The 56,990-nt window shown below is 43.3% G+C and overlaps 5 protein-coding genes across 10 annotated transcripts; 2 read left to right on the top strand and 3 right to left on the bottom strand.

Annotated features, from left to right (window-relative positions):
• Positions 1-2,802: 2,802 nt before the first annotated feature.
• Positions 2,803-4,540, bottom strand: LOC121793417 (UDP-glycosyltransferase 86A1-like). Its single transcript, XM_042191425.1, has 2 exons — positions 3,907-4,540; positions 2,803-3,832 (listed from the first exon to the last, which is right to left on the bottom strand). The coding sequence occupies exons 1-2, from the start codon at positions 4,415-4,417 to the stop codon at positions 2,955-2,957; spliced, it is 1,389 nt and encodes a 462-aa protein (XP_042047359.1). The 5' UTR covers positions 4,418-4,540; the 3' UTR covers positions 2,803-2,954.
• Positions 4,541-9,622: 5,082 nt separating this feature from the next.
• Positions 9,623-13,771, top strand: LOC121795465 (cell division control protein 48 homolog E-like). Its single transcript, XM_042194005.1, has 9 exons — positions 9,623-9,761; positions 9,905-10,070; positions 10,647-10,875; positions 11,171-11,937; positions 12,025-12,246; positions 12,324-12,395; positions 12,495-12,776; positions 12,871-13,230; positions 13,335-13,771. Exons 1-9 carry the CDS (start codon positions 9,736-9,738, stop codon positions 13,623-13,625), a joined length of 2,415 nt encoding a protein of 804 aa, XP_042049939.1. The 5' UTR covers positions 9,623-9,735; the 3' UTR covers positions 13,626-13,771.
• Positions 13,772-29,555: 15,784 nt separating this feature from the next.
• On the top strand, positions 29,556-53,612 carry LOC121795463. Of its 6 annotated transcripts, none has more exons than XR_006049468.1 (4): positions 29,556-29,716; positions 29,841-30,042; positions 52,362-52,645; positions 52,736-53,612. XR_006049468.1 is itself a non-coding variant. In XM_042194002.1 (4 exons), exon 1 carries the CDS (start codon positions 45,165-45,167, stop codon positions 47,043-47,045), a length of 1,881 nt encoding a protein of 626 aa, XP_042049936.1. In that variant the 5' UTR covers positions 45,156-45,164; the 3' UTR covers positions 47,046-47,332; positions 52,362-52,436; positions 52,554-52,645; positions 52,736-53,612. The 6 variants fall into 6 exon arrangements, 3 of the variants coding, with proteins under 3 accessions (XP_042049936.1, XP_042049935.1, XP_042049934.1); XM_042194002.1 differs by lacking the exons at positions 29,556-29,716; positions 29,841-30,042 and adding an exon at positions 45,156-47,332 and having other exon boundaries at positions 52,362-52,436; positions 52,554-52,645; XR_006049469.1 differs by lacking the exons at positions 52,362-52,645; positions 52,736-53,612 and adding an exon at positions 38,059-38,207.
• LOC121795464 (telomere repeat-binding protein 3-like) lies at positions 30,154-30,988 on the bottom strand. Its single transcript, XM_042194004.1, has 3 exons — positions 30,671-30,988; positions 30,543-30,599; positions 30,154-30,461 (listed from the first exon to the last, which is right to left on the bottom strand). Exons 1-3 carry the CDS (start codon positions 30,890-30,892, stop codon positions 30,261-30,263), a joined length of 480 nt encoding a protein of 159 aa, XP_042049938.1. The 5' UTR covers positions 30,893-30,988; the 3' UTR covers positions 30,154-30,260.
• LOC121796736 lies at positions 51,737-53,325 on the bottom strand. Its single transcript, XM_042195525.1, has 3 exons — positions 53,213-53,325; positions 52,348-53,108; positions 51,737-52,063 (listed from the first exon to the last, which is right to left on the bottom strand). Exons 1-3 carry the CDS (start codon positions 53,232-53,234, stop codon positions 51,737-51,739), a joined length of 1,110 nt encoding a protein of 369 aa, XP_042051459.1. The 5' UTR covers positions 53,235-53,325.
• Positions 53,613-56,990: the final 3,378 nt, after the last annotated feature.

Genomic DNA, 56,990 nt, shown 5'->3' with positions numbered 1-56,990 from the left:
TGTACAACAGCACAAGGTGCTGTGTTTTCGCCCACGGTAGGGGATCCTTCCCCGCACGTATGTACCCCCAAAAAGAACGTGCGCAGCGCCTCCCTCCTGCTCAGTTCTCGCCCAGCCCCTCTGTGCCGCCGTCCACAGCTGTGGCACCGCCTCTCCCTCTCAGTTTGACGCCGTAGTGCCATGCTCTCTGCCTTCTCCTCTCCCAGCGCCGCAGCACGCTCTCGGTGTTAAAATTGAAGATAAAGTGTAATTAGTTAGATTGATTAGTTTGATTTTTGTTCCTTTACTTAGCCTATATATAAAGCTCCTTATTGTAATTTGCTTAATTTTCCAAAATGTAGTCCATTAATGAAAAATACTCTCCTTTGTTCTCTTTCTTCTTCGTAGCATTTCATCTGCATTTTCCTTCATTCTCCATCAATGGAGATTTATCCATCATCCTCTTCTCCATTTTTCACATGGTATCAGAGCGCAATCCGCTGCGCCTCTCGCCTCTATCTCCTCTATCCTATTTTTTTTTCTTTTGAGTCTTCATAGTTAGGGTTTGTTCTTAGAATTCAGATTTTTGGATCGTCGATAATCTGCCGTAGTTCTTCCGCAAGTCTATGGAGATTTCATCTATTACTTCTCACCGGATTCCGTCTCCTCACCTCCGATGTACTCTAGATCAGTGATTTCTCTATCTTCTGATCTCAGTTGAGTTTTTAATTTTTTTTCAATTCCGATTGTAATCGGTTCTCTCTGCTTTAGAGTTCATGTTTGGTGTAGTATGTTGAAGTATGCAGCTGTATGCTCCGATTTTCTCAATCATTTGTTCATTGGATTTGTATGATCCAAGTTTGTATCTCTCCGATTGAATTCGGTTGAGTGTTTTCGTTTTGAGAATATGTTTTCTCAAATTTGTTGTTGAATCTGAATATGTTTTCAGATTTATCTCTGGTTTTACGATTGTATGTCGGATGTTTGTTTTGTTGTTCACCGATTGTTCGGTTGGATGTGTTTCATTTGTGAATCAGTTTCTGTTTCTCCAATCAAATCGGATCCTCTGTTTTCTAAACCTTTTTCTTCAGTCTCTTGTCTATGATCGAAGCCCGGTTCGTGGCGGTGCTGTTCGTAGCTGGTGTTGTGATTGACTCATTGTTCTTAGTTGTTGCAAATGCAAGACCTTTGGTTGCTAGGCTGTTGATGCTCTTGCATTGGGTAGGGGATTGGAAATTTGTTGTTGGTGATTGCAACAATTGGTGAATTTTTGGTTGCAAGCTTGGAGTTGCGTAATCAACATCTTCTTATGTGTTTGGTTATGTGCTCGATGTTGCGAAGAAAACAGAAAATCTTATGCTGGAAAGGGGAGAGAACAAAGAGTATCTACCAATCGAAGGTTTGGCTGCATTCAACAAGGCTACGGCTGAACTATTATTTGGAGCAGAAAGCTCTGTTCTTCAGCAACAAAGAGTTGCCACTATCCAGGGTCTTTCGGGGACTGGCTCTCTGCGGCTTGCTGCAGTGCTCATGGAGAAATGTTTTCTTGGCGCTAAAGTTCTGATATCAGCTTCAACCTGGGGGAATCACAAGAACATTTTCAACGATGTTGGAGTTCCTTGGTCTGAGTATCGCTAGTATGATCCTAAAACTGTTGGTTTGGATTTTGATGGGATGATATCGGACATAAAGGCAGCTCCAGCAGGATCCTTTGCATCTTGAAAATACAACCACTTCTGCATTTGGTGTTCTATTGGCAAGATGGTTGCATCTGTTTTGCTTCCATCTTGAGGGGGAGTGTTAAAATTGAAAATAAAGTGTAATTAGTTAGATTGATTAGTTGGATTTTTGATCCTTTACTTAGCATATTTTTTTTCGTCCATTCCATATAAATAGTGTATATCCATTTATGATTATATTTTTTCCTTCTATTTTACTTTATTATTTATGGATCCTACCATCCACTATATAATTTCAATTACATTTTCTCATTCTTTCCTACTTTACAAATTACGAATTAAATTCGTGCCAAGCCTAAAGTAGAGCAAACGTGAAGAAATAATAATTTTTATAGTAATATAGATAACCGTAATTATAAAACGCAGATTTCTATTTATTCTTACTACTTCTTACTACTAATATAATATGTAGTTTTTATTAATAAAAAATTAAGTACTACTCCACATAGGTGATGATGGAATAATATCTTTGAAATTAGAGCTCCTCTTCAATATCCTGTTGCACTAAATATTTCAGAAATCTATTGAATTTCCTAAGTGAATATTTATAAACAAAAGCCCTTTAGCTGTTGACACTGCTCTCACCCCCAATGAAGTCGAATAAATAACCAAATGGTGTATTGTTGAAACAAAGCATTTAGACGAGAATATAAGTTAAATATGGTGCAATCAATTCTTGCAAGAATACTTACATATACAGGTTGGCATTTCCAGTAATCTGCAAAGGGTGGAACTTCAAAAAAAGTAAAGTGAATACCTAAAGCTTGGGAGTGACACTTTGATTTCTGGGACCATCCATCTTCCAGTGTCGTTTTGAGATGCTGCCAAGAAGAATCGATTCACTAATAACATTAACATGGCATTAAATTAACAAGAGAATGTGACATTCTGACCGGTTTATATGTTTGATCATGAAGAGATGGTATTCTGCAAATATCAATTACTACGACAAAATGATCATTCTTGGACAGAAATATAAGCAACTAGCGTAAAATAGTTTGACCCTTTAAGCATAGCGATGTGTACAATAGAAAATCGTGATATAATCGCCCAATTTTAACATATAGTTATTGGAACATAAATGTCACTTTTCTCAATTTATTAGTAGTAGTACAATGTTTTACACTTATCTTTAACTTAGAGGAACCACCCAATTTCATTACATAACTTTGGTCTTTTGGCATTGAATCAAGCGCCATGTAACATAGTGCAAAATAAGTAAAAGACAAACAATGGTTAGGCCTCTGCCTTAGCCTTCAAATCTTTGAGAAATTGATTAAAATTTGCCTGCGATGAGCCTTGTTCATCCAATGCCTTATGCATCAGCATCCTCATTTTGTTCATCTCATCCCTCAGAGAGATTGAAGTTTCAGCACTCATCAACTGCTTAATCTTCTCTGCAACTTCTTTCCGATCTACCGATGGTCCATCGCAAAGATTAATCCCCACCTTCCAGTCATCAACCACTAGTTTCCTGTTAGTCGGCTGATCAACGAAAAACGGATAGCAGATCATAGGAACGCCGCACCATATCGTTTCCAGAATCGAGTTCCACCCACAGTGAGTCAAGAATCCTCCAATCGCAGGATTCGAGAGCACTTCATTCTGATTGCACCATGAGATAATCAGCCCTTGAGCCTTGCTCTCATCCTCGAACCCATCAGGTAAAATGTCCGCCCCATCGCGAATCACCCAAACAAAATGAACTCCACTGAGGAGAAGCCCGCGGGCTATCTCCTCAGCGAGCTGCTTGTTGCTATGAGCAAAGCTGCCGAACGAAAAATACAAAACAGAGCCGGGGGCCTTTGAATCGAGCCAATTCGCGCAATCTGTTTCAGGCCATAGGCTCTTTGGGACAACAGATTTGGTGAAGTTGATAGGACCAATTGCGTAAGTAGGCTGCTTTCGGTTCACAGCTGAAATCGCTTCATCCTCGAGCTCGTGTAGAGTGTTGATGAGAATAAAATCAGCATACTTCACCTGCTCAAATGCATCCCACACAATCCTGCTGGTGGTGCTACTCACATCCGGATCGTGGAAATACGACATCAAATCCTTGGCCTCGATGGGTCGAACCCCTGGTATAAAATCTACCACTTTCTTCTCCTCATCACCTTATATATACACAAGATTTTATACACGTAATCAAATTCAAACTCTAATATTGGTAGAAAATGTCAACACATACCTTTAATTGGGAAATAGCCTCTCTCTTTCAAGACATCCAAATGATAGTCGATGGCAAAAACCAGAGCCGGCTCAGTCCAGAAGGAGACGCTCGAGATGTTGTATTTTCTGGCAATAGCCGCCGGCCAAGAATAGAAAGTGTCAGCCACCAAGAAATGAATCAGCTGCGGGTCCGAGCTGATTAAGCTTCCGACGACTTCATCCATGCGAGATGGGAAATGGCGGTACATGGAATCCCAGTGGTCGTCGTAGTAGAGGAGCCTGTCAAAGTCCGGGGGCAGCCCATCGCTGATGGTGGCGTAACGTATGTCGAGATTTGTACCTAGGAAGGGATCACCGTTCGCAGCGTTGACGCCGTTGGCTTTGCATAACATGTGGTGGACGGACTCGGTTTGGACGAAGGTGACGGCGCATCCGTTGGAAGCAAGGTTGATAGCCAGATTGGTGAAGGGGGTGGTGTGGCCTTGGTAGCAGAAACCAATCATAATGGCGTGAAGCTTTTTCTCACCCATTTTTACAGTGTTTTTTTTTTCTCAATTGTGTACCCTTTGATTAGTCTGTAATATATACATAACCAAGTTGAAAACGGCACCGGATTCGCTTTGGATGTTGTGGTAAAAACAGAAAGATGAGACGGATGAAACCGAATATTAATAAAAGCTGTAAATAGTAGTCTTCATTATACTTATTTGATAATTCATTCAGAGGGCCTCTGATTTATGAAATTTTACAAAGAAAGGACAAATAATTGAAGTGAGGCTAAGCCGACTTCAGTGCCATCTCACGAAATCTTCAATAAAAACGATCATAGTTTGTTTGACTCCGAATATCCATCCCCACTTGCCGCATTTTCGAACTTGAAGTGATGGAGCCACCATAGGCCAAGCCTCCATCTCCGGCGGGGGCTTGGCCTTGAGTACTTGAGTGATGATAGATGGTCGGCTCCATTGCTATTTTTTCTAAGTGAAGATCTTTCAAGAACTGAAAGGTTTCTTACCTTGACTATGTCCATTTTTATGACTGTACCCTCTTATTTTTGCAGGCATTGAAACAGATCCTCTTTTGTTTGCAAGCTGCTCATTTGTATTCTTCCAGATTCTGTAAGTAGTTTCAACAACCTATTTATTCTCTCCATGTGGCAAGACAATTGCATGAGACTTTTGGAGGAAATATTTGGGCTATTTGGTTCTTAATGTGGTTATTTTGAATTCCTTTATGAATATTGTTTTAAGGGTTTTTATATCAGATCAGTAAACATTGTTGAGTAATGTTTCCCGCCTAACTTTTGGATTACATCATCCTCAAATTTCTCTCCTAAATTTTGTAATAGTGCCTTCTAGAATTTCTCCCTTATTTTAGTTCTCTTGTGATGGATTTTTGTAATAGGACTTTGTTTTGCTTTTATATTTAAATTAGGCATTTAAATATGAATATAAAAAATGAATTAAATAAAGTGGAGCACAATATATCTCTTGCTCCCTCCGTCCCACAAGAATATTCAGTATTTCATTTTTAGTCCGTCTCATAAGAATATGTACTTTCTAATTTTGAAAACTCTGATGGAACTCATTCTTCACTAACAATACTTTAATTATTTTTCTCTCTACTCTTAGTTTATCAATTTTGCATTAAAATCTGTGCCGAACACAAAGTGTATATTCTTTGGGGACAGAGGGAGTATTAAAGTTAACCTGCAACGGTCAAAAATGAGATTTCTAATGAGAACGAGAGAGAGTATATATAGTACACTGTTAAATTAAGCTATACGTTTTGAAATTCTCACTACATCGGCGAAAGCTGAAATAGGTATTTAAATAAGATTATTAGTGGTTATCAAAAGATTCAAAACTTCTAACGAGTTATACGTAGTTTGAAGTCACTAAATTTCGGCGTATCAAATCGGGTACCTAAGGATACCGATTCAAAAATTCGGTTACCCAATCCCAAAATCCCAAAAACTAAATTAGATATCCAGTGCGATTGGGCAGCGGTGGTAAAGGGCGGCGGCGACAGCAGTGGATGGCGGTGCAGTGCCGAGTGTGAAAAATGGAGAAGAGGGTGATGGATAAATATCCATTGATGGAGAATGAAGGAAAATGCAGATGAAATGCGACGAAGAAGAAAGAGAACAAAAGAGAGTATTTTTCATTAATGGAATACATTTATGGGATGGAGGTGTAATCTATCGATCCTAACTCTTAGGTTTCTAGTCAGCCGTCAGCTTTACTCGGATCCCAAGCAAATCAGATTGTAATTTTATGTGACCAAAAAATTTCAACAATACAACTTTAAATTTATCAAGTTAATTGAATCATACATAACTTTTGGATTTCATTAACATCCTTGAAGCATTATTTTCAAGAGTAAGTAAAGGAAAAGTACACAGAAATACACACCATATTTATCTTATTTTAACAAACATTCGTTCTCCGAAAGATAATTGAGTAGGTAGGAGTAATATTTTTTTTCCAATTTTGAAGAAGTATATTTATTTCTTCACTATGCAAAAGGTAAATTTAGTAGTTATTTTTTTTAACTCTTTTTATTTATTTATTTTCTTACAATTTATTTTAAGAGAAGGTAACAATATAATTACCTTTTAAAAAGGTATAGTACAATTTACTTTGAGAAGGTAACAAATACTCCATAATTACCTTATATACAAGGAACATGAATTATATTAGGGAAACAAAAAATAGAGAAATATAATTCTTTCCTAAGAGCACCCACAATGGAGCGCCCGATGGCTCCATTGTGGGTGCCCGGACGATGGCACGCCCTACGCCCACGCCCTAAGCTTCGGGCGCGGAAGAAGCGCGGACGATAGGCCATCGTCCGCGCCATCGGGCACCATTGTGGGCTCTGCGGACGATAGGCACGGACGATGGCACGCGTTTTTTATTTTTTTTTCCGAATCTTGTCTATTTAAACCTCGTTTCTCATTCACTTGTTCATACAAACATCTCGCCTCTCTCATTTCTCTCATCTCTCACATTTCTACCTCTCTTACATACCAAAATGAACCACGACGACGACACCACTAGTTCCTCGGAGAAAGGTAGTCCGATCGGGGATGCCTTAGATGCAGCCGTTGAAGAGGCCATGGCAGAATGCTTAGCCGAACTACAGCTCAAGGAGGCGGCGGCGGCGGCGGACCGGATCCACAGGCCTATTCGACATCGGACGGTTGTCCGACGCGACCACGCGGTAGCTCACTAACGTCTGGTTGCAGACTATTTTGCCGAGCAACCAAGGTGGGGCCAGACTGTTTTCCGCCGCCGGTTTAGAATGCCGCGTTACCTTTTTCTCAGCATTGTCCGGACGTTGGAGTCACGTGATGAATACATGACGTATCGGGAAGATGGCGTCGGTGGGGAGAGGCTTAGAACGACAAGCGAATTCGGACCAAGTTATATGGAAAGATAACTGAACCGGTTGGATCAGTTAGCAAATGTCGTTGCCACTTGATCAAGTCGATCTCGCTTTCGCTCGTTCACCTACCAAAGTAATTTATAACTCCCAATTTTACACTACTTTAACAGTAAAACGGCAAGTTCGGGGTCGATCCCACAAAGAAGTTGGTGTATCAAGTGTGTGAATAGTGAACAGGGGGTTGGCTGCTGCCACGCTTTAACTTGGGAGTTTTTAACTACTGATTTTACTCTAGGCAGAATTAAACTGGCTAACTTGAACAAAGTAAATTTAACTACTGGGTCAAGTGCATCATAACGAAACTGAAAGCAGTAAATGCGAGGATGAAAACGGAAATAACTTCGATTAAAACTAAACTCATTACAACTCGAAATTTAAACTAGGCTAACACTCTGGAAACTACGAAAGCAAGTAAAACCGAGAAGAGCCTCGGCGGGAAACTTAAGACTACGCCGATAGATAACAAGTATTCTGCAGCGCTTCTTCAATCGCCCTTTCTAACTAAGCATTACTTTATCTAAGCTAAGCTATTCTAGAGAACTGAACTAAACTAGAGAACTAAGCTAAACTATATCGAAAGTAAAGGATCGGATCCCTTTTTCTTATGGTGACACATCCTCTATTTATAGGCCCGACACGACCTCCAGCTGGATAACGATCTTGGCAGGGAATATTCGCTCATGCTGAGAGTGAGCGACTCATTGATTGCTACGTGCTCTTCTTCTAGAATGACGACGCTTTTTTAGCAACAGAATCGTGACTGAGCTTCGTCCCTGCGTCTCATATTTCAGCACGTGTCCCCTTCTAGAACATCGTCCTTGATAACAGAATGTTGCGCACCATCCAGCTCATAGCCTCGCGTGTCCTTCTTCTGACATCCAGTGGTCCCCTCCTTAACTGCTTGATTACTCCCCTTGATCAACTTCCCCCGAAATCTGGTCTTTTTCGCCTATTGTACTTGCTGGATCAGTTTGGCCTTGTTGTCTTGGTCAAGCGGCATTCCTGCACATTTAACACTTGCTTTGCGCGATAAACGGATCAAGTAGAGTACATTTTACCCTTAAACCGAAGCATGAAATGAGCCTTATCAGTCGGCAGACCCGGCCTTATACCGTTGCAAAAGTGCACGGTTGCACTCCGTCAGTTGGCCTACGGCACCACGGCGAACATTTTTTACGAGTACCTCCACGTCGGGGAGACAACAGGCCGAGAGTGCCTGAAGAGATTTTGTAGGGGAATTGTGGACGCCTACGGGGACACATATTTGCGCAGGCCGACTGCTGTTGATTTTCAGGGCCTGATGAAGATGCACGAGACGCTGCACGGCTTTCCTGGGATGCTAGGGAGCATCGACTATATGTACTGGGAGTGGAAGAATTGTCCGAAGGCGTGGAGAGGCCAATTCACTAGTGGATACAAGGGCAGCCACCCGACGATGATCCTCGAAGTCGTCGCTGACTATCGGCTCTGGATCTGACATGCTTACTTCGGTATAGCCGGGTCGAACAACGACATCAACGTCCTCAACTCATCCACCCTCTTCACCGAGCAATGCAATGGCAACAACCCAACCATCGAGTTCACTGCCAACAGGCGCCAATACCACATGTGGTACTACTTGGCCGATGGCATATACCCATGGTGACCTGTTTTTGTGAAGATGATCAACTGCCCAATTGGTGAGAAGAGAGTTTTATTTGCGCACAAGCAGGAGGCGGCGCGGAAGGATGTCGAGCGGGCATTTGGTGTGCTCCAAGCACGGTGGGCAATAGTGAAAGGGTCGGCTCGTCTCTAGTTCAAGGAAGTCATCGCCGATGTCATGTATGCGTGCATAATCATGCACAACATGATAGTCGAGCATGAAGGTGGGAGCATCACCGACTGGAACGATGATGAAGGTGCATCTAGCTCGTCCGGCAAAGCGACCGGGCCCACCGCTAGAGGATTACCGACAGGCTTCAGGTTCTATCTAGACATGCCTCAATGCGCAACCAACAAGACCATGCTCAGCTCATGAGCGACATGATTGAAGAAGTGTGGGTCTGTAACCGACGTCGCTGAGTTTGCGTATTTTTTTAATTCGTATTGTAATATATTAATTTTTATAAATGAAATAAAGTTTTTTCCTAATTTTTGTAGTTATTTAAACATTTAAATAAAAGAAAATGCATAGAGCGCGCCTTAGGGCGCCCATTGCAGGTGGGAAGGTAGGAGGATAAAAATAATGACACGGCGGTGCATAAAGGGCGTCTAAGGGCGCGCTATTGCTAATGCACTAACAACAAAACACCTCTCCCCCTATAAATTCCATCCCTCTTTCCCCCAATTTCCAGATCCACATTCTGCAATTTGTTCTTTCGCAAACCCTTACGCAAATACTGCTTCTCTTATCGATAACATGAGTCAACCGGAATCATCCGATTCGTAAGTGTTCCTACACATTATCAGATCTCGCGCATTCTTTATTGATTGCATTGTAGTGATGAATTTTTTCCACAAGCATTTAACTTGATTATTGTTCTCTATTTTTCATTGTTCTTTTATTGAATTGTGATTATGATGTGCAGTAAGGGTACAAAGAGGGATTTTAGTACTGCGATCTTGGAGAGGAAAAAGGCGCCGAATCGGCTGGTGGTGGATGAGGCTGTCAACGATGATAATTCGGTGGTGTCTATTCACCCTGATACGATGGAAAAGCTCCAGCTTTTCCGCGGTGACACCATCTTGATCAAGGTTTTATTCCATCCCCAGCTTCTCTGGTCAATTTATAAGTCGGTTTCGTTCCGTTTGATGGATTTACGAGGTTCAATTTGAGTTCAGCTTCATCAGAATCACTTCATAAACTGTATCATTAAGAAATTATATGCACATTTTTTTGGTGATTATGTTGGCTGTATCTTTTTTGTCACTAATACACGGTCCCTAAACTGTACAAAATTCTTTATAGGCTAGTTTTTGCCTAGTCTAATATGTAGTTGTACAATGCTTTATCTTCGTATTCGATGTTATTGTGTTGATGAGGTGTCTAGTATCATATTCAAAATTGGTTATAGGTGTTTTGGAGCAGAAATTAGTGTATGTCTTTGATTCATCTTGCTGGCTCTCTATCTTGTACTCGTAAAGACTTAATCTGCTAGGTTTTTATTCTAGTTATTTTTGTTATCTTCGGTATGACTTTGCACTTATGAAAAGAACTTGGGGATTTGTGCAATCCTATGGCACTGTATCGCTTGGCTATCTCTTTGGTTTACTTGTATTTTTTTGGTAGTTTATCTGCTCGTGGATTAATGTCACTCATTATTGATGTAGGGCAAGAAAAGAAATGATACAGTGTGCATTGCCCTTGCTGATGATACCTGTGATGAACCAAAGATCCGAATGAACAAGGTTGTCAGAAATAACCTCAGGGTTAGGCTTGGTGATGTGGTCTCCGTGCATCAGTGTGCTGATGTGAAGTATGGGAAGCGTGTCCACATACTTCCCATTGATGACACAGTTGAAGGGGTTACTGGGAATCTGTTTGATGCCTACCTGAAGCGTAAGTTCTCTTGCATTCAGATTTACTTGCCTTTTTTTTCTCTTTTGGTGTGTCCAAATCTCTGAGGTTTCATCATACCGGAATACTAGAATGCGTATAACTTTTGGGTATCTTCAGACTTCAGTTGTTTCTAATGAACACATTAAACTGTGCAAGTGGAAAAGGAAACCTTAATTGTTCCTGAAAATGTATTATAGAAGCCGATGCTGAGATTGACATGGAAAATGCTTTGTTCTTCCTGTGTAGGCTGTCTGAATTCTTGTGCATGGCTAATAACTTCTTTCATTTTCCTCAGCATATTTCTTGGAGGCTTATCGGCCAGTGAGAAAAGGTGACCTGTTCCTTGTCAGGGGTGGGATGAGAAGTGTAGAGTTTAAAATTATCGAGACTGATCCTGTGGAGTACTGTGTAGTTGCTCCTGATACTGAGATCTTTTGTGAGGGAGAGCCTGTTAAAAGGGAGGATGAGAATCGATTGGATGAGGTTGGCTATGATGATGTTGGTGGTGTCCGCAAGCAGATGGCTCAGATTCGTGAGCTGGTAGAGCTGCCACTGAGGCACCCACAGCTTTTCAAATCAATTGGTGTCAAGCCTCCAAAAGGAATACTGCTCTATGGACCTCCAGGATCTGGAAAGACCTTAATTGCCCGAGCTGTGGCCAATGAGACTGGTGCTTTCTTCTTTGTTATCAATGGACCAGAAATTATGTCTAAGTTGGCAGGAGAAAGTGAAAGCAATCTCAGGAAGGCTTTTGAAGAAGCTGAGAAGAATGCACCATCCATCATATTCATTGATGAAATTGATTCAATTGCACCCAAGAGGGAGAAAACCAATGGGGAGGTTGAGAGGAGAATTGTTTCGCAACTGTTGACATTGATGGATGGTCTGAAAGCCCGTGCCCATATTATTGTCATTGGTGCTACAAACCGTCCCAATAGCATTGACCCTGCCCTTCGGAGGTTTGGTAGGTTTGACAGGGAAATAGACATTGGTGTTCCTGATGAAGTTGGGCGTCTCGAGGTTCTCCGCATCCACACAAAGAACATGAAGCTTGCTGAGGATGTAAGCTAGAGTTTCTCAAGCTGTTCTTTGATCTCATCCCTCCTGCATCACAATAGATTTCCAACATAATATTTGCGCTATTTTCAGGTTAATTTGGAAAGGATTTCCAAGGACACACACGGCTATGTTGGTGCTGACTTAGCTGCATTGTGCACTGAGGCCGCCCTTCAATGCATCAGGGAGAAGATGGATGTGATTGATTTGGAAGATGACACCATTGATGCAGAGATACTAAATTCCATGGCTGTTACCAATGAGCACTTCCAGACTGCTCTTGGAACAAGCAATCCATCTGCTTTACGTGAAACAGTAAGCATGTCACCATACTTCTCCTTGTTCTGGTTTTTTTGTTTCTTTACATAACTGATAATATGCATTCTTGATAGGTTGTTGAAGTGCCTAATGTTAGCTGGGAAGATATTGGAGGCCTTACAAATGTAAAGCGTGAACTCCAAGAGGTACTTGATTGTTTTCTTGCTCTTTGCTTTTTTATTTGTATCGTTAGCAAACAATTGTGTCTCCTAACACATGTTTTCAATCTCTTTACTGTCTTGTAGACTGTTCAATACCCAGTGGAGCATCCTGAGAAGTTTGAAAAGTTTGGCATGTCACCTTCCAAGGGAGTGCTTTTCTACGGCCCTCCTGGATGTGGAAAGACTTTACTGGCCAAGGCTATTGCGAATGAATGTCAGGCAAATTTCATCAGTGTCAAGGGCCCTGAGTTGCTGACTATGTGGTTTGGTGAGAGTGAGGCCAATGTTAGGGAAATTTTTGATAAGGCTCGTCAGTCTGCTCCTTGTGTTTTGTTTTTTGATGAACTGGACTCAATTGCAACTCAGGTTTGTACGGAATTTCTGAATCTTTGTATTCAACTTTTCACAGCTCGGTTATCTTTCTAGTTCACTAAATATTTCGAGTTCTCTTTGCTTGCAGAGAGGAAGCAGCCAAGGAGATGCCGGTGGTGCTGCTGACCGGGTATTGAATCAGCTCCTGACTGAAATGGATGGAATGAATGCTAAGAAAACAGTTTTCATTATTGGTGCAACCAACAGGCCTGATATAATTGACGCTGCCCTTCTCCGTCCTGGCCGTCTTGATCAGCTGATTTACATTCCTCTTCCTGATGAGGAATCACGTCTTCAGATCTTCAAGGCATGCTTAAGAAAGTCGCCCATTGCCAAAGATGTTGACCTTACAGTCCTTGCTAAATACACTCAAGGTTTCAGCGGCGCTGACATTACGGAAATATGCCAACGTGCTTGCAAATATGCTATCAGAGAGAACATTGAGAAAGTAAGTGTGTCATAGTAAGATGCTGTAAATGGTTGGCTTTTGAAGCATCATATGTTATGAATTATGATCAACAAAATCTCAAATGTGCAATTGTGTCATTTCAGGACATTGAGAAGGAGAGGAGAAGCAGGGACAACCCCGAAGCCATGGAGGAAGATGTGGACGACGAAGTAGCTGAGATCAGGGCTTCTCACTTTGAGGAATCAATGAAGTATGCTCGGAGGAGTGTTAGCGATGCTGACATTCGCAAGTATCAGTCGTTTGCTCAGACGCTGCAGCAATCAAGAGGATTCGGTTCTGAATTCCGGTTTGCTGACAATACTAGTGGTTCTACTGCAGCCGATCCTTTCGCAGCTCCCACCGCTGCAGCCGATGACGATGACCTTTATAATTAGGCGCCGCATCACATGGTTCTTCACCCTACATTTTAGTTATGCTCATTTCTCCTAAACGGGGGGATCTTTTGATTCATAGAATTCACCTGTATTTTATTCAACTTGGTTTAAATCTATTGGATCATTTATTTCAATTTTCATTTTTATTTTATCTCTCAACATCAAGATGCGTATATATTTTTAATCGTTAGCATCTTCATACTTTTCAAATAATTCAATCAGTTTACCTATGGTATATTTGTGATAATGAATTAAGTTAAGTAAATTGATAGTTTTTTTTTTTACTTATTGGCCCAAAGCTTAATTATGAAACCTAAACTATCATCCCGAGCTTCATAAATCATTTATTATCTCATATTTTATTTTTTTATTAATAATTTTAAATTATTTCTTCATCAAAGTTCATTAGGGCATCAGCAGTGGGGCGCCCTAAGGCGCGCCATATGGCGCGCCACGTCATCAGTTTTATCCTCCTACCTCCCCACCTGCAGTAGGGCGCCCTATGGCGCGCCATATCATCATTTTTTTAATATTTACAAAATCCATACGAATTTAAAAAAACTAATAAATTAAAATACGAATTTCAAAAACTTAATTTCATTTAATAAAAATTAATACATTACAATGCGAATTAAAAAAAACGCAAACTCAGCGACGGCGGTTACGAGCCCACACTTCTTCAATCATGTCGCTCATGAGCTGCGCATGATCCTGTTGGTTGCGCATTGAGGCCTGTCTAGATAGAACCTCATTGAAGCCTAACGGTAACCCTCTATCGGGTGTCTCGATCGACATGCCGGACGAGCTAGATGCACGGTCATCTTCATTCCAATCGGTGATGCTTCCGCCTTCCTTCTCGACTATCATGTTGTGCATGATTATGCACGCATATATGACATCGGCGATGACTTCCTTGTACCAGGAACGAGCCGGCCCTTTCACAATTACCCACCGTGATTGGAGCACACCAAATGCCCGCTCGACATCCTTCCGCGCCGACTCCTGCTTTTGCGCAAATAAAACCCTCTTTTCACCAATTAGGCAACTGATCGTCTTTAGGAAAACTGGCCACCGTTGGTAGATGCCATCGGCCAAGTAGTACCCCATATGGTATTGGCGTCTGTTGGCAGTGAACTTGATGGCCGGGCCGTTGCCGTTACATTGCTCGGTGAAGAGGGTGGACGAGTTGAGGACGTTAATGTCGTTGTTCGACCCGGCTACGCCGAAGTAAGCATGCCAGATCCAGAGTCGATGGTCAGCGACGGCTTCGAGGATCATCGTCGGGTGGCTGCCCTTGTATCCACTTGTGAATTGGCCTCTCCACGCCGTCGGACAATTCTTCCACTGCCAGTGCATACAGTCGATGCTCCCGAGCATCCCAGGAAACCCGTGCGCCGTCTCGTGCATCTGCATCAGACCCTGGCAATCAGTGGCAGTCGGCTTGCGCAAATATGTGTCGCCATAGGCCTCTACTATCCCCCGACAAAAGCGCTTCAGACACTCGCGGCCTGTAGAATCCCCGCAGTGGAGGTACTCGTCAAAAAGGTCCGCCGTGGTGTCGTATGCCAACTGACGAATAGCAGTCGTGCACTTTTGCAATGGTGTAAGGCCGGATTTGCCGATGCCGTCCTCCCGAAACGTGAAGTATTCATCACGTGAAGACAATGTCCGAACAATGCTGAGAAACAGGTACCGCGACATTCTAAACCGGCGGCGGAAAACAGTCGGGCCCCATCGTGGTTGATCGGCAAAATAGTCTTCAACCAAACGTCTGTGAGCTTCCGGGTGGTCGCGTCGGACATACGTCCTATGTCGAATAGGCCTATGGACTTGCTCAGCCGCCGCTGCCGCCTCCTCCTCCTCGCGCTGCATTGCCGCATAGCATGGCGCCATGGCCTCTTCAACGGCTGCATCTAATGCTTCTGACGTCGAACTACCGGACTCAGACGAACTAGAACTATTGGTGTCGTCGCCGAGATTCATTTTGGTTGGATGTTGAGAGAGAATATGTAAAGAGATAGTCAATATGTTCGTATGTACAAATAAATGAGAAACGAGATTTAAATAGAAAATCAAAAACGAGTGCCATCAGCCGCGACCATCGTCCGCGTAGCCCACAGTGGGGCGGACGATGGCGCGGCCGATGGACTATCGTCCGCGGCCATCCTCCGCGTAGTCCGCAATGGGGCGGACGATGGACATCGTCCGCGCTATACTCCGCGCCCTTAGGGCATCAGCAGTGGGGCGCGCCACGTCATCAGTTTTATCCTCCTCTCCCCCCCACCTGCAGTGGGGCGCCCTAAGGCGCGCCACATCATCATTTTATTGTTTTTTTTAATTAATTTAAATGTTTTCAAATAACAAGTAACGAGTAATTAAAAATTGTCTAAATAACAAATGGCGACGCATTAATAAAAAAAAGTTACACGATTCAACTTACAAAAAAAAACAACTAAGTCGGTGCAATTCCCAACTTCCGACGCAGCTCATCGATTAACGCCCGGAGATATTCGGCTTCGTCGGGGTCGGTACACTTCTTGAGGGCCTTGTGCGTTTGCAATAACGTCCTCGCCATCGACGCTGTTTCCAACGACTCAAACGCGGTGGCCGTCTGGGTCGGGAGCGTTTCCGGGAACGGAGATGGGTTTGCAACGGTCGAGGATGAGGTCGCGGCCGCCTTCCCCTTGGCCTTCGCAGCCTTGACGCCGGGAGGACACCGGTGTGCCGGAATTCCCTTCATCCACGTACGTCCGGTTGAGGTCAACCGGGTGATTGCCGCTGCTCGTGTAATCACCAGCTTCGGTGGTCTTCGTCCTCTTCGGCGCGCCAGTGTGCAGAATTCCACCTTGGAACTTCTGCTTGTCCCTCTAGAGCGCCCAGATGGCCTCGTGCTTGAAGTCGCCGTACATCGACCGGTACGACAACAGGGCTTTAGCGCGCACGTCGCTCAAGCTCTCGCCGCTCCCTTGTGCCCGAGTGAACTTCTCGAACTCCGCCGCGTACAAGTTCACTTGCTTCTTCACTTGATCCCAGTGCTTGCGGAGTTGCTCACGTTTGCGCTTGTACGCGGTTGGCGGCTTGGCCTCATTGTAGAGGCCGGCGATGTGGAGCACGCGACCTGCCTCTAGTTGTTCGCGAAAATCGGGTCTTCCGATATATCTACCCAACACCGGGCCAAAATGAGGGTTTCGTCGTCGGTGTAGTTCGTACGGCCGGGGTCGTACTCATCGCAATTTTCGGGAGGCGGCAACTTCTGCTCCCGCTGCCGGTTCCGCTTCTTTTTGGCTCGGGCGGAAGCGGTCGCGGCGGGTTCGGGATGGGCCGCTGCGGCGTCACGGCGGGAGGGAGCGCTTGGTCGGTTTGGAGACGGCTCCATGTCAGACAACCAGTACGATTCCGTACTGAAATCGGGATCGTACTGGGTGTCGGCGTCGAACGAACGATGTTAGCCGGGTTCTGTACCCGGCCAACGCGCCTCTCCGCTAAACATAGGACTATTGGGACTTGAATCCATTTCGTAGTAATTATGTAAATGTAATAAGTTTCGAAAGTGAAATCGTGAAATTAAATTACAAATGAACTCTATTTATAAAAAAATGAAACCGCATCCCATCGTCCGCGTCGATCGTCCGCGTAGCCAACAGTGGGCCGGACGATGGCGCGGACGATGGCCTATCGTCCGCGGCCATCGTCCGCGTAGGCCGCAATGGGGCGGACGATGGCGCGGACGATGGGCATCGTCTGCGCTATACTCCGCGCCCTTAGTATAGGGCGCGACGATCGTCCGCGGCCTATGTCACGCACCCGCAATGGGGCTGACGATGGCGGGCGCGGACGATGCGCGCCATCGGGCGTGCCATCGTCCGCCCCATTGCTGATGACCTTAGTATAGGGCGCGACGATCGTCCGCGGCCTATGTCACGCACCCGCAATGGGGCGGACGATGGCGAACGCGGACGATGCGCGCCATCGGGCGTGCCATCGTCCGCCCCATTGCGGATGACCTTAGTATAGGGCGCGACGATCGTTCGCGGCCTATGTCACGCACCCGCAATGGGGCGGACGATGGCGGGCTCGGACGATGCGCGCCATCGGGCGTGCCATCGTCCGCCCCATTGCGGATGGCCTTATATTGAAGTGTGTTGTAGTAATGGGTAGTGATGCATGTATCGGGGGATCCCCTACTGTGATTTAAATCATTCTTTGCTTAATACGCAAAACTTTAAGAACAAAACGCAGCTTTCTTTTTCATTCTCTTATTTTAATATTTTCATCCTCCTCTTTCTTTCTTTTTTAAATATATCCATTCTTGTTTTACATATTTAAAATACTGAAAAAATATAATAAAATGAGTCCATTTAAAATATAAGCATCATTCATAAAAATAAAATATTTACCTCAAAAATATGTTATTTCAAAACTGATAACTAAAAACTATAATTAATATTTCAGATTTAACAGCTCTCAGCATTCTCTTTCAATCTCTTTTTCTAATATTTTTATTCTTATTTTGTATTTTTAAATAATGAATAAAATATTAATTAAATTTATCATTCTTGAATAAAATATTTAGCTTAAAAATATGTTATTCTTAATTATTTTCTTTCGGTTAGTTACTGTTTTTTTTGTAAAATCTGAAACTGTTAATGTAGTTATCAGTTTTGAAATAACATACTTCTGAGGTAAATATATTATTTTATGAATGATAATTATATTTTATATGGACTCATTTATAATAAATTTCAGTATTTTAAAATATAAAAACAAGAATGGATATATTGAAAAAAGAGAGAAAGAGAAGGATGAAAATATTAAAATAAGAGAATGAAAAAGGATGGTGCGTTTTGTTTCTAAAGTTTTGCTGTATTAAGCACAACATTCTGTGCTGTGATTTAAATCACGGTAGGGGATCCACCCCTAAATGTATCACCACATCTTGATAAAGACTAAATATCATGACTAAATTTCAACCATTAGATCAAAAAATTTAAGGATAAAATTGGATAGATTTTGATAAGATAAAGTTTACTATTATGATATTTTGGTTCATTCTTTGTTTTCAAATCCTTATAAACTAAAATGTCTTTATAGTGGATTAAACACTAAAGCTTTCATTACAATGATGCATTGGTTCACTCCGTACTTACATTTGATTATCGTATTTTTTCATTGTCCCGGTGGTCAATGGCTACACAATTTTCAGTGAAGCATGTGGTTTTGAGGTCGCCACTTTTCCTACTTTTTGCTAGCTTGATAGAAAAAATCTACTTAGAGGCTCAAAATTTAAAAATATATATATATATATATCTGGTATTTGATGAACCATGCATGACAGACTGACAGTCCAACATTTTTTTTGTGAATGCCCAGTTTAGAATCATGTTGAAAAAAATACAAAACTGAAATTGCATTTATTAAGAGGAAACATAATATTAATGTGTCGCATTTTTTTTGTGAATGCCCAGTCTATAGTGCTTGTTGCTGATCATGCAGCTTCCAGAAAAAAGGTCTGTCCATTTCTTGTATATTTGATAGACAACCTTTGTTCCAATATTTATTTGTCTTCATGTAGGTTTTCATGATGAACCTCTCTGCTCCATTTATCTGTGAGTTCTTCAAGGATGTACAAGCGAAAGTATTCCCGTGAGGCTTGTTATAACTTCATTCTTTTCATTACCTAGCTACAAGATTGGAAACTTACAATAATGATTGGTGTAGTAGGTACATTTACACCAATGGTGCAGGTGTGTCAATCAATCTATGTTACTTTTGATCTATATCTACTACTACTACTATTAGCCAAATGAAGTGTAAATAGCAACTCAAGATCATTTTCATTAATGTTTCTATAATGCATCTAATAACAACTCTTGAATTATTTGTACACATTTTTTTCTCAGGGGATGCATTTGTTGGTGGATTTTTTTATCCCAATTGGTTCTGGGGAGATCAATAGAGGAATGTGTTAAAGCTGGTTGTTATGCTGCTAATGTCATTATCCAAAGATATGGCTGCACTTACCCAGAGAAACCTGATTTCAAATAACAACCATTTTCCATTTCTTGGGTTATTTATTATGTTTAACAAACTGATTCACTGCTCCACCACATGCCCTATATTTTATTTTATTTTATTTTATTTAAATATGATCATGTTATAAAAAGTTACTAGTATTTGTTGGTGTTTATATTTGTCTTGATTGGTGACAGGTTACCGTACAAAATGAGCTAAAGAGATTTTGTTAAATTTTAGGAGGTTTACAAATCGCATAGAGTGTCCACAATGGTGGCCCTTGAAGGCCACCAAAGTTGGCCCGGCCTCAAAATGTGGCTCTCCATGTCCCTTCGCATTGGTAAATAAACAAAAACAACAAGGGCCACGAAATGTGGCCCTCTCCAAAAAAAATTTAATTTGTTTACTTTTTTTAATTATATTTTTTAATTTAACTACAACAAATTTAATTAGCCTAATAATTTGGAAAATAAACATAATTTAATAAAAAAGTGAATTAAAGATAAATTTTCGTCGTATTATAGATAGAGGAAAATTATACAACGAATTTTTTTAAAAAACACTACACAAAAAGACGCCACCCTTCCTACTCGGTGGCGTCATCGGAATCCGGCACATCTTCATCACCACCTTCGTTGCCGCCGCCACCGCCCCCACTGCCGGTAGCTCCGCCCGTCTCCGACCCATTGGCCCACCCCAACTTCGACCTCAATCTAAGAATGAGGTCGTAGCACATTTTCTTGGTGAGAGGGTCTGTCGACTTCTCGTACAAGGACAAGTTATCCCCAAGTTGCTTCATCATCTGCACCTCCAGTGTTTGAGCCAACGCCGCGGTCAGTGATGGGCGCGGTGCTGACGCGCTCGCAGCAGAGACTTGGGATGCGGTTCTAGCTTCCCGGATGGCGGCTTGTTGGCCACTGTGGGCGTTGGCGCCTCGACATTGTCGAGGGGGGCTCCTCCAACACATCGTCATTCAGGTCGAATGCACGTGAGTCGCTACCACTGCTGTAGGTGCCGTCGGCACGGAGTTTTGTCCGCTTCCCAGTAGGACTGGTCTCATCATCGCAGATCGCCTTGAATTGAGGGGAGTCTCGGAGAAGCATATATTCATTCCAGTAGGTGAACTTGGGCCAGTCTTCAGTATTAAACAACTGATACGATAACGCCCGTACTTCGGTTTCGCTGCGGCCGCTTTCGGCATTCTGGAGTTGTCTCTTGTAAATGCTACTGAACCTATTCATAGCTCTACTGATCCGACCGAACTTCTTCTGGATCTGGCCTTCATCACGCTCGGCACTGTCTGCTGGTTTGAAGCCGTGGTACACCGTCAGGACGCGCCTCTAGAAGCAAACGTCGGTCTGATCTGTACCGATGACCGGATTCGTCGTAACCGCCTCCCAGGCCCGCGCAACAGCAAGGGATTCATCGTCGTTGTACGGGACCCCCCGCCGAGCACCACCGCTCCGCCCGCCGCTTCGGCTCCCACCGCCGTCGCTTCCGCCGGGCCCCTGCTCTCTATCTCTACCGCGGCCGCCGCCGGGCCCCTGCTCTCCGGCTCCGCCATTTCGCCGCCCACGACCGCTGCCGCCGCCATTTCGGCCTCGGCCACCGCCTCACCCCCCACCACCCCCGGTTCGGCCACCCCCGGTGGGGGCCTCCACCTCCACACTACCGAATGCCGGGGTCTCTGGTGTACCCATCAACTGTTCCCATGTGAATCTATTAGATTCAGACAGAGGAGACTGGGTGTATTGGAATTGGGAAGAATGGAAGTGCTGAGACGGGTTGTTGGTCGCGTCCATATTCGGTCGGTAGTCACCGAACCCCGATTGTTGGCGAACCACGTTCCTCTGCTGATGGGAGGATGACTGAACCAGGTATTTCGTCTTGCAATGGAGGGATTAATCGAAAGAAGAGGCATTGTATGAGGAAGGTATCATGTTTCTTATTTCAGTGTTTAATTTGTACAAAGTTTTCATCCTCTTATAGGTAGAGAGATGATGTAAATATGGTAGAGAATAAATCTATTCCTAGTAGGATCAATTACTAATCAATTAATCGTTAATTGTGCCCTCTTTCTGGAATAGATGATTCTCTGCAATCTTTCCTTCTTGACACTCCCCCTCAAGTTGAGCAACGACATCTCCGATGTTCAACTTTCCTAGAACTTCCTTGAAGACTTTGGTGTTGACTGCCTTGGTCAAAATGTCTGCTAGCTGGTGTTCTGACTTGATGAAGGGGAGCTCAATAACTCCCTTGTCTAGCTTCTCCTTGATGAAGTGACGATCGACCTCTACATGTTTGGTTCGATCATGTTGAACTGGATTTTCGGAGATACTGATCGCCGCCTTGTTGTCGCAGTATAATCGGCTGCTTTGCATAGGTGGAAAGCTCATTTCTGACAAAAGTCTTCGCAGCCACAAGATTTCTGTTATGCCGCTCTTTACTCCACGAAATTCGGCCTCCGCACTTGACAAAGCTACCACTTTCTGCTTTTTACTTCTCCATGTTACCAGGTTTCCTCCAAGAAAGGTGAAGTACCCTGCTGTGGACCTTCTATCATTTGGGTTGCTTGCCCAATCGGCATCTGTGTATCCGTCGATCTCCAAATGTTCCCTTTTCTCAAGTAGGATCCCATATCCCGTCGTGCCCTTCAAGTACCGCACGATCCTCAATGCTGCCTCCATGTGACTTTCTTGGGGTTGGTGCATGAACTGGCTCACTACCCCAACTGCATAGGCTATGTCTGGCCTAGTATGCGCGAGATAGATCAATTTTCCGACCAGGCGCTGGTACCTCCCCCAATCAGCTAACTTGCCTCCTTCTTCAATCTTCAACCCATGATTTAGTATGATCGGGGTTTCTGCTGGTTTACACTCAAGTAGGCCAGTTTCTGCCAATAGGTCTAGAACGTACTTTTTCTGACGAAGGAATATGCCATACTTTGATCTCAAAACTTCGATCCCTAGGAAGTATTTCATTGCTCCTAGATCCTTCATCTCAAATTCTTGAAACAAGCTTCTCTTCAAATTCTCGATTTCTTCCTCATCGTCTCCAGTGATAATCATATCATCAACATAGATGATCAAGCACGTAATTTTGTCACCTCTCCTTTTTAAGAACAATGTGTGGTCAGAGTTGCTCTGTTTGAATCCAGCGGAAGTCATAGCCTGGCAGAACCTCCCAAACCATACTCTCGGAGATTGCTTGAGGCCATAGAGAGTTTTCTTTAATTTGCAGACCTCTTCATTCTTGAACTCTCCAGAATAGCCCGGAGGAGCTTCCATGTATACTTCTTCATTCTTTTTCAGTTCTCCATGTAAGAAAGCGTTGGTCACATCAAATTGGTGTAATGGTCAATCCTTGCATGCGGCTAGGGAAAGCAGCACTCTTACAGTACTCATCTTAGCGACCGGGGAGAAGGTCTCATCATAGTCTATCCCATACGTTTGAGTGTATCCCTTGGCTACCAATCTGGCTTTGTATCTTTCGATTGATCCATCTGCTCTGCGCTTAATTGTGAACACCCATTGGCATCCTACCGGCTTTTTCCCTTTAGGCAACACGTGTTTCTCCCATGTCTGATTTTTCATCAATGCTTCCATTTCCTTCTCCATTGCTGCTCTCCAGTGTTTGTGTTTCATAGCTTCTTCGACAGAGCGCGGTATGTCTTCATCTTCATATAGGGCTGCTTCGAAGGCCCTGGCCATCTCAGTCAGCTGTCCAATCACAGTATAGGCTGCAGGATATCTGGACTTTCGACCCTTCCATTCTGGGGAGTACCGTTTGGGTGGGACTCCCCTCGTCTTTCTATAGGGTAGCTTGTACAATCCTGTATCCGCATCCACCCCTTGATCCTCATCTGTAGTTCCCTCACTGGCCTCTCCCTGACTTCTAGTTTCATCATCGTCCTGTCTCACATTGTTAGTCTCGTTAACTTGAGAATTACCACTGGGACTTACCTCAGGAGTGGAAGACGGTGGGGATAGATTGGGGTGCTGACTATGAGACGTCGTGGATGGCTCGATGATATTGCTATCCTCCGCTGTGGGACCATCTCCAGGGTCTTGGCCTGTCATTGGGTTGTTTAGGGGTTCAAGAAAGGGTGGTTTTGGGGTTGTAGTGGGATAGAGGCAACTTGGGGAGTCGCTAGTACCTGTCTCCCCCTGACTCCCAAGGTGGTGATAAAAGTACTCTGTCTCAACAAAGTCACAGTTCATGGTGGTGTAGAGATGGCGGTGTTTTGGGTCATAGCACCTGTAGCCCTTTTGGTTAATCCCATACCCGACGAACACACATTTGACTGCACATGGTGAGAATTTTGAGCGGTCGTGTTTGGGAATGTGGACGAAGACTGTGCATCCAAAAATTTTGGGTTCGAGGGACAAGGAGGATGGTATTTCTGTGAAGGTGGATAGGGTATCGAGAGGAGTTTTGAAGTTCAGGATGTACGTGGGGAGTCGGTTTTGTAGATAGACTGAGGTGGCTATCGCCTCGGGCCAAAAAGATTTTGGTGTGCGTGACTCAATAAGGAGGGCCCTAGTCATTTCAAGGAGAGTCCTATTTTTCCGTTCTGCTACCCCATTTTGCTCGGGAGTGTAGGCACATGTGGTTTGGTGAACAAGACCGTGATCAGAAAAGAAGGTTTGCATTCTTGAGTTAATGTACTCGCACCCATTGTCGGACCTAAGGATTTGGATACGTTGCTTATATTGTGTTTGGACAAGGTTGTAGAAAATCACAAATTTATCGAAAACTTCAGATTTGTTTCTCAAGAAATGTACCCAAGACATTCTAGTGCAGTCATCCACAAATAATAAGAAGTATCTAAATCCATTCCCACCAGTAATGGGTGCAGGCCCCCAAATATCAGAGTGTATCAAAGAAAAAGGTTCTTTCACACGAGTATTGTTCAACTTAAATGAGTGTCGGTGGCTTTTGGCCAAAAAACAAGTCTCACAATTTAAACTATCTGAAGTAGAAAGGTTTGGAAAAAGTAGGCGTAAATATCCTAGAGATGGGTGTCCTAACCGACGATGCCACATCCAAGTTTGTTTGTCTGTCAGCCTGTGAGTCAGCATTGCAGCCCCGGGTTGAGCCATCCTGTCTACATAGTATAGTCCTTTGTGTTCAGTGCCACGCCCAATTATCCTCCCCGTCTTCGTATCCTGTAAAATGCAGAATTGTGGTTGCATTAGTAAGTTGCAGTTAAGTTCTCTTGTTACTTGACTGACGGATATCAATTTGTGAGACAACGAAGGAACATATAGACAATTAGACAGCTTTAAATCTGGTGAAATGGTAATCGAGCCAGCCCCTTGAACGTGGGCTAAATCTCCACTTGCGGTCTGTATATAGGATTTTTGTGTGGGGGAGATATTGGCAAAATCAGAGGCATCATAGGACATAGTATCGGTGGCTCCACAATCAAATATCCAATGGTCGATTTTTCCTTGTTTTTCGGGAATATTTGGGATAGTAGGTAGGTCGGCTAACGCTTGGAAGGCATTTCTACACTCGATATTGGGCTCGGTATAGGAAATTTCACCACTTGGGGCTTTAAAACACGGTTTCAATTGTTCATGGGGTTCTTTTTGCAATTTTTTAGGAATTTGGGGGGCAGACCGACACATAAATGACATATGGGGTCGGAAACTTAATTTTGGGTAAGGTTTGGGGTAGATTTCATATAAGGGAAAGATTTGGGGAGTATGGGATGTATTAAGGGTTTTTGAGGGATTTGGGTACCAAAAATCCCTTTTACCTCCAGGAACCCTAGCCGCCAATCCCGATCCAATTTCGGCCTGCTGTGCTCCGAGCCCTCCGTTTCCGATTGTCGCTCCCGATGGGGTCGTCGGCGTGGTACTGCTGCCCGCCGGCATTCCGCTATTTGGGTGTGGTCCGGTGGTGGTAGCATCCGGCCAGCCTCCTCCTGCCACCGCCACCGCTACTCTTCCGCCACCGCCTCGGTTCTGGTTTCGGTTGGCCGCCCTTGCTGCTCTGGTTTTCTTCATCTCGTCCCACCATTCGGGGTATCCGATTAGGAGAAAACACCCCTCCTTGGTATGTTTTTTTCCTCCACAGTGGGAACAAACGAGGCGGCTTTTGTCCTCGTCTCCTGCTCGGTTTCGGTTTGAGGAGTAGCCTGGCGGCGGTGGTCGGTTTATGGCGGCTAATCCGGCGCCGATGCCTCCCATCGGTGGCTCCTTCGATTCAGGTTTGAGGACTCCCGAATTGATAGCTTCCCTTCTAATTATTCCATATGCTTGCTTTACTGTGGGGAGAGGGTCTTTGTTGATTATCTCCTTTTTGAATGCATCGTATTTGTGATCTAGGGCTCGCAAGAATTGGTATACCCGAAATCTTTGTTCCCTCCGGTTGTATTTTTCGATCTCTGTCGGATAACTCATGGGATTTGGATCTCGGGTGTCAATCATGATCCACAAATCTTGGAATTTGTTCCATAATTCCTCCAGAGTCATTGTGCCTTGTCTCATGTCGTATGCTTGTTGGTGCAGATCCCATATCTGGACAGGGTCTGAGCCACTCCCGTATGTGGTGGCGAGTCCGTCCTATAAGTCTCTTGCCGTCTCATATCGGGACACCTCATTGACCAGGCTCGTCTCGAGGTTGTTGATGATCCAATTGAACACCATATCATCACGTTGTTTCCATTTTGCGTAACCGGGATCATCGATCGGGGGAGGGTTTGAAACTCCGATTACGTGAGAGGCCAATCCTTTTCCCCCGATTGCTCGCTTCATGAGGGTCACCCATAGGGGATAGTTGTCTCCGTTCAGTTTGGTTTTCACAGAGACTTCCCCGAAATTCTCGGGGTGGTCTGGTTGAACCGGCTGGGTCATTTTCGGTGGTTTGGTTTCTAGCGGCATGTTGAAATTTTGTTTCATGAATGCCGCAAGTTGTGCAGCGAATTCGGGTGGAAAGGCAGCAGATTGGCTGCCCTCAGTTTGGGTTTTTTTGGGGGTGTTTGGTTCTGAGTCTGACATGGTTTGGGTTGCTGATTTGCAGGTTTTTGGTTTGGAGAAGATTAGGCTAAAGGCCGAGAATGGTTAGGGGCGATGATGACTTTGTTTCTGAGTCCCATGGAGTATGGAACCCGCTCTGATGCCATCTTGCAATGGAGGGATTAATCGAAAGAAGAGGCATTGTATGAGGAAGGTATCATGTTTCTTATTTCAGTGTTTAATTTGTACAAAGTTTTCATCCTCTTATAGGTAGAGAGATGATGTAAATATGGTAGAGAATAAATCTATTCCTAGTAGGATCAATTACTAATCAATTAATCGTTAATTGTGCCCTCTTTCTGGAATAGATGATTCTCTGCAATCTTTCCTTCTTGACATTGCGGCAATTGTGGACTCCATATCTGATTTGGGAAGTTGCCGTATCCCGAGTCTCCATACCCCGGGGAATCACCATCTCCACCTTGCATCTTTGGTAGGATTTTAATTAGGTTTTGAAGTGTTCAAGTGTAAAATGGAGTGGAAAAAATGGAAATGGAAATGGTAGGATGTATAAAAGAATTTTCGAAAAAAAAAATTAAAATTTCGCTGCCCAGCCGCCGTTTCGTGGCTCCCTGCAGGCTCACACGGCTCAGCCGCGTGAAGGCCGCGGCCGCGGCTCTCTCTTGGCTCTCGGCCCTCAGCCTCGATTCGTGGCTCTCTGCAGTGGGGGCCGCGCACCCGAGCCCCGGGCCGCGGCTCCCCCACTGTGGACACTCTTAGAGTATTATATCGATTGTATGAAACTTCATTGTTGTTATGTTTTAAAAACTACTGCATCAGTGACTGATGTGATGAATCTATTGATTCAACTGGTCACTGCTTGAACCAAAATATATAGAGTTTGGAACAAGAATAATCAAATCATAAATGAAACTTAAGGTCAATTTACACTACATGATAGATCTTTAAGATATACTATTATGTAGTAAAGATAAACTAGAGAATCAATTTATTAATAGTTATGGTAGAATAACCTGATTAATTGTTATAATGTTGTTGGTTTTTTAATCTTTAATGTAACGTGACAGTTGACAATCCTAAAATATCTTTAAAAAATTAATTTTATACTATAATTCTTTCAATTTAAATTATTTTTCATGTACCTTATATCAAATTAAAGATAATTTTATGAGGATTCTAACGAAATCTCAATCGCACATGCTCGTATGAAAAAAATTGTACTCCCTCCGTCTCAATTAAGTTGAGACATTAACTTTTGGGCATGAAGATTAAGAAATTGGGGTGAAAAGTATGAGAGAGAAATAAAGTAGGAAAGATAAACAGAGAGTAAAGTAGATAGTGGAATAAAGTAAGAGTGATTGAATGTTTTGTTTTTTTTGTTAAAAAAAGAAATGACTCAACTTAGTTGGGACATCCCAAAGAGGAATACGACTCAACTTATTTGGGACGAAGGGAATACGAAAAATATAATTTGTAAGTATATTATGTTGAGCCACACTATAATGCCTTTTGCTGCAGAGTTATGATGCCCAGGTCGGTATAATGTCCATAAATGTCTAGTTCAATGTTATAATGCTAAAAATGAAATATGGAAGTGTTCTTTCAAATTTAAAATGATAAAAATAAAAATTGTCATATTCTAACAATTTGCATAAAGTTTATTCAAGTGGTTTATTGCATTGTATATTAGTCATGATGAATTTTGGTTATAATTCAGTTAAGAAAAATAAAAAAACTAACGATTCAAATAAGGTTATGCTAATTTGTTTCCCAAAAATAATTTTGATTTTTGCCTAGTTTATAACGTGGGAGAGTTGGTCATTAGTCATTACAAAATAATATAAATTAGATCATTACAGTATATAAGTAAGGTAATTATAGTGCATTAAATATTTAAAACCTATAGCACAATAATAAATTGAAAGTCATTTTACAGTACATAAACATAATAGGTTATTATGTCATGTGAAATATGACTATTACGGATAAGAATATGCAATGTTAATGGAAAGTATCTACAAATGTAATTGATTAATAAATAGTAATTAGTAATAACCTTACTTAATACTTATGTATCAAAATGATCTGATTTATATTTTGTACGACTCACTATCTCACGTATGAACTAGTTAAAATTATTTTTGAAAAACAAATTGTGCTATCTTTATTTTAATCCTTATTTTTTCATTTCCCTTAACAGAATAAAAAAACAAAAAAATATTATGATTAATATACCCTTGTAATGACTTAAATATGCTAGTGTACAAAATTATACATGAGATATTTAATCTTAAAAATTAATTTATTGATCCATTAAATTAGATTTAGTCTTTAGTTATGCATTAAGATTTAATTATTTTTTACCCATCTATGTAAAAGAGTACAAGATAATATATATGCGTGATAATATTATCATAGAAATAAATAAACCACATTAATTCCTAGCAAATAAAATTTCTCGTTTTTTTTGTTTCAATACACATATATCTTGTCAAATGTTATACCATGCAGCTGCTGGGATTCAAGCCGGGTCTCCACAGCCACAATGTGGAATTCTTACCACTAAACTACAACCACTTTTGGTAGACGTGATTAGTATTATAATTTTATTCGCATTTCGCGGTTGATTTTATTTAGTTATTGAAGTAAAATGGAGTTTAGATTCAATTATGTAGAGGATTGTGGTGCAAAAAAGGTTTTTCTACTCACTTGTCTACTTTCCACTAAAGTTCCACCTGACTGCACAAAATGCCTAAAACAGTAAACCTAAATTCTCTCAAATTGACTTCGTGACTAACACAACCACTTGCAAAGTGGAATTTTCCTATTGAGGCAACTAATTTGTCCACTTCCTTGTGTTGGGTCCAATCCTATAACAATTGCTCAACTATAAGACGCCAAAGATGAATATTGATTGTTTGGCCGTCCCTTGTCCACTTGGTACAAAGTAAATTATTAATTTCATGTGACCAAACAATTAACAGTAACAACATCAATCTTCTCATACATATCCAACTAGATACCTTAATTTTCTCTGCTCATCTCCTGGCGAGTAATCTGAAAAGATGCTCGAAAACCTTTTTTCACTGCGTAGTAAGTTTACCTTCTTAGCTTAAATTTTGCATGATATTATGTCACAGATTATAATGAGCTCCAACTATATAGCTATGTTACATGACTACTGAGTTGTTGTAACACATTTTTCTTTTGAAATCAGAAGTGAAGAGAATGAAATTGGTGGCCTTTGCGCTGATCAGTTTCCTATGCTTGGCGGCACATCAGCAGCAGAAGAGACGACGTCATGATGAAAACCATCCAAGTCGACCGCAGCATGGATAACCATCACAACATACCAAGGCAGTTCTATGACCAGTGGGGCAGCGTAGGAGATAACAATGGCGACAACAATGCCAACGAAGGTGGCTGAACCATGCATCCATTACTTCCCTAATATGCCCTCGTGTTTTTTCGGCTTTGCTGTTTCTAGTATTTTATCGTCCTACGACAATAGATAGGGTGTTTGATTGTTATTCCAAAAACGTAGGATGCTTATCGATCCGTTAGATGTGTCTGAAGAAACAGTCAGTTCAGGAAATGGCCTAACCCCTCTATTGATGATACAAACAGAACAGAAAGATCAACTACCGCTAATACTTCGTAAGATCCTTCTATAGTCGCTCAATGTAATATCGGTACTTTTATCTGGAGAAACATGGCGAATAAGTCCCGTCTTCGGTTTCCCGCCCTTGGGATAAGGGTGCATTGCCGCCAATTCACAAACGCGCAGCAAGATGGACTTTGGCAGAGGCCGCCATGCCACGTTGCGCTTCTTCTCTCCCTGCAAACCGCTTGCTTTCAAGAGAGAGATTGTGTCTCCCTAAAAACTTGCCTGATAAAAACAAACCTCAAGAGAGATTACCTGTTCATTGTGTCGTCCCTGCAAACCGCTTGCTTTCAAAAGATTTCGCCATTTGTCCTGCGATATTTGCCACCACCAAATCACATGCCATCACTGGTACGACATTTACCCGAAAAAGATGGTTTTACCTTGAGATCTAGAGAGGTACGATGGGCAGATGCAGGAAAGTAAATCTTTTTTATCCTACTCCATCTTCCAACACCATACTCAGCGACACCATCAACTAATTTTTTAACCTCAGCAATAGTCCAAAGCCTATGATGCTTCCTCCGGCCACCAACCCCGTCTCTTTTCTTTTGATATATTGCTGTTGCGCACTCATCTTTCTTTTTTGGGCTCCCAGCAAACATGGTTGGTTCCTTTATTTTCTGACTTGGTGCTGTGAGACGATCACTTTAATTTCATTAAAGGTGTAAAAATCATGGATTAAATATGCCCGGTCAATGGATTTTGACCAAATAATAAATGTGACGAGACATTTAATTTTGTGAAATTAAATGACATAGCGTCGATCTACATTTTACGTAGATAAATGTAGTATATATTCACTTTCTCAAATCCGATTTCCGGTGAGTGAGAAATAGTGGATTAAAGTTAGGCATAATTAGCTTTCAATTAAAGCTTGGAGTTGGACCTTAGGGAATAATTAACTAGAATTAATTATCCCACATTGGAGGATTAACACATCTTTTAATGTGTTTAAATTAAGTGACTTTATGTTACTTAATAATTATAGTGGACCAAGATGGGTGAAAGAGCCCACACGCGCGCGCCGCCGCCGCCGCCCGCCCGCCCGAGCCCGTGCCCGTGCACGTGCTCGCGGGCCGCAGGCCCGATCCCGATCCCGATCCCGATCTCGATCTTGGACTTGGCAATTGGTCTTTGGGTGGTCTTTGGGCTTGGTGCCTGGGCTCCGCACGCGAAAGGCATACTCCTGCCACACGCTCGTAACCGTCGGCGGTTACGAATCTGCCATGATGAGCCTTCATGGCTGTTGACCCACAGCAGTGGACTGAGCCTATAAATAGGCTAGCCACTCCATGCATCTACACTATACTAATTCACAAGCATAACAGCATAAGCACTCTCCCTCTCTCTGCATTGTCTTTCTGTCGAAGCTCTGCCCTCTCCTTCATCCAGTTCGCCGGAGCTCTGCTGATTGCGGTGCTGCATCAAAAGAGACGTAGCCGTTTTACCTTTGGGGATGACACGCCAAACCGAGAGCACTACCGGGGCGTATCTCGTCTTGCGGGAAGAGGCATCCTCGACTCGGCTATCAAACTGGTTCAGTTGTTTCGATTTCCAATTGTAATTTCATTCAGTTCAGTTTCTCTTTTTCTTCCTTTTGGGTTGTATTACGCCCGGTTGTATCTCTTGTAATCCCCAGAAACCAACAATCGCAAGACGAGATAACTTGCCTTTGAAGGAATTTGGACCATTAAACTGAACTAAAACTTTCGAAACTTTAAACACCTTTGCTGGAGATGTCGACTGAATCCAACACCGCTGCTGCCACCACCACCGCCGCCATTTCCTCCACCATGGCGACCACTGGACCCGTCAACACCTCATCAATCCCCTCGATGATGCCAACCCCCGGCTTCCCAGCCGCTTCTTCAACTGTCCCATGGGTTTGGGACAACCCTTTCGGGGCGTCCACTGGTTCCACCTTTGGTGGTTCGGTTGGTTCCACTTTTAGTGGTTCCTTCGGATCCTTTAATGGATCGAGTGCTGGGGCCTTCGGGTCTCACACGAATGCTGGGGCCTTCGGGTCTCATGCGGGTGCTAGTCCCTTCGGGGCTGGTACGACCATGACGGGCTCTATGCCCAACATAACCATGGCAGGCTCTATGCCCAACATGAATGGTGGGGGCTCTATGCCCAACCACGTTGTTGGCTCCTTCGGGGGCAACGGAATTGGTTCCTTCCATGGACCAAGTTCGGCACCTTTGGCACCAAGAATGATGCCACCTGCCGAGAAACCACCAAGTTTGGAGGATCTGACTTCAAGAGGTGGTACCAAAAGATGTTGTTCTACTTGAAAACATTGGGCGTCGCCAACTTCCTCACGGAGAACGAGCCGCCCGTGCCAAGCGACCAAGAGACTAGGCTCGAAGTCATAGCGGACTATGAGGCTTGGAGAAAAGGAGATTATCTTTGTAAAAATTTCATTCTAAGTGTTTTAGATGATAGTTTGTACAATGTATACTCCAATGTAACCACATCTAAACAAATGTGGGAAAGCCTAGAAAAGAAATATAGCATAGATAATGCTGCAGGGACTAAACAAGTTGTAGCATCCAAATTTATGGACTACAAGATGGTCGACTCTCGACCCATCATGGAGCAAGTCCAAGAGCTCCAAATGATCATCCACGCATTAGTGGCTGAAGGGATGACCTTGCCCGACAAATTCCTAAGGTGCACGATCATTGACAAACTTCCTCCCAGTTAGAAGGACTTCAAGAGCTATCTCAAACACAAGCGAAAGCAGATGACCCTTGAAGACTTGATCGTGAAGTTGCGCATTGAGGCTGATGTGCGCAAAAGCGACCAAAAGGCTAAGGGGTTCACCCCACTTGAAGCCAAAGCCAATCAGTTGGAGCGGGGCGGTCCCTCCAACAAACGCCCTCGCCCAAACCGTCCAAATGACAAAGGGAAGGGAAAGTAGCCTTCAAAGAAGTTCGAAGGCGACTGCTACAAATGTGGCAAACAAGGCCACTTTGCTAAAGACTGCCGCAGCAAGAAGAAGAAGCCGGCTGCCCACGTCGTTGAGAAGGAGTTCAAGGACTGGGACGAGAACGACCTCATTGCTGTGGTCACTGAAGAGGTTAACCTTGTTGATAACAAGGGTGGCTGGTACATCGACACCGGCGCTACTGCTCATGTCTGCTCAGATAGGAGCAAGTTTGCCTCCTACACTGCTGTTGAAGGAAGGAAGATCAACATGGGGAATCAAGCATCCTCCGAAGTCCTTGGCATCGGAAATGTGATCCTCATGATGACGTCTGGCATCACAATAACATTGAAGGATGTGCTGCATGTCCCGGACATCCGCAAGAACCTAGTGTCATGATCAATACTAGTTAATAAGGGCTTTAAACTTGTATTTGAGTCTGATAGGTTTGCTTTGTATAAGTTTGGAAAATCCCTCGGAAAAGGTTATGTAACCGATGGGCTTTTCAAACTTAGTGTGACGACTCGCAGTGTTGCTAAGCCTTTGGCTAATAAGAATAAAGCATCTACTTCCTCTTACTTGACTGAGTGTTCAAATTTGTGGCATTGTAGATTTGGACATGTAAATTCAAAAGCCATTAAAAGATTAGTAAATTTAGATTTACTAAAGACTAATGAATTGGATATCCAAGATAAATGTGAAATTTGTCTTGAAGCAAAAATGACTAAGTTGACGTTTCACTCGGTTGAACGAAGCACAAAACCCCTTGAATTAATTCACACGGACGTATGTGATTTAAAGATGGTGCTAACTCGAGGTGGTAAAAAGTACTTTATCACTTTCATAGATGATTGCACAAGGTATTGCTACATTTATCTTTTAAGAAGTAAAGATGAAGCAATAGAAGCGTTCAAAAATTATAAGAACGAAGTTGAGAATCAACTTGGTTGTAAAATCAAATCGATTCGAAGCGATAGAGGAGGCGAATATGTAGCCCCGTTTGAGGAATTATGCAACGCAAGAGGTATAATCCATCAAACGACTGCACCATATTCACCACAATCTAATGGTGTTGCAGAATGCAAAAATCGAACTCTAAAAGAGATGATGAATGCACTGCTTCTGACTTCAGGATTACCACATAACATGTGGGGGGAAGCTGTTTTGACAACCAACTTTATCTTGAATAAAATCCCTCTCAAAGGAAAAGATGTTACTCCTTATGAGTTGTGGAAGGGAAGGAAGTCATCCTACAAATACCTCAAAGTGTGGGGGTGTTTGGCAAAGGTGATGGTTCCTCCACCCAAAGAAGTTACAATAGGACCTAAAACGGTTGATTGCATCTTCATTGGATATGCACTTAACAGTAGTGCATATCGATTTGTTGTTCACAAGTCTGAAATATCGACTATCACAGTAGGAACAACAATTGAGTCGAGGAATGTTGTATTTCTCGAAAATACATTTCCTTGCAAACACAAGGAAAAAGTCTCAACCAATTCTGAAACAAGAATTGAAGAAGCCACTAGTTCTAAATCAGCGGATGCGGAACCTGAATCGCGCAAGCGTGCAAGGCCTGATCCAAAAGATACAGTACTAAGACGTGGTAATAGAGTCAGAACACCAAAAACATTTGGTCCTGACTACATTGCTTTAATATTGGATGAAGAACCAACATCGATAAAAGTAGCCTTTGCTGGCCCAGACAGGCTGCATTGGAGAGAAGCTGTTCAAAGTGAAATTGATTCAATTTTGCTAAACCACACTTGGGTGTTGGTAGATCTACCTGAAGGTGCGAAACCTCTAGGTTGCAAATGGGTACTTAAAAGGAAATTTAAGGCCGATGGAACAGTTGATAAGTATAAAGCCCGATTAGTAGTAAATGGTTTTAAACAAAAGGAAGGACATGACTTCTTCGATACGTATTCACCTGTAACAAGGATTACATCTATCCGAGTGCTTCTCGCTATTGCTGCATTGCACAATCTTGAGATTCATCAAATGGATGTAAAGACCGCGTTTCTAAATGGTGAATTAGAAGATGAAATATATATGGAGCAACCCGAAGGGTTTGTAGTACCTGGACAAGAGAAAAAGGTATGCAAGCTCGTAAAGTCTCTATATGGATTGAAACAAGCGTCATTGCAGTGGCACTTGAAGTTTGATAATGTGATGTTATCAAATGGGTTTAAAATTAACGAGTGTGACAAATGTGTCTACATCAAGAGCACTAATAACGACCATGTTATAGTATGTCTATACGTTGATGATATGTTAATCTTGGGTAGTAACACTCAAGTAATTAACGATACAAATGCCATGTTAAAGAGAAACTTTGACATGAAAGACATGGGTCTAGCCGATGTAATTCTTGGAATGAAGATTCTAAGAACGTCTGATGGAATCATCTTAACACAATCACATTATGTTGAGAAGATATTGAATAAATTCAAAGCCTATGATGGCGCGCCGGTTAAGACTCCAATTGAACTCGAAGTTCACTTGAGCAAAAACAAAGACGAGCCCGTTGCACAAGAAGAGTATGCACGGGTCATCGGGTGCATTATGTACTTGACTAATTGCACTCGACCTGACATTGCATGTGCCGTGAACAAGTTGAGTCGTTACACGAGCAATCCAAGCAAAGAGCATTGGAGAGCTCTTGTGAGGGTTTTAAGATATTTAAAACATACTCAAAATCTTGGGCTACACTTCTTGAGATACCCCCCGGTACTTGAAGGGTACTGTGATGCGAACTGGATATCCGATAATAGAGACTCACTTTCAACAAGTGGATACGTCTTCACTATTGGGGGTGGTGCTGTATCGTGGAAATCCATAAAACAGACATGTATAGCCCGATCAACAATGGAATCGGAGTTCATTGCCTTAGATAAGGCGGGTGAGGAAGCCGAGTGGCTTAAGAACTTCCTTGAAGATATTCCATTTTTGTCTAAGCCAGTGCCACCAGTGCTGATCCACTGCGATAGCCAAGCAGCTATTGGAAGGGCAAACAATGGCTTCTATAATGGTAAGTCTCGACATATACGTCGACGACATAACACTGTGAGACATTTGATCACAACAGGGGTGATTACAATTGACTATGTGAAGTCAATAGATAATCTAGCGGATCCGCTAACCAAAGGGTTAAACCATGATCAAATGAACAAGTTGCTAGAGGGAATGGGTTTGAAATCCACAAACTAAAGAATTATCATAGTGGTAACCCAACCATGATGACTGGAGATCCCAAGAACTTGGTTCAAAGGGACAACTAACCTATGAGAGTTCATGAGAAACACTCAACTATATCTATTCCCTAGAGAGCAATAGAGTGTTAGAGAACTTGTGATAAGGCTAATTTCATGCATAGGTCTAGGGATTTAATTCGTGAAATTTCTGGGTCTAACACACGTTTTAAGCCAGGTGTGTGAAGATTTTCGCCAGGTCCAGCAAAGGAGGGAGACAGTTGCGTGGACCCAGGAAGAAGGCGAAAGAGTGGACATTATGCGGAAAATTGCTCGACGGAGGAAGCCTCGGAGTTGAAGGGTAGAATAGAGATTTCTACGAAGACTCTAGAAGGTTATGTCCGCGTCTATAAAAGGGAGAAGCATGCACGCTGGAGGGATCTTCTCGGTTGGAGACCTCGAGAACAGCTTGTAGCTTAGTTCACTTTTTCACACACTTGGGTTCTATCGTGGGGAGATTCAGGGCGTACTTGGGGTTCACCTCTAGTTTTCATACATTTCGATCTGGTCGTAACACCGTCCTTCTTAGGGCGAAGAAATAATTTATTTGGAGTTGGTTGTTTTCGAGGTTGTTTTCTGGATTATTGCAGGTTCGTGGTTAGATCTGGAAGAATGGAGTTTGTTTGTGGATGAATCGGGTTTTTAACTTGCTGATGTTGCAAGGCTGTCTGTGATTGTTGGGATTTGGAGTTGATCAGAGCAGATCTGTGAGAATCGGAGTTATGGAGCTGATTTTGCTGGGTGTTGAGTTCAGGTGGCTTGGATCCGGAGTGGATTAAGCATTCGACGTGAATCTGAGCCGTGTTGATTTAATTTTATGCCTAGCCTACGTGTTTTCATTTCATTTCGCCTAGTTTATGTAGATCTGACGTACGTCCGATTCGTAGTAAGTTTCCGGCGTCCCAATTTCTATATTCTGTTCGAATCTAGGAGTATGCTCTGTTTTCTTCATTTACGCGTCTGAGTTGGTTAGGAGATTGCATGAGTTTGTTAGTTGCAGCTTTTTCCGTACTTACCTTATTTGAATGTCATGGTCCCCACTTTTTAATTCTCTCTGCCTAGTCATATTTAGTCAGTCATTTACACGGTCTAGTGAGTAATTGTTTCTTTCGGCGTTGATGTCTGATTTTATAAGTGTTTTGTGTCCTAGGTCTAGCATTTAATTTTCGTGCCTAGGTCTAGTGGTAGTTTAAACCTCAACCCTTTTGCGTGGCAGCAGCCGCTTGTTTCCAGAGTCTCTAAGCACTACTTCACGACTCCATCTTCGTGGGATCGACCCCACTTCCCTATACTAATCCATAGTATTCGGGTTGAGGGATTTAATTTTTGAAGGGGAGTCGAGTGTGTCCAACGACAAAAACACTCTGTGTTCCTTGAGTTCCTGGACCTAGTGATCCAGCGGATTTAAGAAGCGCGGTGTCTTGACCAAGCACTTGGATAGTTTTCCCTGTAAGCACACGAAGACACGATCCGACTTGTCTCACTTCAAATGGCGCCGTTGCCGGGGATGGAGGGCGTGCTTAGTGTTAGTGTTTAGAGTATGTGGTGTAAATAATTTTTACTTGTTTTCTTTCTCTTTTGTTTGTAGTTTATGAATAGAGGCTCAGGATCTACCTACTGGAGCAACTCGACTGGGAGGAAACACGGCCAGTTTAATCGGCAGGTTAAGGACACAGCCTCTACTGTGACCACCAGATCAGGGTTCACCACAGGAGATCCGTTTCCGAGTGAATTCACTAGCGACGAATCTTGGACGTCGTCAGGACGTGAAGATCCAGAGTCCCCACCCGAATCAGAAACGGAGTCAGAAACAGGGGAAGCAGAGGAAGTAGTCATGGCGCAGGTAGTAGATCCAGATCCAAAGATCGGTTCTCTCACTGCCCACTTAGATGGAGAGCCAGCACAAGCCATAGTGATGAATCCACGCCAGAGAACTATTGAGATCAAGACAAACGTGCTCGGCATCTTGCCGACGTTCTCTGGGCGTAGAAATGAGTGTCCGTATGAGTTCTTAAATGAATTCAGTAAGTTGTGTGGTATTCAGAAGAGGCCGAATGATGCAACAGAGGAGGATTATCGCCTACGTGCGATTCCGTTTACCTTGAAGGGGGAAGCTAACACGTGGTTATTAAGGTTGCCCCCGGATTCTATCCGCATATGGAGGGATTTCAAATTGGAGTTCCTAGATTATTTCTTCCCATCCAACAAGACGAATGCACTGAAGAAAGAAATATTAGAGTGTAAGCAGGATTACGACGAATCCTTGAGTCAGTATTGGTCGAGATTTAAGGGGTTGTTGGATGCATGCCCGAACCACCGAATGATAGAGGCAGAGACCTACTCTCTGTTTTACAAAGGAGCGACTCCTGAGTCAAAGGACTTAATGAATTCCTCGAGTGGGGGGAATTTCACAAGAAAGAAGGGAAGTGAAGCAAGGGAAATCCTGGAAAAGTTGATCGACGCTAAGAAGGCATACTATAACCCTAAGAATGCAGTAAGAAGAGGGTCGGTGCATGCCGTAAGAGAGCGAGAAGATGATAAAGTGGAGGCAAGGATTGATAGGCTCGAGAAGGCTCTTTTGAACGCGATTGAGAAGACGAATCCACTGACTTCACAAGGGAATGAGAAATCTCCTGGTCCAGGAGATAGTCAAATTTAGCAATATTACGGGACCCAGGAAGGAGATTATCAGGCCCAGGTCAGTGCAATGGGTAGTTGGAATCCCGATGGGAGCTGGAATCCAGGAAGACAGAGAGATGCACCTTGGAGGAATCATCCGAATTTCAGATGGACTGACAATGAGCAGAATCAGCCAGCACCACAACAAAGTCAGCAGTTTGCACCTCAGCCCGAAAGGCAAGGTAACTGGTCAGGAAGGAATCAAGAGGGGCAGGGCAGCTGGATCAATCGGAACCAAGGAGACCACTCAAGCTGGGGGAACAGAAATCAGAATAATCAAGGGAACTCTTATGTGCCACCGCACCAAAGGAATTTTCAGAACAATTACCAGGGCCAAGGAAATCAATACAACAACTCTTCAGACGGTCAAGGGAACGCTCGTCCGAATCAAGCAAGTGGACCGACTTTGAGTATAGGGCCATGGTCCAGTCAACCACGAAAGTCACCAAAGAGTATCGATGATATGGTGCACGACCTCGTCAGTTCTCAGCAACATATGCAAAGCAACCTGCAATCGAACAATGACATAGTGCACAAGCTTCAAGATGCTCAACAGGAGCAAAAGGCAGCCATGGATATGCTGGCTAAACAATTGTCCCAAATAGCCACTTCTTTGAGAGATATGAGGGGAAATGAGGGAAAGATTCCCGCCTCCGTAAGGCCACTAGATAGGGCGAATATAAGTCAGGTTACCTTGAGATCCGGGAAGGCATATGATGGGCCAGTGGTAAGAACGAAGGAAGCGATAAGCCCCAAGGAAGGTAAGGAAGAGGATACAATTCCTAGATCAAGGGATTCGGAAGGAGAACGTTCCTTGGTCAAGGATGACCTTAAGATAGGAGATTTGGAGAAACCCTTGCCTAAGTCAACTGAACCATTCTTCCTCGATCCAGAGCCAGTGTTTGAGAACGAGGCAGTAAGGGAAGAGACTGGAGAATTCTCAGCCGAAGGCTCTCCAGGAGCAGGAAAACGACTGAAGCCTTTCCCAAGCCGGGGGGAAGCCAAGAAGAATAAGAAAGAGCCGGTGGATTTCATGGACATTTTTGGGAAACTAGAAATTAATCTACCATTCCTGCAGGCCTTGAAATTGCCGGTGTTTAACAAGTTCATCAAGGAATTTATAGCTGGAAAGGCTAGACCCAGTGGGAAAATTTTGATAGGCGAGAATGTCTCGGCAGTGATTCAGAAGTGGAGGATGCCTTCGAAATGCAATGATCCAGGTATGTTTACTTTACCCATCTCTATTGGTGATGTGAAGATCGAGCATGCTATGTGTGATTTAGGTGCGTCGATAAATGTGTTACCATTGTCTATATACAAGAAGTTAGTAGGGGTAGGCATGGTGGACACGAAAGTTGTGATCCAATTGGCAGACAGGTCATGCATTTGTCCTGAAGGAGTGCTTGAGAATGTGATAGTGAAGGTACATGATTTCTTGTACCCAGCTGATTTCCATGTGATTAGGATGAGTGATAATGAGTCTGCAGAGTCTGGCGGAGTACTTCTAGGGAGACCTTTCCTGCGTACCGCTAAAACTATCATTGATGTTTTTGACGGTACTATCTGCCTTGATTACAATGGGGAGAAATATACATTCAGCATAGATGAGACAATGAAAAGACCTCTTGACGTTGAAAATTTGCATGTTATAGATGTTATTAACCCCTTGGTCCAGGAATATTTTGAGACAGAGTTAATGCAGGAACATATCGAGAATTCTGAGATGAGTCATGCCATTGATAGAGAAGTAGCCAGTTGGTGTCAAGCGATGAACACAAGTGAGTTATCGGATGAGGAACTAACGGAAGCAATTCTGGAATTCTGTTCAAGTCCGGAGCTAGCTAGGTCAAGGAAGACACCTTATGTGGCGAGCATGGATAGTTCTACTGAGTCTAAGAAGGGAATGACAACAGAACAAAACCCCTTGCCCTAGGAAAAAGATGTCCCCAAGAAAGAATTGAAAACACTTCCACCTGGGCTCAAGTATGCGTATCTGGAGGAGAACGAAAAACTTCCCGGTGATTATTAACAGCAGCTTGACCGAGGGACAAGAAGAGGAACTGCTGAATGTAATCAGGAGAAACAAGAAAGCCATTGGGTGGACGCTCTCTGACTTGTTGGGATCAGTCCAGATATGTGCATGCATCACATTCGTTTAGAAGAAGGAGCAACCTGTAGGGATCCGCAACGCAAGTTGAATCCGAACATGAGGGAAGAAGTGCTGAAGGAAGTATTGAAGCTGCTATCCCTAGGAATCATATATTCCATACCAGACAGTGAATGGGTTAGTCCCGTACATATGGTACCCAAGAAGTAAGGTATACATGTAGTTAAGAATGATAAAAATGAATTGGTCCCCACTCGACTTGTTACTGGGTGGAGGATGTGTATTGACTACCGGAAGCTGAACGAGGCTACTAAGAAGGATCACTTCCCGTTACCTTTCATTGACCAGATGTTGGAGAGGCTGGCGGGCAAGCAATATTTCTGTTTCCTGGACGGATATAGTGGGTATTTTCAAATCTATGTGAATCCCGAGGATCAAGAGAAGACAACTTTCACGTGTCCCTTTGGAACGTATGCTTATAGGAGGATGCCGTTTGGTCTCTGCAATGCGCCAGGGACTTTTCAGCGGTGTATGATGAGTATTTTCTCGGATCTCCTAGAGGATTGCATTGAGATTTTTATGGATGACTTCACGGTGTACGGGAATTCATTTGACTCGTGTTTGGCAAGTTTGGATATAGTGCTGAGGAGGTGCCAGGAAAAGCATTTGGTTTTGAATTTCGAGAAATGCCACTTTATGGTCCCTGAAGGAATTGTCCTAGGGCATGTGGTATCGGAAAGAGGCATACAGGTAGATCAAGCAAAAATCGATGTCATCTCAAAACTGCCTTACCCGACGAATCAGAAAGAGGTGAGAGGATTCCTAGGGTATGCAGGATTTTATAGGAGGTTTATAAAGGATTTCGCGAGGATTGCTCAACCACTCACTCACTTATTGCATAACGATGTGGAGTTTGTGTTCGATGAGGAGTGCAAAAAGACTTTTCAGTTGTTGAAAGATAGACTAATATCTGCCCCCATTATTAGAGCGCCCGACTGGAATCTACCCTTTGAAATTATGTGTGACGCAAGCGACTATGCCGTGGGAGCGGTGTTAGGTCAAAGAATTGATGGAAAAAGCTATGTGATTTTTTATGCTTCCAAAACACTGAATCAAGCTCAGAAGAATTATGACACCACCGAAAAAGAAATGATGGCGGTGGTATACTCATTTGAGAAGTTTCGCCCGTACTTGCTGGGGTCGAAGGTGATCGTTTTCACGGACCACGCAGCTATTAAGTACTTGCTGGCGAAGAAGAGTCTAAACCAAGACTAATCCGTTGGGTATTACTTTTACAAGAATTTGATTGGGAAGTTAAGGACAAGAAAGGAACTGAGAACAAGGTGGCTGACCACCTAAGTCGTATTTTTCAAGGGGAGACCGAGGAAGCAATTCCAGATGCATTCCCCGAGGAACATTTGTACTATCTGGAAGAATTTCCTAGACCCATCAATTGGGAAAAGCTCATGGCATTAATAGGTCCAGGGGATGCCGAGAAAGGGAAATGTCAGACAAATGCTGAGCCGTGGTTCGCGGACCTGGCAAATTACTTAGTCACTGGAGAGGTGCCCAGTTCCCAAGTAATCTCCCGGGCCCAGAAGATGAAATTGAAGAGCGAGGCCAAGTACTATTTCTGGGATGACCCGTATTTGTGGCGAATGGGAGCCGACCAAGTAATCCGGAGGTGTATCCCGGAGTGGGAACAGAGGTATGTGTTGAATCATTGCCATGCCCTAGCGTGTGGAGGTCACTTTGGACCTAGGAAGACCGCAAGGAAGGTGTTGGACAGTGGGTTTTACTGGCCTACGTTGAATAATGATGCTTTTGAATTTTGTCAGAACTGTGTGAGGTGTCAACAGACCGGGGGAATCTCCAGGAGGGACGAAATGCCACAAGTTCCCATAATTGTATGTGAGATCTTCGATGTCTGGGGGATGGACTTCATGGGTCCATTTCCGTCTTCATACGGGAACACCTACATACTTGTGGCAGTGGATTATGTTTCGAAGTGGATAGAGGCAAAAGCAACCACATCGTGTGAAGCTAAAGAGGTAGCAAAGTTCCTTAGAGCTAACATTTTCAACAGGTACGGAGTGCCCAGAGCTATAATATCTGACAATAGGACACATTTCCGCAACCGGACTATTGAAGCTCTAATGAGAAGGTACGGAGTTCACCATCGCCTTTCCACACCATACCATCCTCAGAACAACGGCCAAGCAGAAATATCAAACAGAGAAATCAAAGCGATCCTGGAAAAGACGGTGAATCCGTCGAGGAAAGACTGGAGCAAGAGAATTGATGATGCATTATGGGCATACAGAACAGCATATAAAACGCCCATTGGAATGTCTCCTTACAGGTTAGTATTCGGAAAGATGTGTCACCTACCGGTGGAAATTGAGCACAAGGCGTACTGGGCGGTCAAAGAGATTAATATGAATCCTCGTGCTTGTGAGGGAGAGAGGAAACTGCAGCTCCAAGAGTTGGAAGAATTGCGACTTGAGTCTTACGAGTCAGCAATGTGGTATAAGGAAAAGACCAAGTTGTGGCATGATAAAAATCTCCGGACCAAGGAACTACAAGTTGGGCAGAAGGTTCTCCTGTTCCAGTCCCGACTCAAGTTAATGCCCGGTAAGTTAAAATCCAAATGGATTGGGCCGTACACTGTTGTGAGTTTGCGTGCAAATGGAGCAGTGGAGATCCATGGAAGTTTTTAAAACTCTACTCCTTTTCTTGTCAATGGTCATAGGGTAAAGGTATTTAGGGATAACTTGGAGATGCGTGTAGTGGACGAAATGCCATTACGCGCACTCCCTGAATTCGCCTAATCAGTCTGGGAAGTGAGTGTTCGTAAAAGCTTTCCTAGGTCCAGTATTCAAGGAGGTTTTACCATACCCTGACCTAGGAAATCTTGAGAACACTTGAACATAAATTGTAAATATTTAATCGCTTTCTTTAAATCAAGAAAAACCCAAACAAACTCAAAAAAAAATCTTCCAAAAATATTTTCGAAATACCAGACTCCTTAGGAATGTTTTTGATACTGTTATATCCTAGAAACGGGGAGTCTGGCGTTTCAGTTTTTTTTATTTAATGTTTTTTCCTAAGTATGGTTTCGCAGAAGGAATTTGCTAGGGCAAGGAGTTGAGAAGTAAAATTTTGGAGGGAGTTGGCACCGGTTCGAATTTCAAAGGACACCTTTATGGGGAGGCGTACAGTCGCTAGCGTCATGCCTACAACCGCCTGCAAACTGTCATCTCCCATACCTATCGGCTAATAACCGTGTTCTCCTTTTATTTTTCCTTACTCATTCTCTCTCTACATCCAAAATTCCCCAAATTTCTCTCTAGGTTTTCTTTCTCTAACCCTAATCAAAGAAATTTCTGTCCAAGTTTTTGTCAAAACTTCTACAGAATTCTTCATGGATAACAAGCAGAGTACCAGAAACACTTCAGGATCTGCCGATTCAAGTGCGGCGGCGTTTATGGCGGATATACTACAAAAATTTGGGGGGCCGGACAAGGCAATGGAGGCGTTTGCCATGTTCGCGGCGGTAATGGGGAAATCTATACCAGCCGTCTCGACATCTGCCGTATCACAACCGGAAACTTCAGGGGTTTCAACACCCAAACCGGTGGCTGCCGCAGAACCCACCCCCGCTGTACCAGAAGAAGCCGTCACTGTTCAAGAACCAACCGCCACAGAAACTCGCGAAGAAAAAGCAGATCTGACTGCGGGGTTGGAGTTGTTGGCCGTAAGTGAACCCAGGTTAGGTTCTGTCACTGAGGAGGTAAATCCTGTTATTGCCACTGTGATATTTGCTGAGAAGGAAATCTGTGGGTATAGATCTTTCTGCGGCTGTAGGAGTTACAGAGGGGGAAACCCCTGTCTTGGAAGAATTTGCTATGGGGGAAACCCTTGTTGTTGATAGTAATGTTTCAGAAGTGGTTGGGGGCGCCGAAGCCCAAATTGGTGAGAAAGATGTCAGAGAAGGGGAAACCCCTGAGAAGTCTGAGGGGACAGAAACCCCTGTTTACATTTCGGGGGCAACCCCATTGTTGAACAAGGAGGGAGAGGCCCTCGATGCTGAGAATGCTCAAGAACCCGTCGATGTCGGGTTGAATTTGCTCGTACACCTGACGGGGGACACCAATTCGCCAGTAAATCCGAGGGAAGAGCGAAGACAGGCTCGTCGGAGTCTGCTTGATAAGATATATGAAACCGTTCCACAGACAGAAGAAGGATTGCTGAGTCTAGAGACTGCGGCTCCTGAGCATGCAAACTCTCCTAGACCTACTGATGGGGGGAGCGACGAGGATGAGCGCAGACACGCGGCCGAGAGGAAGAGGAAGGGGAAACAGATTGCTCCTTCCTCGACCAAGAAAGCAAAAGGGAAGTCCGCTGACCACTCTCCCTCTCCACCTGCTGAAGTACCGTCCGATGTCAAGTCGGAAAACCCTAATGAGTCCAGTGACTCCGAGGAAGAACAAGAAGTGGAGCTCAATTTTGAGCCGAAAGAAATCTGGATCACTAAGGAACTGCTGAACGCGATGGGGAAGTTTGAGGACCCAAAACGTACAGCAATATATGCGGAGAAGAGTGTCGTGGGGAAATATGCCAAATCTGGGAAGATGTACGATTCGGCCGAGCTTAAAGGGATCTCAAGCAATGACGAATTTCGGGGGTATATAGGGGCAATCGGCTTTGACTGGTTGCTAAAGCATAGCACCATTGAGGTTCCGATAGACGTGGCGCGGGAATTTTTCTCGACTTTCCGGTTTAAATCCACCACCGACTTGGATGCCGATTCCATCAACTTCAGGCTCTTCAATGAAGAGCATGTGATGAGCATCAGGGAGTGGACTCTACGGATGGGTCTGCTGATGCGTACAGAAGATGACGAAGGATTATGGAATGAGAGAATGGTCGGCCCACCAAAACTCACACCAGGTTTCAAAGCGCAGAGCGCATGGGAGTTCTTGACTCACCCGAGGGTGGGTCAATTTAAAACTAGTTGCTCGAAGGCTCACCATATCGAAGACAGGGTTCTGAGGTTCGCCCAAACCTTCATTAGCTACAATCTGATGGGCACAGCCAACACCGCCTTGACAACCGCCGACTTATACTTTACCTGGTGCATGGCCACGGGTGTACGTGTCCACTTGGGTTACTGGTTAGCTCAAGCCTGCCACCAAGTAACTGCCAACCCCTCCCGGCATCTACACACATGCCACCTTCTGGGGGCTTATTTGCAGCGCAATGTGATCATGAAGATCCACAAGGCTTGCCGGGAAGTGAAGATGTGTCTACCCCCCGAGGTTTTCAATATGGAGTACTTCTTCAACAAGGGGCTACTAATCAAGCACAAGAGGGATGTCTGTTTTTACGAAGTTGGTAAGTCGGAGGCCCAGATCAAACAGGAACAAGAGGTGGCGGGAGTGAAGGACGTTACTGACGTGGGTGAAGCCAGGAAGCCAGTTGTGGAAGTGGACGCAATGAGGAAGGAAGTCAGCTGGATGAGATCCGAGATTCAAAAGGTGATGGAAGGGATAGTGGCCTTGCGGGGTAAAGGGAAGGACAGTGGTGAAGCTGAGAGAGTAAGGAAGGAAGTTGCCAGAGTACGAACGGAAATGGAAGGAATGAGAACGGAGGTTCGGAAGGTCAGGGAGGAAATAGTAGCCCTCAAGGGGCGCGTTTCTGATCTGGTGGTAATGTCGTCCCGATGTACTGAGAAGATGACGGAGGGTGTCGCGTTAATGATGACAATGATGAAGTGGTTGCGCTAGAAATTCCCGGACGCACCAATATTACTTCCAGGACCTAGTGGCTGACCCAAGGCGCCAAGTCAAGGAGATCTATCTATCCGGAAGCAGCCACAAGTCACCAAGCCTCTAATCACCCCGTCCTCTACTAGACCCATGACCTTGAAGAAGACCGTACCCGGACAGACAGAAGAGAGGAAAGAGAAGCCGGAGTCGCCGGCAAGAAAGAAAGCTAAGGTGACCCAACAGGCCGTGCCGCCCAAGTCTGGCTCCCGAGGGGGCTAGGCACCGAATTAATCCTCCCAACCCAAGTAAATTTTACTTTTCTTCTTTCATTGCTTTCTGTTTTTGCTTTCTGTTTTAATTTTCTGTGCCAGCATGCTTGTTCTGTACATATGCGTTACTACTTCCCACACTTAGCCCAATTCCTGGTCTAAGTGTGAGAAGGGGTTGAACTGTTTTGCATGTTTGGTTTTAGTTGTTGTGCTTTCTCCCACTTAGCCCGGTGTACGGTCTAAGTGTGAGAAGTTTGTTTGTTTTGGCATGTTGTTTGTCTGTTTTGTGTTCTGTTTTATGTGTTTGTACTTCCCTATTTCCCCCCTCCACTAGGATAGCTTGGGGACAAGCTTGAGTGGAGTGAGAGGGGGAGGGAATAGGTGCAGAATGTGAATGTGAGTCTTATAGTTTTTTTTTAGTTTTGTCTGTGTGTTACGTGCTGCATGAGCTAGTGGATACAATAAGGCAGAAAAATTCCCTTAGTAAGAGCGATTGAAGATAGGATATACGTCAACTTTGATGCCCTTTTCCTTAATAAACTTAAAACGGTTTGGATGAAGTGAGGACGATAGAGGATACCTTAGATAACCTAGCTGTGCAGCCCTACTATAAAGTGAGTTATAAGCCTAAACACTTTGAGCTAACTTGTAACAAATGGGCAACCACTTGATGCTTAGGGAGTAGAGTATAAAGGAGAAAAAATGGGTTATGAAGGAATAAGCTGGACAAAGTCCAGAACTGGTGGTATAAGCTGGACGAAGTCCAGAACTGGTGGTATAAGCTGGACGAAGTCCAGGGGAGGAGAAAAGTAAAAAAAAAAGAGGTATAAGTTGTACGAAGTCCAGGGGGAAAATAAAAAGAGGAAAAAAGAAGCTTAATTATCTAAGGGCAGGAAGTAAAAATTACCTGACCCAGGAAATATTTGCCTGACCCAGGAAAAAAGAGGAGATGATAAAAAGGAGAAACTCTCATAACCCAACGCATCAGTGGTGTAACTTTAACTCTGGAGCGTTTTTGATCCTAACATCCCTGGTGAGGAATGAGTGATCAAGCGAACCTAACCGCTAGGGAATCCATAGGTTTCTTGACAAACTGACGAACCGTTTGGGTGAAGAAGGAGAATTTGGAGACTGTAGACGATCCGAGAGAACTTAAGCTTGTGGGGACAGTCGCCTAAAAGTTGAAACTAGTGCATGTGTTATGTGTTGTGTTTTGTGTTCTTTGTGTGTTATTTTCTTTTCTGAGTCTGTAAGTTTTCTAGGTCTAGGTTTTTGTTTTTGTTAGATCTTGTTTGTAGAGTCGTTCTTGGGAACCGTGCATTGAAATTCGCCTTATTTCATTTTCTTGTCTTTCATACTTGAGGACAAGCATGGTTTAAGTGTGAGCAGTTTGATAAGGCTAATTTCATGCATAGGTCTAGGGCTTTAATTCGTGAAATTTCTGGGTCTAACACACGTTTTAAGCCAGGTGTGTGAAGATTTTCGCCAGGTCCAGCAAAGGAGGGAGACAGTTGCGAGGACCTAGGAAGAAGGCGAAAGATTGGACATTATGCGAAAAATTGCTCGACGGAGGAAGCTTCGGAGTTGAAGGGTAGAATAGAGATTTCTACGAAGACTCTAGAAGGTTATGTCCGCGTCTATAAAAGGGAGAAGCATGCACACTGGAGGGATCTTCTCGGTTGGAGACCTCGAGAACAGCTTGTAGCTTAGTTCACTTTTTCACACACTTGGGTTCTGTCGTGGGGAGATTCAGGGCGTACTTGGGGTTCACCTCTAGTTTTCATACATTTCGATCTGGTCGTAACATCGTCCTTCTTAGGGCGAAGAAACAATTTATTTTCCGTTTTCGTTTCTGCTGAATTCGCCGAGCTTCGCTATTCGAAGCTCGGATCTCTTTGTTTTCTGGATACTTCTCTGTTTTTATGCAAGTTTCGTTTTAGCTTATGCCGATTGTGTTGATCTTTGTTTGTTGATTATGTTTACTTGAATTCTGAGTTGGATTGTTCGAGTTGGTTGTTTTCGAGGTTGTTTTCTGGATTATTGCAGGTTCGTGGTTGGATCTGGGAGAATGGAGTTTGTCTGTGGATGAATCGGGTTTTTAACTTGCTGATGTTGCAAGGCTGTCTGTGATTGTTGGGATTTGGAGTTGATCTGAGCAGATCTGTGAGAATCGGAGTTATGGAGTTAATTTTGCTGGGTGTTGAGTTCGGGTGGCTTGGATCCGGAGTGGATTAAGCATTCGACGTGAATCTGAGCCGTGTTGATTTAATTTTATGCCTAGCCTACGTGTTTTCATTTCATTTCACCTAGTTTATGTAGATCTGACGTACGTCCGATTCGTAGTAAGTTTTCGGTGTCCCGATTTCTATATTCTGTTCGAATCTAGGAGTATGCTCTGTTTTCTTCATTTACGCGTCTGAGTTGGTTAGGAGATTGCATGAGTTTGTTAGTTGCAGCTTTTTCCGTACTTACCTTATTTGAATGTCATGGTCCCCACTTTTTAATTCTCTCTGCCTAGTCATATTTAGTCAGTCATTTACACGGTCTAGTGAGTAATTGTTTCTTTCGGCGTTGATGTCTGATTTTATAAGTGTTTTGTGTCCTAGGTCTAGCATTTAATTTCCGTGCCTAGGTCTAGTGGTAGTTTAAACCTCAACCCTTTTGCGTGGCAGCAGCCGCTTGTTTCCAGAGTCTCTAAGCACTGCTTCACGACTCCATCTTCGTGGGATCGACCCCACTTCCCTATACTAATCCATAGTATTCGGGTTGAGGGATTTAATTTTTGAAGGGGAGTCGAGTGTGTCCAACGACAAAAACACTCTGTGTTCCTTGAGTTCCTGGACCTAGTGATCCAGCGGATTTAAAAAGCGCGGTGTTTTGACCAAGCACTCGCATAGTTTTCCCTATAAGCGCACGAAGACACGATCCGACTTGTCTCACTTCAACTTGCCTAGTGGTAAAGGATAAGCCTATGACTTTTAATGGTTCTTAAGGATCTCAAAGAGATGGAGTTCTCAAAGAGACCAAGTATGGCAAGGTACTTGACTAAGAATCACCTTTGTAAGTGCGAAGTGTGGTCGCTTCATAAAACACACTTATGAATCCAAAGTGGTGTCCAAGACCGCAATGGACACAAAACGTGAGAACGGATGAGGTTGAGGTGTTTAAGCGTTAACACCATTGTCTCGGTGCACGCCGTGGGGGATTAGTTCAAAGCATCGCGCTACTAAGCCGCCTGTGTATCCGATGGTGTCGACTATGGAAGGTTCAAAGCCAACAACTACCTATCCTTATGCTTATATACCTCTCGAGGGTTGAGCTTGTGTCTGCATGCATATGCATTTGGCTATTTCCACTCATGTGGGGGATTGTAAAAATCATGGATTAAATATGCCCGGTCAATGGATTTTGACCAAATAATAAATGTGACGAGACATTTAATTTTGTGAAATTAAATGACATAGCGTCGATCTACATTTTACGTAGATAAATATAGTATATTCACTTTCTCAAATCCGATTTCCGGTGAGTGAGAAATAGTGGATTAAAGTTAGGCATAATTAGCTTTTAATTAAAGCTTGGAGTTGGAGCTTAAGGAATAATTAACTAGTGTTAATTATCCCACATTGGAGGATTAACACATCTTTTAATGTGTTTAAATTAAGTGACTTTATGTTACTTAATAATTATAGTGGACCAAGATGGGTGAAAGAGCCCACACGCGCGCCCCCCCCGCCGCCGCCCGCCCGCCCGAGCCCGTGCCCGTGCACGTGCTCGTGCTCACGGGCCGCAGGCCCGATCCCGATCCCGATCCCGATCTCGATCTTGGACTTGGCAATTGGTCTTTGGGTGGTCTTTGGGCTTGGTGCTTGGGCTTGGGCTTGGGCTTGTCCCTAGCCCAAACTTAATCTTTTTTTACCACCGCAGAGTCAGCAATCCAAGTGGCTTGACACGTCGTCAAGCGTGGCACAGTCAAAGCTGCCACGTGAGAAAAGCATTAGCTCCGCACGCGAAAGGCATACTCCTGCCACACGCTCGTAACCGTCGGCGGTTACGAATCTGCCATGATGAGCCTTCATGGCTGTTGACCCACAGCAGTGGACTGAGCCTATAAATAGGCTAGTCACTACATGCATCTACACTATACTAATTCACAAGCATAACAGCATAAGCACTCTCCCTCTCTCTGCATTGTCTTTCTGTCGAAGCTCTGCCCTCTCCTTCATCCAGTTCACCGGAGCTCTGGTGATTGCGGTGCTGCATCAAAAGAGACGTAGTCGTTTTACCTTTGGGGATGACACGCCAAACCGAGAGCACTATCAGAGCGTATCTCGTCTTGCAGGAAGAGGCATCCTCGACTCGGCTATCATACTGGTTCAGTTGTTTCGATTTCCAATTGTAATTTCATTCAGTTCAGCTTCTCTTTTTCTTCCTTTTAGGTTATATTACGCCCGATTGTATCTCTTGTAATCCCCAGAAACCAACAAAAGGGGCTCCATTTACAACTTTCTCCTTTTTCTTCTGACTTGCTGCCATGACACACTCATTCCTCTTTGTGAAATGAATATTTGTGATATATTGAACCCTTTTCAATAGGTGGGCTCCACCAACATTTTCATCCTTCTTCTGACTCCCTGGAGGGGTACCATCACTCTTTTTCATTTGATGAACAACTGGAGTACATTCATCTCTTTTCTTTTGATTCTCTGAAGCATCACAGTTATCTTTTGGTTTATTCATCAAGATTCTTGTATCTGAACTGTGCACCTGTTATATCAAATACCAACATCATTAATTAGAGTTGAACAAAAATGTTACCATGTTAGCAATAAAAGCTTGTATAAGGCTAAAATGCAATGCTAATCAGTACAACAAACCAACTTCTAGATAGGAACATTTGGACACCAAAATAAGTTTCTGAATCAAAACAGTATTACTACTGTTCACTGTTCAGAATGGAGTACAGAAAATATTTCTATATCAATTTCAATTTCAATTTCAATTTCAATTAATTAAGTGATGGTCAAACAAAATGTAGCTCCAAAACTTACCAAATTATATGCAGGACTCTCTGGACATTCTTTACGCGCTAGCAAGCCAAAGGGGACTTGAATAGCTTTCACATCAGATTCTTCAGCTGGTAATGTGATGGCTTTAGATCCCATGTGACATTTTTTGTGATTTGTAACACCGACAGACTTATCCCTAGAGATTGAAGATGAAACCTCCCGCCTTCTCTTTGAATGACGTGAAATAGGATCTACTACTTCGTCGATGTACCTTTTTGTGGGCTTACCAGATCTCTTTAGCGCAGGAAGTGCATCAGGTGGGCTTTCTGCAGACAACAAGGTTACCAATTCATCCTTCCCCTGAACTATGTTAGACTCACCACTTTGGCCTATCTGCCCATATTCATCATTTTTCTCATCTTTTGGACAGGAGGAAAACATCTCCACTGGTTGGGAAAGGTTTGTAGCATTCTCATCGGATGGTAAATCATCAAAAGAGTGTGTTGAAAAGTCAAGGACCTTGCCAATATTCTCTTGTGGTGATTTCAGAGGTTTCTTCTCAGACTCATGTTGAGGACTAGGAATTTCACAAAACTCATAACTCTTGAGATCAACTACATCATTTCGGCGTTCGTGCACTTCCATTATTTTGAATAGATCTGATTTCCACGGAGAGTCAATACCAGCACATGTAAGAACTGGACTGTCTGAAACAGAGGTCTGCAAGCATTCGCTTGAAACATATTCCAGATCTGTAATTCTTTCAGCAAATTCAACACCTGCACACCCAATACAGCAGTTTTCTTTTTGATTGGTTTTGGGTTGGGTGAGGGTAAAGAAGGAGGGTTAGCAAAATGTGCCACTTAAATGACTGGAAAGTTTAATAAGACCCTACAGGGATACTCACCTAGAAGATACTCTTCTCCCATGCTACAGAAATCATTTTGCAATCTAAAATAGCCACCGTCATCCTCAGTGTGTAATGACTTGAGTACCTACAGATGGCCATTCTCTGTGAAAATAATATAGGCAGTGAAAATTGTATTGGATTTGGATACAGACCAGGAGGAGCATTTTATGGCATCACAATGTGGGAACGCCTGCCTTTTTTCTACAATTTTCTTCTTAAAAAGGAAAGTTCATGGCATCACACTTTCGTACAGTTCTTTCTATTTTTGTTCTAGCCCATTAATGAAATTCCAGGCATTAAAGAAATACTGTGTATAACATGTGTATACAGCATATTTTCTAACAATGTCAATTATCAAGTATAAAAGCAAGAATTGGTATGTACACCAATCAGATCACCAGTGTGCAGTTTAGTGCAATTTTACAATATAGACTACTGCAAATAGACATAGGCAAGATAGAATTGAAGAAATTAGCGAAATCATCCAGATAATCACATAAGTGTCGGTTCCCCATATAGCAGACCCTCTACCCCATCTTCTTGTGTACAGACACATTTCAGTAGTAACTGTTCAAGAGACTCCTATAACCATTTCACTCAGTTGAAACAAGAACTCCTCAATATTTGAATCTACATAGGCGAGGGAGGAGAGGAGATACAAGCCCCTTCTTCAAACTCCGATTCGTATTTTTCATAGAGAAACCATTGATCAAAGATAGAACAAGATCCGTTTTAACAACCAACACTGCAGGATATACCAAAAGTGCAGGAAACCTCTTGGATGTCGATAGCTTTCTCTGAGGTCTTCTCATTAAAACACATGTCACCATCCACTGAGACATTCCCATCTTGGGGTTCTACAAGCAGGCGTTCAACATCAACTGTCCCATCTTCAAATTCAATTGTTGGAGGTCCATTCTCCATTACCTGATAAACATTATTGACAGTGGGAGAAGTATTCTATTAAAGCTTTACTAGAAGATAAGAATGTTTAAGATTATTTTACAGGAATTAAAGCATAGAAATTCATCAATTAACCATCGAAAAGTATGACCCGAGATAAAGAATAGTAGTATTATTTATGGCCACAGCATGCTTCGAACAAGCAAAAGTACAACAAACATCCTTGGTTACATTAGCATATTTCAAATAAATTGACAGTTACTGCATATGTGCTTATTTATTTTTTAGATATAATTATGAAGAGAATCACCCAAATAATAACTACACATAATATCAGACCAAAAAACCATTAAGATACAATCTAAATATATTATCATGCTTACTACAAACACGTGATTCAAATCAGGTAAGTCCATATTTAAGAAACTAGGCTTATTAAAGAAATTACTAAGTTCCCTTTAAAGTCATTCATTACCAAAGTTCAAGTCAAGTGAAGTTCTTGACACTATCCCCAAAATAGTAAATGTAGTAAGACTGTAAGAGGTGCGGACATCTTTGCCATTGCATTTTAAAAATTAGATGCGAAAAGGCAATTATGCATGCAAATTGAAAGGAAATTAGACCTGTAATCAGGTGAAAGCCTTATCTATCAAACTAAGTATCTCCAATAATTCAAGCACCTAACTGGAGAAGTTAAAAATCCATCACAAAACTAAGGTCCAGTTCGAACGATTGCAACAATCTGCACTACTAAATTCAGCGGATATTTACACTCTTCAATGCATTATTCATATCCTATCATCTAGTTCAATGGCCAATTAGCGATTTGAATTCGTAAATCCACTCTAACCGAATAAGCTACAAGATTTTGAAAACTACATATCGTTGCAAATTAGGCAAATATCATCCACCGATAATACACAACCTTGCAGCAATTAAGACAACCAAACATTAAACGAATCTTGTGAGCTACACATTCGATAGTGAACCAAAAAAAAGGAGCACATTATGAGGAGCGAAGGATGAACAAGAAAAAGCAAACCTGTTAAAAAAAATCTAACCTAAGAGCATGCACAACGGTGGCGCCGGGCCCCGCGTCCGTCCGCATCGCTGGCAAGGACGAGGCTCGCCGCTGTGCCAGCGAGCAGGACACGTGGCGAACGGCGATTGGGCAACGGCCGTTGCCTTTGAATATATTTTTTTTTATTAAAAATCGGTTTTTAATTAAAAAATCGATTAAAAATTAAAAAAAAAATCACTTCCCAAAAAAAATATATTCGTTTATTACCGTTTTTTACCACTTTTTAATTTTTTTTATTTTTTCCCCTAAAAAATACACACTTTCATCTATAAATACTCTCACTTTCACACTCAAAAATTCACATCAAACTACACAATTCTCATATTCATTCTCCCATATCCATTCTCATCTTCATTCTCTCATATCCATTCTCAATCTTTCTTCCACCCTACAACATAACAATGTCCGGCCAAGGGGATGACCACCCGCCCTCTCACGGTTGGAACCCCGAATGGTTCGGTTCACAACCGTTTCCTAGTCCGGAAATGAAATATTCGGCCCCTCCTCAAACCTAAAGTTCGGGCGTTCCGGGTGGCTACCGGCCATACCTAATCGACGATCAAGGTGCCTCCGAAGGGCGATACGGGTGGACACCAAAGCCTAGGCCGACCGCCCCCTCCCAAACTCCGACTCCTCCTACTCGCGGTGTCCGCACACCGTACACTCCGGCGGAGATGGATAAATTGTTCAAGGCGTACTTGGAAATCTCCGAAGATGCGGTGGTTGGCACGAACCAATCCGGCGAGCACTTTTGGTGGCGCGCGCTCGCCGGTACAATGAAAACCGGCCGCCGGGAACGATCGAGCGCAACGCCATTGGCCGAGCCAACGATGAAATTGGCAAGTTCAATGGCTATTTCCTCCAGGAATAGAGGAATGTTGGGAGCGGCCGGAGCGAGGTCGACGTCATCACTGCCGCGCTGAGCACCTACCAATCCATGAATTGCAAGTCGTTCAAGTACTGAGCGTTTGACAGGATACGCGGACGCACCCGAAGTATATGGGAGGCGTAACATCCTCATCTAGCGGCTCCTCCAAACGGTCAAGGTCGGTATCCCTATCCGACGCTGGCTCCGAAGAAGTGGCTAGCCAACTCGCCGGAGCTAACTTGGGTAGCCCCGACGCCGGACCGAGTGGTTCCCAACGCCGTTCGCAAGGAAGGAAGAAGGCGACGGCCAACCGCCGTCGCGCCGAACCCGCTCTCGAACCCGCTCCCTATGCGCCACCTCCACCCCCGAACTCGTTGTGGATGCTCTTAGGCCAACTCAATATGGCCGATAGGTCAACTATGACTCCCACGCAACTTCAAACGCACGAGGCCATGATATTGGGTCTCCAAAAATAATTGGGGTTAGTGCCGCCGGATCAGTAGTCTTCCACGGGTAATATTAGCCAATAATTATGTAATTTTTAATTTTTAGGAGTTTAATTATGTAATTTTTAATTTTTAGGAGTTTAATTATTTAATTTTTAATTTTTAGTATTTTAATTATGTAATTTTTAATTTTTAGGATTTTAATTATGTCTTTTTATTTTATTTGTAATTTGTAATATTTATTGTGGTTTTTTAATGAATTTTAATATTATGGAAATGTTTTTGTTTAATTGAATTTTAAATTGAATTGTGCTCGTCCTTGCGGAAGAGCACAGCTGTGGGTGTTGTGCTCTTGCCAGAGAGCAGGCAGGAATAGTGGCGCCGGGCCGACAACCGTGCTCGCTGGCAAGAGCACGGTTGTGGATGTTCTAACGCTTCAGCTGGCGGAGAGAGTAAGAAATGGAAAGTTCGTTGGGG

This window comes from Salvia splendens, chromosome 3, assembly GCF_004379255.2.
Source record: "Salvia splendens isolate huo1 chromosome 3, SspV2, whole genome shotgun sequence".
In the NCBI taxonomy this organism is placed as follows: domain Eukaryota; kingdom Viridiplantae; phylum Streptophyta; class Magnoliopsida; order Lamiales; family Lamiaceae; genus Salvia; species Salvia splendens.
Note: the sequence above shows the minus strand (reverse complement) of the source record. Positions and strands in the feature narration are given on the sequence as shown.

Excerpts from the sequence above, each read along its gene's own strand:
- LOC121795463 (XM_042194002.1), top strand. The coding sequence starts at position 45,165 with ATGGGGGAAACCCTTGTTGTTGATAGTAATGTTTCAGAAGTGGTTGGG.
- LOC121796736 (XM_042195525.1), bottom strand. The coding sequence starts at position 53,234 with ATGGGAGAAGAGTATCTTCTAG. Across the intron at positions 53,109-53,212 it reads GGGAGAAGAGTATCTTCTAG|AAAACTGCTGTATTGGGTGT; the intron begins GTGAGTATCCCT and ends CCAATCAAAAAG. Across the intron at positions 52,064-52,347 it reads AGAGTCCTGCATATAATTTG|GTGCACAGTTCAGATACAAG; the intron begins GTAAGTTTTGGA and ends TTGATATAACAG.
- LOC121795465 (XM_042194005.1), top strand. The coding sequence starts at position 9,736 with ATGAGTCAACCGGAATCATCCGATTC. Across the intron at positions 10,071-10,646 it reads GTGACACCATCTTGATCAAG|GGCAAGAAAAGAAATGATAC; the intron begins GTTTTATTCCAT and ends TTATTGATGTAG. Across the intron at positions 11,938-12,024 it reads ACATGAAGCTTGCTGAGGAT|GTTAATTTGGAAAGGATTTC; the intron begins GTAAGCTAGAGT and ends CGCTATTTTCAG.
- LOC121793417 (XM_042191425.1), bottom strand. The coding sequence starts at position 4,417 with ATGGGTGAGAAAAAGCTTCACGCCATTATGATTGGTTTCTGCTACCAA. Across the intron at positions 3,833-3,906 it reads AGGCTATTTCCCAATTAAAG|GTGATGAGGAGAAGAAAGTG; the intron begins GTATGTGTTGAC and ends TGTATATATAAG.
- LOC121795464 (XM_042194004.1), bottom strand. The coding sequence starts at position 30,892 with ATGTTTGCTGGGAGCCCAAAAAAGAAAGATGAGTGCGCAACAGCAATA. Across the intron at positions 30,600-30,670 it reads GTACCTCTCTAGATCTCAAG|GACAAATGGCGAAATCTTTT; the intron begins GTAAAACCATCT and ends CAAATATCGCAG. Across the intron at positions 30,462-30,542 it reads AGGGACGACACAATGAACAG|GGAGAGAAGAAGCGCAACGT; the intron begins GTAATCTCTCTT and ends AGCGGTTTGCAG.